This window comes from Uranotaenia lowii, chromosome 3 (genome assembly GCF_029784155.1).
Source record: "Uranotaenia lowii strain MFRU-FL chromosome 3, ASM2978415v1, whole genome shotgun sequence".
NCBI lineage: Eukaryota > Metazoa > Arthropoda > Insecta > Diptera > Culicidae > Uranotaenia > Uranotaenia lowii.
In genome coordinates this window covers 218,048,169-218,109,116 of record NC_073693.1, presented here as the reverse complement: position 1 = coordinate 218,109,116, position 60,948 = coordinate 218,048,169, and the positions used below count along the sequence as shown (strand labels likewise).

Sequence of the window (60,948 nt, the reverse complement as noted above, 5' to 3'; positions counted from 1 at the left end):
GACTTCGACACTCGACCAGTATAACTTTCATACGCCAGATTGTCTCCTGTAGTAGAATGTTAATACATGGGCCCCGGAGAGGCGCAAGATGTGGGTTCAAGTCCTACCGGGAGACAAGGCGATTTTTTTTCGCATGTTTTTCAACATTAATTTTCATCTAGTCTAGTTCCTGAAATTTCGACTTACAGTTGGATTCATTTCCCTACAAAAAAAAAAATACTAGAAAAATTTTCAGCAAAAATTTCACAAATTTCTGGATCCGAGTTCGCTGTGTCGCTATCAAGGAACATGTAGAACGTAAGCAAAACTTGAGTTCAGGTTTTTTAGGGGCCGTTCTAATATTACATAACGCAATTTTCGAGCATTTTGTTCGAACCTTCCTCCCACCTACATATCGTCTTAGAATTTCTAAGTAAAATCCACAAAGCGTAAACAGCTGCTATATTCCCTTCCCCCCCTTAAAGCATTACGTAATATTTGAATAGTCCCTTAACATTCAGAATACCGTGCCACGTGAACAAGCTTGAGGTGTTTTTTTTTCATCTGACCTAACAGGCGATGTTGTATTGCTTACTCAAAGGCAACAGGATATGCACAACACATTCGACAACCTTGCCGAAAGCTTTCATATTTCAAAGTGAACTTTGGAAAGATTATGTCAATGAAAAAAGACAGAGATAGTTTCAAGGTAGCAGGGCAGCAAGTTGAGAAAGTGGAGTGCTTTCAGTATCTAGGTAGTAAGGTAATGACTGATGACTTCAAAAGTCCAAGCAGAAAAGCTCGACGCAAAAACTGCAAGTTCACGTTTGGTGGACAATTGGATCCCAAATGTGGAACTACTTCGTTGGTATCATCAAAAGGCAATACAAATCGAGATTCTGGAGCGTAAGTGGAGATGGATTCAGCAGACACTGCAGAGAAATGAGAACAAGATTCTCTGAGAGGTTTTCGATTGAAACCCAGACAGAGATCAAAGGAGTAATAGGCCCAGAAGCTCGTGATGACGTAGTTTAGTCGCTGAAATGCAACCAGTTGACGAGAATCTTAGCTGCCATCAGGAGAAATCGCTGGTTCGGGATCGCCAAGAGTCGCCTAAGCGTCGAATAACCGGCGTTTGTTGTTAATCTTGAACATGATGGCGGAAAAGCGACATCGATAGAGTCAATATATATAATCACGTCAAATCTGTCTACGAACAAAAACCTGAAACTTCAACTCGAATATGAAATCCGTGGTGTTGTAGGGTGCCAAACTTGGTAAAAATATGCGAGGGAAACGCGAATACTGCGAGCACTTTTGAATCGTTCCTGCGGAACATCATCTGTACTGGATCTAAAAGTTGGAACGACTACTATAGGCTCATCGATGAGCTATAGTAATCAATATTTTAGGGCGTAAGTGGAGATGGATGGTGCACATGCAGCGATAGGATTTAGAGAGATCTGCAGGCATGCCGATGACTGGAATTCAGACTTTGAAGTAAAAGCAGACCAAGAAGTTCGTGACGACGAAGCTTACCTTAAAAGAAATTGGAACTGTTTACAAGCATCCGGTATGGCATCAAATGGAGACGCTGCCACTGGATCGTCAACACTGAGAATATTTCATTTCAGTCCTATGTATCGAAAAATTGGCGCTAGAAACTTGAGCATGAAGTAAGTGGAATAACATACGACATTAGCCTATTACCGAATATGCAGAGCAAACTTGAAAATTCCAAAGCAGCAGGTCTCAAAATCAAAATCGCAAAGACTTAGACCAAACCCACCGGGCGTTGCTGTTTCGGTCGGTATTTAAGATGTTTTGGTTGGTTGCGTTTTTATCTACTTACTGATTTTCGCACCCATTGTTGCTATCCAGGTTGGTATTTGTGTTTGTTTATATTCTGATAGCGACGACCTGCATTGCATTGCTGCATTGCTACCGGGTTGCTACATAAACGTTTCCTATAACAACCTACTGCTCGAATGCTATTTCTCAAATCAAGTTAGCGACTTTTGGTGCGATGATGGGTTAATAGATTTGTTGCTGAATGTACTCGATTCGAGGTTTAGCAACCATTGGTGGGCCTGGTCTTAATCGTAGGAAATTATTCAGAAGGTGTGGTGGGAACCAAAACAGTTTGAAAATCGAATCAGCAAGGCTCGTATGGCTTGAAATATGGCATATTTCGGATCAGTAAGTGTTACCTTTTTTGTACGTAAAAATATTTATTCCCTAACCAAATCGTACCTTACACTAAAGACAATAAATCATCAAATAAAACGGGTGTAAGTTCCTAACTTCGGTAACTATATATTCCACGAATTTTAATCAAGATAATCTTCCTTATCTAAAATACGGGTCGAATAAAAGTGTATTGTTTTTCATTATTTTCGATTCAAAAGGCCCCTAATTTGCTTACATGTTAAAAATTTGGAAGAGAACAGAAACACTAAATATTAACCAAATCAATTTATTCAAGCTGCTGTTTAGCAGTCATCAACGATTCTGTTATTGCTATAGTAGTGTGTGCCTATTTATTTGTTTTTTTTTGCTTGGCAAGATTAAATTCAGTTTTGAGTTTTTAACTTTTTTTTGTTGTTATTGATTTCAATAGTTGAAAATCACCGAGAACAGTTTGTTATTGATGATGGTCGACGAGAAGCGTCTGAAGTTTAAGGTCGGAGACGGGGGAGCACTGCTGCCATCTGTCATCATCATCATCGATCGGATGGGGGAGATGTGGTGGTCGTTTTTGCGACGTTTAGTAGTTATTTTAAATTTTGATTTTGCATATTCAAAAGGTTTTCATGTTTCATTTGGTTGAGATAGATAGAAAGAAAATCGTCAAATATAGGACTCAAGAACAGAAAATACGCTCACATTAAACCGATGGTGAAAGGTAATTAACAAATGGGTTAACTTAGTTGGTTTCAAATTTTTTTAAGGCCGTAAACTACTGTTACACTGGGGGTAGCTAGACAAACATAAGGATTCGTTGACATTTTTTTTTGGAAAAGTGCACTTTTGATACTTTTGCAAGCTAAGTTTTTTTTTCGAAAAAAAGAGTTTGGGGATGTACGATGGTTTAAATTTCTGGCATTCGGTCGAAAAGTTTTTCGTGTTTGATTTTTTTTTTCATTTCATGAAACTAAGACTAATTTTTGGTATCGGACCTAACTTGCATGTCTGCTGGTTAGTACTTTTTTATTGGTTGTGTAGTGAATGCATCCAATGTATTTTCATGAAAATCTTGAACGTTTTTGCATTGTTTGCGCACTGGATCATTGCCACTGTCAGCCAAGCGTGAGGGAAATTTTATTCGTCTCGTTTTTTGATTTTATTTTTTAAATTTTTTCTTCAGTTTTTCTCAATGAAAAACAAAGTATCGGACTAGAAACGAAGGTCGGATTAGGATCGAAACGGAATAAAAATATCAATAATTGAGGACTATTTTAGGAACATTTTTCGGTTTTTGATGGCAAAGTGTCTGGTATTTAGGAATCGTTATCGTCTTTTCTTCATTCGATAGCAGCTTATTAAATGCGGATGATAGCGCAGTTCGAAATGATGGGACATTTATTGGGGTACTTATATACGAATGATTAAATTTTCTCGTCAATTTGTTCGAAAAAATATTCTCAGGCAAAAAATTCCAAAAATATCTAAACCAACTACAAAAAAGTAAAATAGATAGAATTCTTCAAATGAATCTGAATTCTGAATCTGAAACCTGAATCTAATTTAGAATCTGAATCACCTATTAATCTTAGTTCTGAATTCTGAATTTGCAATCTGAATCTGAATTCTGGATCCGAATTCTGAATTTTGTACACTGAATCTCAATTCTAATCCTGCATTCTGTATCTGAATTCGGAATCAAAACCCTGCATACTGAATTAGGAATCTTTTTTCTGAATCTGAATTCTGAACTTGAACTCTTCTGAACTCGGAATCTGAACTTTAAATTTAGAATCTGAATCATTTCTGAATCTGAATATGAAATTCTGAATTCTTTATCGAAAATCTAAAATTTAATTCGGAATCTAAATTCTGAATCTGAACATATAATTCTGAATCTGAGTTCTTAATTTTCACGGCCTAATAGTATTTCCGAAACTCAATTCAAAATCTGAATTTGAATTCTTCACCAGATTCTAAATTCTTAATCTAGATTTTGAGTTCTAAATTGAAAAAAAAAATTGATCGTATATTGTCCCTGGTCCCAAAACTCGAACTGTGAGTTAGTGATTCAAAATCAAACTTAAACATTAGATATTCTAGAGTCTAGAGTTAGATGGAAAAATAAAACTAAAAAACCACAGTTAAATCTATAACAGTAAGTATTTCAGCGTCTACAGAAATGTTTCACAGGATACAGAACTGTTTTGCAGAACTATTTTGTACTGAACGAGCGTCTCGACGATTTTTTTTTGTTTTCGATAAATTCGGATGAATCTAGCTTGAGATATACGAGTATGTGGTTCTATCGAGTCTAGGCTTTTGTTTGTTTGCGTTCAAAGAAAACACGACTTTCAACCAACTTTATAGCAGAAGGAATCTCAGCGTCTTATGGTGTTTTGCTTCTACTGTTTGTTTTGTTTTTGTTTGGCTTTGTTTACTTTTTTGTTTTTAGTGTTTGAAGGCTTCATACGAGAGTGATATGAAAGTAAAAACCAAAATATACAGTCATTATTGTGATTTTTTCTCGCTATTTTCAAATAGTATTATCATAGTTGTTAATATTGTGAAATCGTTGATGACAGCAGATTAGATGTTTTTTTTTATGTGGACAGATAAGAATCAAGAAATTTTGTTAGATGATTCGCTTACCCTACGAATAAAAACAATCAACACTACCTGCACTATCGTTCTACACTTTTTGTTAAACAGAAAAGGTTAGAAACATGATCTTACAAACAATAGTAAATGCTACATTACTGACTCTACCGATGAATAATTTCGTTTTAAGTTACCAAGGTGATGCTTAGTTTGTTTACTCAATATTTGTGCTGTTAGCGTTATTACTGGTGCCATTTGAGGTTAAATCGAGCTAAATGTGATTCCATTCTATTGCTTCTGCATTGAACACCTAGGTGTGAGTAAACAATAGTAGATGATCCTGAAGGAGTGTTGCCAACCGCACTTTTGTTGTCAGTATGTATGTCAGTGTAAACACAACATTGGCGAACGGTGAAAAATTGCTGACAGTAGTTGTCTCCGAAATGCTTCATACCCAAAAACTAGTACCTTCATTATGGCGAATCGAGAAAGACGTTACAAAAGAGATGATACGCACAACTTGCAACGAAAGCTCACGCTTTGCATCAAACAAAATCGAATGAACGACAACCCTTAAAACTAATGCGTTTGACCAGAGAGCTCTAAACAACAACAGTGAGATACTACATGTAGTATACAACATATGAGCGCACGCACAGTACTTGTAGATGATGTTGGTGAGAGGATGATCAATTGTCGTATCCTTTGTTTTGGTTCTGATTACTTTTTTTTGCTGTTTGTGATGTTTTTTTTAGCTTTAGTGAGGTCGAAAATGAGGATCGCTCGAAATATTATTGGTAGTATTGGTAGTAGTATTGACAGTGACAGTGGTGGTTGTGTCTGCTGAAGCATCGAGTTCGGGCTTACCTCTACCATTGCGGGGGATGTTGAGGGCATTCGATCCGGCCAGATAGGAGCTATGATCCTGGCGCGATCGGTTGTTCAAGAACTCCCGGATGTGCTGCACGATAAGATCGATGGCCACTGAAATGAAATTAAATTCCAAAAAAAAGGCAATTAGGGTAAATGTACCCGACCTTGGCACCTAAGGCATGGTGTACCCTTTTTTTCAACATTCCAACCTTCTTGTTGAGTTCACCATAGAACATCCTTTGAAGAATTTACTTGCTAACTTGCTTAGAATTCAACAAAAATATGTTTTCTCTATGGAACTTTCAGTAATGTGAGCAAGATGTATGCAAAGTATTCACTGCAGTGCTCCAATTACTTGGCCGCCGTACCAATTGTTTGCCGTTTTGATGATCCGATTCTTGGCCACCAGCAAAGTGCAATAGATCTTTAAGAACAATGCTCAATTGACAGTTAACAGAATCGATGGCTATTCTGAATATAAGGCCACTGACAGAATGACGTCAGCTGAGCGTAAAGTTCTATGCGACGATGGAACACCTGGCTTCACTCATACAACAAAAAGGCTTTCGAAAACATTGATGAAATTTGGGTGGAAGGGAAGCACAAAATAAGCTTTCATTTCAAAAAGTCGGAAGTCCAGAATTTCTTCAATTTTTTTTTTAATTTTTGAAACTTTAAACTTTTTACTCAAATAAACAAAGTGATGATTATAAACACCTCAAGTTGTTTCAGAATATTTGTATATGAACAAGAATCATTGGTTTATGAATGACCACCAATCCGATTCAGAAACGAATTATGTCCGTGAGTGGTTTGAACTTTCTCTTTTTTATGAACATTAAATCCCTTTGATGAAATCTTAACTAACATATTATGTAAGAAAACTTTTTAAACTGAACACTTCAAAAATTTCTCCAATATTTATATAGTAAGTTACTTATGAAGAACTGATAAAATCTGAATAAAGCCAATCAATCTAGGAAAAGTATTTCAGATGGCATGGGATTATCAAGACTAGCCTAGGTTTTCAACGTAGAGTTTAAAAAAAAAGTTGGTGTGGTCCAGCTGCCAGAATATTGAAGTAAAATATCCGTTTCTGGCCCGATTGATTAACATTCCTCGAAATTTTTTAAAGAGATTTCACAGTTCATCATTTTTGCGAAGTTTTTTGAGACAATTTCATCAAAATAAAAATCAAATACGACTTGAAAGGAAGTAATACTGAAAGGTTTGAGCCGTGTCAAATAAACTTATTATTACAAAAAAATGACTTGAACGTGTTTGTTGTGAAAGTGCTATTGTAACGTTGAATTGAATTATCTTATTTTGAACTTTTCTCATCGATTAGATTTTTCCAAATATTGAAAAAATTGCTTGGATTTTCTCAGTTTTTTTTTTTTAATTTCCTGACTTGAATGCTAACTGGACAAATTCAGGAATGCTAAGCCTAACGACAGATTCATTTACGAAGTTTCTATCGTTCTGTGCATCATGATGTGTTGTCATTTATAAATCATTGTTTAAATTTTTCCTTTTGAGTTTTTATAGACCATAAGTTGATAGTAAAATACTCTAAGAGACTTGCGATTGCAACACATAGGGTTACTTTCACTACGAAACAACTATCTTCATATTGTGGAGTTTGGCTTCATAAAGTAAGAAATTGAAAAATTCCTTGAATGGTATTTTAAAATTTTGCCCTTTTGAATTTGTTAGCTGAGATTATGAGCTTCTAGCAAGAGCCATCTCGAATGCCCGGGGCGTTGCTCAGTGGTTTGACACGCCAAAAAGATGTTAGAATGTAAACCTTGCTAAAACATTTTTTTTAATTCGACTCACATCTAATGTTATAAGGAAAAATTGGAAAGAAAACAATATTTTCCTGAACTTCCAACTTCTATTTCCAAGAAAAAAATCAGAACAAAAATCCAAAAAAATAAATCTGAGTATTTATATAGTTCCCAAGCAATAGGAAACGATTCCAAACTCAATGAATTATGTATTTTATATACTCAAGTCATAAATTGCCATTGATCTAACAGTTTTTAGGTAAGAAAAACATCTTAAGTCTTGTGAGTTGCTTAATTTCACTTAATTTTTTTTTTATTTCGAACCACTGTGTTCTGTAGGAGACCACGTGGCATTTGCTCGGCAGACTGCAATGCAAATGATGTTCGTACGCATACCAATATACCTTCGATTCATGGTTCCCAAATAGCGATTTTTGCATTTTCAATTATAGGATATGACTTTCAGTTAGTCGAATCACTTATGTTCTCCAACTTATTTCGAAGCTTAAATTGATAGAAACGGTCTTATCATACAACCCAATTAGTATGAAAACCTTTGTGCGTAGTTTTAAACGAATTTTTAGGGAAAACATCAGCTCAAAAATACCTCTTTAATGAACATTTATTTTTTCCAGCTTCCAACACTGGTGGTGTATTTCGATTGAAGTTGCATGCCAAGAAAAGGAACAAAATTAGTTTTAAATTTGTATTCAATACCTTAATAAATATTCATTCTTTTGTCTTCCTAGTATTTTTAGATTTTTTGCCGTGTTTAACTGTAGGCATGAATATTTATTGCAAATTTTTCAAATGAATGTCCGCCTTTGAAATCGCATGGGAATTTAACAGTTGCACTAGAAAGGTGAGTTCATCTGATTTTCATACGGTGATTTCCAACATAATTGCCTCGGATGCAGATCGAAAAAAAATAACTACTTCAATAAAGTACAAACAATCAAAAAATCCGATATGCACAGATTTGAAACAAATTATTCTCTTCGCAATGAAAATATATTCAAAATTTTTTAGCTCAATTTGAACCTAAAAAAACATGAAAAGAAATGTTGGCATGCCAAGAAAAGGACCATGCCAAAATAGGGCTCACTTACCCTACGAGGATCTGCACTGTGTCTACAGTAGAGCCGTACAGTAGAGCCGTCGAGAGTGTCGATTTGCAAAAACCCCTCCACCCCTATCCACCCCTCTGGTTCGCATAGCTTTAGTACTTCGTGTGACATCCTTTGGCCTGAATAACAGCTTGCAATCGTCGTGTCATCGATTCAACAAGCTTGACAGTTGTTTCCGGGGTAATTTTGTCCCATTCAATTGAAATTACCTGCCTGGTTCCTGAACCTTTATTTTTAAAATTGACCAAAGATGCTCAACACCTCACAGCGAGGTAAAATTTACCTGAATCGAGGTTGGAAAAAAGGTACAATTCTCCTAGAAAAAAAGGTGAATCTAAAAAAGGTAAATCTTACCTCGTAGCGAGGTGAAGTTCACCTGAATTGAGCTCAATAAAAAAGTATTATTCACTTAGAAAAAAGGTAAAGGTAAAAAAGGTGAGGTGAAGTTGACCTGGATTGAGCTGAACAAAACGGTACAATTCATCTCGAAAAAAGTTACTATTTGCCGAATCCGTTTATTGAGGTTAAGCTGTTTTGTCGTTCAGAAGGGAAGTTTTGTTTCGTGCCAATATGACAAAATCGGAACAGAATGGTAAGTGTTTTCTTAGATAACATTTAGTTGTGCTGTTTCTCGTTGTTGAAAACGCAGGTTTCAGTGGTGGAATAGAGTTATCTTTAATCATGTTTCGTCTAGAATACAACTATATTAATTAGCGATAGTTAATTTTCATTTTCCACTTCTTATAATCCCTAACCGGGAAAGTACTCATTTCTCAATGAGTACTTTGATATTCTTACCCAGAATATCTGGCAGCACTGTTGTGTTACCACGAACCCAATTTGTGTTGTCTCGCTTAACCGTGTGATGATGTAAACATTTGTACTGTCATCATCATTACCATCCTATTGTTCTCTGCCATCATCAAGAGCGAATTGGACATAGAGAACAGAACCAAAACAAACTGTTCTTGTTCTTCGATGGCACCTACCTTTTTGCTAGCTGAATTGAAAAAAAGGAAAAATTTACCTTTTTGCTAGGTGAATTTAAAAAAAGTTAAAATTTACTTGGAAGGAGTGGTGGAAAAAAATCACCTCACAAAAAGGTAAATTTTACCGTTTTTTTTATTTTCCGTGTTAAGTTAGTGATTTTCAAGGATTTTAGAGTAAGGATGCCTGATTTTTTTTGGGCCGGACTAGTCCGGGTAATTTTATATAAAAACCTAGCAATATTCGGGCATTTGATTTCAAAATGATGACCAAGGTTTCGGGCAATATCCGGGCATATTTGGTCAAAACCCAGAAATCACTCAACAAAAATCAAGAAAAAAAATTGGAAAAAAAATTCTATCAAAATTTGTCGACAGATTTTAAATTGTATTTAAGGCTTCCAAAAAACCTTTCATGATTATGATATAAAACTTGCACAAAAAAATTTGTTTTGACAGATAAGTAAAAAAAAATTACAACACAATGTTTTTCTGTATGATTTGCCAAATAAAATGAATAAATCCGGGAAGAATCTTTCAATGAAAACTGGGCAACCGGGCCGGGTCGGGTCGGACTGCTCCCAAATTTTGTATAAAATAATATCTGGACAAACTCGGATAAGACCGGGCAATCTGACAACCTTATTTAAGAGAATAATTTGAAATCCCTGGAAAGGTTGGAAGGTTCGTCAACGGCGGCTTAAAAAAAAACCTAATACGCGTGCGAGAGAAGCAATATGGCTAAAGTTTCAACCATGTTTGAAAACAGCTGTTTTTTCTTGGTTTTTTTTAATATATCTCGTTTTAGTCTGAATATTTCGCTTAAGTGTGTTTTACAAATATGGAACACATTTGAGTGATTCAAGTTGCAAGTCTGAGAAAATATCTTTAAAAAACTCAAACTCTGGAATGAAAATATTTTTTTTTTAATTTGAACCCTTCTAACTTTTTTGCATTAGCTTCTACGATGTTGTCGTCTTCAATAAATTTTCTACATTTTTTACAATATGAAAACTTGCCAAAGACAAAATTGCTCGAAAATAATAAAAAAAATATTTTTCTACTTCTCTGCTAGGTGATCAAATCATTTTTATCAGAAGCTCATTTTAAAGTGTAGATAAAATTTCCCGAAGACACTTTGAGTCTAAAATGTTTCGTTTTGGCGTAAACAATTTTGATCACCATTCAGCCCATGTTGCTGAAGTGCGCGCTACCTGCATATCTGGGTGCAGTTGATCGACCATTGTTTGATTTCGATGCAAAAAATACTTTCATAACTCTAAAAGGAGTTGTTGGCCCCCTTTTGTGTCTTCAGATGAAAGTTGCATCATAAATTGGGCTTTACAATGGTATCTTTTTCAGATTATTTGATGATGCAGACGGTACTTTTGGACACCATTTAATGTTTATTTACATTTTTTTAAATTTATTCTACAACTGGCTTAACCTCTAATACAGAGGTGAGCAACCCGCGGCCCGCGGGCCGCATGTTGCCCGCGAGACCCTTTTGTGCGGGCCGCGTAGCTTTTTTCAAATCTGTATGCCTTCCTTTTTTAAAACAATGAATTGTTAGGAAAATTTAAATGCCTTGATCAAAATATGCTCTTATCTGCATTTGCCCACAATCATTGAAATTGTTTTCTTTTTCTGGCTTTTAAGCATCTATTATGTTCTGTTCAAGGCATAAATGCAATAATTTTTATTGGCATGACGTAATTTTGGGTTTCTTTTTAAATCAGGATACATTTTTCCTAATTATTTAACTCCTACCACCTTGGAAGGCAAAATCCATTAAAGTGAGGAAGAGCAGCTAAAGCTACACATGATGAAAGGAATTTCGAAGTCCGTTAGTGAAGTGATTGTTTTCGTCTCAAGCAAAAATAAAGTTGAATGATAAAAAATATGCTCAGCAGATTATTTTCTATCTAATTCGGTAAAAAGGCTTGTTTTGTTAGCATTTAAATACTGGCAAAAAAATTCAAACCAAAACCTTGGGAAATATTATTTATTTCTGAATAATGTCGAAAAAACGAAAGTTTAATAATAAAGCCTGGGTGAACGATTTTAGATTGTATATTAACATGATTCAGCCCGCATTAAAGTTACCGACAAAAATTATTATTTCTTGATAAAAACAATAGATATCTGAAATTCTGTGATTTAACCCAAAAGTTATTTGACGATTATCTGTGATGCTTTTTTTCAGAAATTTGATAGAAAATTTATAACAAACATCGATAAATTGAGTTGTTTAACTCATAATATAGCTTTTGAAATCCTATCCCAATGATATCTAAATAAGATTAAAAATTATGAAAATCTGGATAAAAATTCTAGAATTTTGAAGATAGTGGCTTAGAAATACGTGAAATTGAAAATTTTTCTGTGATTTCTTTACAACCTTGCTCAACATCTCAATGCAATGATCCAATACAGAACTTCGTTTTAAAAAACGAATCGTTTGTTGGAAAAAAAACTAGGCTTGGAGGACAAGTTTTAATTATGGAAAAACAAAACACAGAAAGTCAATTAGCGATTCAACGCCCAACGTCAAGAAGACGGTGATTGGCTATTGAAAAATTGAGAGATCGTTAAGGTTTTATTAATGATACTTTACCATCCTTGTGGCATTCGTGTTGAGAGATAGTAAAAATGACAAAGATTTAGTGATGTACCTTTTCAATATCGGCTATTGAAAAAGTCGTGTTGATTTTCTGTTTTTAAACTCGTAAATTCGGTTAATCTTTCTTTTTTCAGATTTTTTTTCGTCAAAAATTTGTAGTTATAAAAACTGACGTGAAGATCTGCTAATTATAAAAAAAAAGTTATTTTAAGTGTGGCCCGCCGACAAGATTTCAAATTTAAATTGGCCCGTTGGTTCAAAAGGTTGCTCACCCCTGCTCTAATACATAGCCGGCCAAGTGTTAATTACATTCTTTCATGTCATAAATAATTTTTAAAATATTGTAATTGGAAAGCTGATAAAATTTCCATGCGTTTTGATGTGCTATTTCATGATACCCGTTAAAAATTACGGAGTTGTGTAGCTTTGAAATATGGTTTTATTTTATTAACAAAAAAAAAATCTACCCGAATCTAACTCGAAAAATAAAATGGTTAGAAATCTAAAAAAATACATAATATACTTAAAAATGAACCAAATTTTAAATTTTGGGAAAGATCGGAAGACCTCCGGCGCAAACCCGTCAGATAATAAAAAAAAATACCGTATCAAAAAAGTACTTTCCGAAACTGTTTTCAGTGTCGAGCAATTCATTTCGCACTGAATTGCATAAATACGCTCCAGAATCAAGTTCTACTTTTTGATACTGTGTTCAGTATCGAATTGTACAGTCCACAACCTACTCGACAAGCTCCGTTGGATAAATGTACTTCTCGTGTTGAAAAAATCCACTTGTCCACACAACTTGTTACATAAATACCTAAATAAAATAAACAAATTATTTTGAAAAATACTGTTTTAGACTTTAAAATTGTCTGAATTTGAAACCCATCGTAAACAGAACAAAAGCTGTTTTAGATATTTACATGTCTATCAATTGATTTTTTTGCAAAGAAAAAAGTTGTTCTTGTCTATTTGGCTTAGTTTGAATGCATATGAACCTAATCAAATTAAATTAAAAGGAGAAGATAATCAAATCCGTTGGAATTGAGGAAAAAAAAAAGTGAAAACAAAAATTTAAAGGGCGATATGATATCTTTTCTGGAATATTAAATCAAGCGAGAAAATCCAAAGTTTTTAAAACAAAGTTAATCATAACATGGTTATCACGTTTTCCCAAACTGTATCAAATATTCATCTACTAGGACTTACTTCGGGACAAAAATGAAAGAAAAATGAAACCATGCGTGGTTGAGGTGACTTGCCCTTTATTAAAGGTTTCATACATGAATGGTTCAAGAAAAAGGAAACAGTAAGCTCGACATCACTTTTTTTTCTTACCTAGTAGTTACGTAGTACAAATACAATTTTCTTGTTGGCTTGTTGGCAAATTATTTCTAGTGTTTCTCTAGCAAGTATAAAAGGTATTGACACTTTGTTCTGGTTGGAATGGATCTTAATTAACTTTTTTTTTCTTCAACTAGGGCGAGGGGTTTCCGGCAATCATTTGGACAATGTAGTTTGATCTTAAATGTTGAAGAGGTGTATAAGGAACACGATAATACAGTTGATGTAAACATTCGAGATTCAATGCAAAAGGCAGATTTAACTAAAGAAGCTTATCGAACTAGACATATCCAGAGCTAATCGCAAGTTTCCGTTTTATCATTGGCAGAAGTTTTCCATCTGTGGGCTAGATTTTTCTTCTGCACAAAAATGCTACATGGACTGCGATCAAAATTTACTACAAAAAAGTTGGCACATTTTTGCTGAGCCAACCACAATTGGTTCTCTCGTATTGAAACAGGGATATGTGCTTCTTCTAGGGGGCACCGTTTAGAGTCTTCCCACTTCTAAGACTCCGCCCTTTTGCAGAGCGATGGGCGTTCGGGGGGCGTTCAGCGACGAGCTACGTTAGCAATGGGGTTGTGCGCCTGTTTGCTTTGGTGGGTCCCATTGGTGATGACGATGCCATTGGTGGTCGCTGTTGCTTTGGCGTTGTTCGAGCTGTTGTTGTTGTTGTTGTTGATCGAATTGTTGTGGCCGTTCTGGCTGGAAGCTGCTGCGTGTTCCGCATTCGAATGCACTATCTCACTGATGTGGTGCACTATAAGGTCAATCGCAACTGCAAAAATGATACGATAAAGCAAACAAATGGCGCAGGGTAACTACAGCAAGAATAGTGCTAGAGAGAAAGCATGACACAGGTGGGGGATAATTGAAACGATTTATAGGCCGGAAAAGACAGATATGTAGCAGATAAGATTGTGCGATAGAAGTAGAAGATAGGTTTTGCGGTTAAAGCTTGCGAAAAGAGGATACTGGTGCTTGCTCGGTATTCTTAGTGTGGTCCGAGGCAAATTCTTACATTCAATTCAAAACAATCCCTAAACCGAAATTTCACTGTAATCGCATTGAATGACGAATATTGATTGCTTCTAAGCTGTTTCAGAAATATCCAACCACCCCTAAAAAATTCTATCCATTCCAATCAGAACTAGTGATAAAGTTTCATAGAAGTAGAATGAAGGGCTGAGAAACATCAATCAAGAAATTAATGATTGTGCATTGCACGTGTAAGATTTTGAAGACATTTCCATGAATAGTGTTAACATAATCAAATGAGATAAAGATAAAAAAAATACATGTAAAACCGTTTAGATGCCACTTTTAAGAACTCAAGGTTTTATTTGATGATTCAGAGTAGAGCGTCCATTCCCGGGAATTCGATTGTTGGAATTCCCGACAATTTTCAGGAAATGGACACTCTAATTCAGAGTTGTTCACAATTGGACTGCTTGGCCTAAAACCAGCTTACAAATCGAATTCTAGAACATCTAGAACCTTTTTTTGAAGTGAAAGACGTGAAACGGAATAGCAATAGCATCCAGACTTCTGAAACAAAACACTGCCTTTTGCTTGAGTTTTTGGTTGAAAATTACTCAATTAGGAATTTGTTGTCGGCGAAAACTACTCAAACGTGAAAAGTAAAATATCCCTTTTTTATTAGATTTTTTTAATTTGCCACAAAAATTTATTTGAAAAAAATATTAAAAGTTTCTGCAAAGACTGCCCGAGCAGACTTTGATGTCTAAATCGATAGCAAACAGTAGAAAAAATAAGCTATCGATGCCAAAATGATGGCATAATTTAGTGCTCTGTTTTTCCCGATGGCAAAATTATTTTTCTTCAAAGTATCAATATGCTAAAATACGATAACAAATTAATATCGAAATAAAACTTCAATAGCTAAATGATAGCACGATAAGGTGTTAATTTTACCACAACAGCTGAGTAAGGCGTCATTAAGGTTTCATTTACTTCCACAAATTCAAAAAATTAGATCAAAATGATAGCACGATGAGATATCCAATTTTATCAGGTTAATTGAGGTGTTTGAATTTAAATCAAACTGAAAACAAATAACAAATTCAGTCATTTGAAGCGTAGTGAGCGCGTTATTTAGTGTTCTTTCGTCAATATATTTCTTTCAATTTTGCATTGCAATTTAAAAAACCCGAACACCCCCCATTTTGAAAGTGTGTGTGTGTGTGTGTGTGTGTGTGTGTGTGTGTGTGTGTGTGTGTGTGTGTGTGTGTGTGTGTGTGTGTGTGTGTGTGTGTGTGTGTGTGTGTGTGTGTGTGTGTGTGTGTGTGTGTGTGTGTGTGTGTGTGTGTGTGTGTGTGTGTGTGTGTGTGTGTGTGTGTGTGTGTGTGTGTGTGTGTGTGTGTGTGTGTGTGTGTGTGTGTGTGTGTGTGTGTGTGTGTGTGTGTGTGTGTGTGTAGAATGTTGCTCCTATTTTGATTTTGGAATTCACTCTTCAGTTGTCAAAATGCCGTCCAAGGAAGAAGAGCAGCGTATCAAAATTTTGCTCGCGCATCGCGAAAATCCGAGCTACTCGCTCGGCAAAGCTGGCAAAATCGCTAAAAGTGGCCAAATCAACCGTTACAAATGTAATTAAAGTTTTTGGGGAACGTTTGTCGACAGCCAGGAAGTCTGGATCGGGGGGAAATCGAAAACCGGAAGCCGCTGAGACGACAAAGAGAGTTGCCGGTAGTTTCAAGCGAAACCCTAACCTCTCTCTCCGAGGACTTGGTAGGCTGTGGAAGAACAAAGTGGACCCGTTTTTTTCTGACAGTGAGAATTAAAATTCCAAAAATTGAAAATTAGTGAAGATTTCAAAGAAATGATCGAATATCGATGATTTTATGGTACTGGCCAACCCGAAGACATGTTCACCCATTAGATTCGAATCCTCTGAAGAAGCGCACCCGATAGTCTCCCCAACATCACCTGATCCATCTGAGCCAAGAATTGTCGACACCTGGAGGAAATGGTCAAGTGTCGAACATCGGGCTTTGGTGAGCCCGTTCTAAATTTTTATTCAACATGAGATTTCTTCTTATATTTGTTTCGTTTTTCTAAAAATGGTTTCCTCGTGAACATAATTTTGGTTTCCTTTTTTAACCAATTTTCAAAATCGATTAAAATGTCTAAAATTTAGTTTTTTTTTTAATTAAAAATGCAGTGATCGATTGTTCATAAACTTGGCAGAAAATAAACTAATGGATTTTTTATATGTAGTTTGATGCTTTGGAGGCTGATTAAGTGAATTTTTAAGGCTAAACATAAATTTAAAAAAGTTAAACTGATTTCAAAGGATTGTTAACGTTTTAAACATTTTATATTATAACTGCAGTTTTGAAATTTGAATAATAGATGTATCCATTTTATCACTATTTTCTTAGGTAATCGAATTTTAGTTGAGCTGCTAGTTATGTTACGTATGTTTTGATAAATGATTTGTTATTGATGGTTGAAAAGTTTTTTTTCATGTTTAAAAGCTGTTGTATTCCAATCACGTTTTCTTCACTTGGCAGGATTTTATTAAATATTTTAAATTGATTCTATAAAGAAGTCATGATTTCTGTTTTCATGCATTACATCGTAGGCGATTTGAAAAAAAGAAAAGTAATGAGCAAATCATGATATTATCCAGGGATTACGAACACTGTTACATTACAAAAATTTCATTTTACAAAATATTGCAAATAATAGCAATGAGTTCTAATATTTTAAGGATTCGTTTAAACAAATCTTTAGTCAAAAGAAAAGCAGCGGTTAATATGTTTTTATTTATAAAATTATATATTAAACGAGTTCGTGCGTTCTACACAAATAGTAGGAGTACAGGAATATATGAGGTTTATTCTACAAGATCACAACACAGTCAAAAGTGTCTCCGGATCATATCCTTTTACCCAATCTCCCAAACAAAATTATTTGCTAGGATGCAGAGGTGACCTCGGTCCTAATGCACATTTTTTTCTTTCATCCCTTTCTCTTTTTTCATACCTATCTATTGACTATTGGGACGTGGCCGGCGCCGTTATTGATGTTAAAAGAGAGAGCATCAGTTTTGGACATTGTGAATGTGTTGTCAATCCCAGACACCATTTTATTGACCTCTGATCAAAATTGATGGCCTCGGTCAATCACGGAGTAGCAACCATTATTGGAGATGTGGAATTCATTCTACTGAGCCACGCCTGCGATTATGGAGTTCGAAATGCCTTGATATTGTTTCAATCAAAAGAAATGTTAAATGTCAATATAACAAGCTTAAAACAGTTAAAAAAATTAAGCATTTTCGGGTTCCATAGTTTTAAGGTGGATGTGAGTAGTCAATCAAGCTAAGCTAAGCTAACCTAAGCACTAACCTCTCTCACCGAAATGCCGCTAATAAGCTGGGTGTATCGTCTACAACCGTACATCGAGCCAAAAAACGAGCCGGACTATTGACTTACAAGAAGGTAGTGACTCCAATTAGCGATAATAAACAAAATACGACGGCCAAAGCGCGATCCCGGAGGCTGTACACGACGATGCTGACGAAGTTTGACTGCGTGGAAATGGACGACGAAACCTACGTCAAAGCCTACTACAAGCAGCTTCTGGGACAGGAGTTTTATACGGCAAAAGGAAGAGGAAAGGTAGCAGATATTTTCAAGCACATGAAACTGTCAAAGTTCGCGAAGAAATATCTGGTTTGGCAAGCCATCTGTACCTGTGGCTTGAAAAGCAGCATTTTCATAGCTTCCAGGACTGTCAACCAAGAAATTTACGTGAAAGAGTGTTTGAATAAACGTCTGCTGCCTTTCCTGAAGAAACACGGTTGTTCCGTACTGTTTTGGCCGGATTTGGTATCTTGCCATTACGGTAAAAAGGCCATGGAGTGGTACGCCACCAACAACGTGCAGGTGGTTCCCAAGGACAAGAACCCTCTCAACACGCCAGAGCTCCGCCCAATTGAGAAATACTGGGCTATTGTCAAGCGGAACCTAAAGAAGACCAAAAAAACTGCTAAGGACGTGCAGCAGTTCAAGGCAAGCTGGCTTTCTGCGGCGATGAAGGTGGACAAGGTGGTTGTACAAAATCTGATGGCAGGGGTTAAGCGTAAGGCCCGGCAATTCGGATTTGGAAAAGCCGAAGCCTAACTGAATATTTTTCCTGAATTTAATACTAATTAAACTTGAAAAAGAAATTTAATTTGATTTTTTAAATAAACGATTTCACCGATTTACACGCGTTTTCCCTTGACCAAATTTTGACCGTATCACCCTTTATTCAGGGTGGCCAGCGAGTTTCAATTTTCCAATTCCCGTTTTTTTTCCTGATTTCCTCGGTTAAGATTTTATAATTTTCCAGATTTTAGAATAAACAAATGCATATTTTTATCAGGTTTTTCCAAAACCTTTTTTGAAATGCCGAAAAAAAGGAAAATAATTCTAGTTATTCTAACCTCAACTTAATACTTCGAACGATGAACTTCAAATTGAATAACTGATCCATAAATCAAAATTTTATTTCAACTTTGCTCATCCGTGTCAGATGCATTGTTTCCTATTTCACTTAGTTCCCTGAGAATCAGAAGCATATTTTCTTCCATATTTCTAAGCGAATTTCAGTTTTCTTTCACAATTGTAACTGCTTCTAAGGAATATTACGTCCAATAGTTTTTCTACTTCTTCCGGCCATTCATAAAAGAATAGCAAATCATCTGCGTATCTAAGAAGACAAGGTATCGATATTTGGGCCTTTTGTATGAGTGTGATGTCTGGGAGAAAGATTTCGATGGTTGTCAGGACATGGTGTAGCATAAGGACGAATAGTTGCGGAGTGGCCGTACCCCAGAATAGCCGTTTTTTCGTGCAGGCAAGCAGTGATAATGCGATTCACTGGTGCTTTTTGAGCTCCCATCTGCACTAGTACAATTGCCGCTTTCGTGATATCGATTTGGTCGAATGCATGTTCGAGATCTAATGCTACTAAAACTGTTGAACATCCCTTCCTCCACCTATCGTCCAAGATTCCTCAAAGAATAAAAATTTGATCTGCTGCGCTTCTTTTATTTTGGAAACCCATTTGGTATTCCGAAATAGGTTCAACTTGTTATTTAAGGCAAGCAAGAAGTATCTTCGCGTAGATTTTGTAGAGTGTTGAGCATAGGGTTATACATCTGTAGTCTTCAGTGTTTTTGGGGAATTTTTTTGAATAGGTATTTGGATCGTTTCCATCCAGCTATCTGGAATCTTGTTTTCCTGGAAAGCAAAGGCGATTATTTCCAGAAGTTTTTCAAAGGAGTTTTCTGTTCCGTATTTTAAAAAAAACTCGCTGGGATGTTGTCGATTCCCGGAGCAGCATTATTTTTGATGGACCATATGATTGCATGATTTTTTTCTTTAGTTGGTTCATCGCCCATGTGCTTACCGTCATCCTCTTGGATCAATTCAATATCTGTATTATTAGCGTAGTCGGCAAGTTTTTCGTTCCACTTTTGAATGTTTATGTATTTTCGAACTTTCGATTGATTGTGGCGTCTGTATTTTTCGAGAAAGCGATATGTTTCAGTCATTCTTTAGGGAGAGTTTTTATCATCCAACTCCTTTATTTATGAACGCTTTAACTTTGTCAGCAAAATGTTGTTCATAAGCTTTTCTTTTATCCCTTTTTGCTTTCTTGGCATAAGCTTTAAGAATAGGATTGATTTTATCCCTCAAAAGCTCCATGGTTGCTTTTTTGTACCTTTTGCTCGCTTCGGTTCGCCTGGGGGTAGGAGGCGGTCTGTTGGCTAGTAATGTTGCGGTCACTTTTCCACTTTTTTTCCTTCTTCGTTTATGTCCCCTCTTCCTATGTCGTCAATAATGTTCATATGATGGTCAAGTTTATTTTGGAATTGCTCTCTTATGTCTTGATCCGTTCTTAGTTTTTCAACGTCATAGCGCAACCTCTTATTGCTTGTGCTATTGTTAACCTTTGATTGGGTTACCATTACATTGATGTTCGTTAACTTTCTTATTAGCTTATTAGCACATCTAAAATCTTTAATGCAGTTATGAAAATACACTCTTATCAAAGACAGACTCATAAAATCCATTTTCGACATTAGCACGTGGTCAATTTGAGAATTTGTTCTACCATTTGACCATGTTATATTCACCGAATCAGATCTGCTGAAGGTAAGATAGTTTTTTTTAATCTTAGAGTGTTAAGGAAATTTTGGATTCCTATGCCATTCTGATTGGACTGCTCATGAAACAGTTTTTTCCCGAATATGTGTTGGTCTCCTGCTGTCATATTCCTTTTACCTATCCTCGCATTCAGATCGCCTAAAATGCCTTTTTTTTCGTAATGTCTCATTTAGTTTCATAATGTAACTGGTTAATACGGAAAATTCTAGGTAAGTTTTGTTTCTATCAGCTCTTATGTAGGTCGAAATAACCACCATTCTATTGTTCAATACGTTGGATATATAAAGACAGGAGTGGGGTGCAAAACTTCTTCAAAACTGAACAAACGCTGTTCCTCCTCCAATTCTGTTCTGATAGTTGTTCTCGTTCACAATGAACCGAAAATAGTTCTTAGTAACCATTGTGCACTCTGCTAACCTTGTTTCTTGCAATGCTACAATGTTGAATTCCGTTGAATAGAAAAAGTCATCTAAAGCGTTTCTTGTTCTTTCTTCTTAACAACCTCGTACATTTCAACTTGCCATATTAAAATGGTTTTTTGGCTTGTTTTTGTAATTGAACTAAACGTTCTATAGAGACTGTAAGTCGGTTTTCTTCGGTATTCGAGACGGAATTTACCAAGAATTGCACAACAGCGTCTTAGTGATTCCGATATGATCTTGATGAACGACTTGCTACTCTATAGGCTATTCTTATAATACCATTGTGTAGGTATTGCTCTTTCATTGAATTGTATCCTTGGTCCATTTTCGTAAAACACGTCAATTCTGCGGTTCAATATTTTAGCTGCGGTCGAAATAGTCTCTTCACCTCTCCACTCATTGCTAGATTTGAGTCTTTCGAGAAAGTTGTCTATCTTTTATTGTAGGTTAGAACCTTTGATGTGATTCAAATCGCGAACCTTATCCATCAATGATGCCTCAAACTCTGCTAAATTATTTCGAATGAAATCTACTACCATGGTCTGCATTTCCATAATTGTGTCAATGTTGACTTCTTCCACTGTTTTCATGTTGCGTTAGGATCGTTGCAAATAGGCATCTCCCTTGATTTTTCAGGTAAATATTACTCCATCGTCATACTTTATTTGCTCCATTTTGAGACTTATATAACTAAGCGCTCTTCCAAGTTTGGTTCCACGAAAAACGCTATTTCTTTTCTAATAAATGTGATTAAGAAAATTCCTCACATTCAATTTTACCATTTTCCTTCTTGTTAACCTGAAATGTATAATCGATCGTTAAGCGAATTTAATAAAAGTAAATCAGGTCATACAATCTTTACTGATTGGACCTCTGACTGACTGGTTGAACGTTAGTTAAAAGCCCTGGGACCAGCAACTAAGAATCCGGCTTCACCTCATGTTTTAGGGATCGGATGGTGCTCCTGAGTATCATAGAACTGTGATAGTTTCACTACTAAATAATGATACTCAGGCGACAAGGCCAACCTATTATATTCAAATAATATAACTGAGCCTTCAACCATGCCAAGGTACATAAATTTCATCTAAAGTTGTAAAAAGCAATAATGTGACCAGAATTGAAGAAGATTGGAATTTTTGCTGTCGGGCGAAGAATTTGGCACGGGGCCTAGCTATTATTACAAATGCTCTTCGCTCTTTCCATCACCTTCAAATTGTCTTCTTATCTTCGATCCGTCTATCATAATGCATAATAATTTCAAAAATTAAAATATACTATTTGAAAAAAATTGGGCTGATTGGAAAAAAATCGATTTGAACAAATGCTACCGACAAGTTCCTTTAAGAATTGATGGAATTTGCTAACTAAAGATTTGTGGATTTTGATAGACTATAACGCTTTGCATTCTTAAATATGGATGATCGAAAAATACAACAAAAAGTTCAGATATTGTCTTGGTCAATATGTATGTGATCTAACAATAAAAACCATCCATTATTAAATGGCGACGCATTGAATCCCGCGAGTAAAGCGATTGACCACCCAAAAGTGTTGTAAACCACCGAAAAAAAACCACCAATTGTGAAAAAAGTAACGACACATTCATCCACCAAAATGGAGACAAACAACGGGAAGTATAAAAAAAATTAGCACATCTTAGCGGAAAGAACACATACTTTCTCACATGAAAAATATAGTAAATATGGTGGTAATCAGATTTCCATTCCATTACGGATAAAAACCAACACCTACCTGTATTGTCAGCGCCACGGGGAATGATCACATCGGCAAACTTTTTGGTCTAAAAGAGGGTAAACACAACGATGAAGAACTCAAAATCAAGGCTTGACTCAAGACTTGAGAAACAGGGGCCGAAAATATCGAACCGATACTTACCGGTGAGCAAAACTCTTCGAAGGCCGGCTTTACGAAGTTCATGTAGGTGTTCAGGACATTCTCCAGATCACGACCTCGCTCGTTGATATCCCTGGGAACTGAAAGAAGAAAACAGATTTATATCATGAATGTACCTACAGTTTAAAAAAGCTCGAACTATTTCTGAGTGGTTAATTATCTAAAAATTTGATTATCAAATCAGTCTGGGTGAAACTGTAGGGGCTACCCATTTTAGGCCATATTTTTTATTTTGTTCTATTACTTCTATATACGAGGTGTTCAATAAGTTCAAATTAAAATTACAATAATTCAAAATCAACTGGTCAGTCCATCGATCACGAGTCGTGATTCACGACACGCTTCTCTATAATGGACATTTCGTTCCACATACGAATGATAATGATATTATATGATGTCAAAATAGGTTTCCTAAAATCAGATTTCGAGAACTGAGAACATTTTGTTTGAAGCCAAACTTTCCTAAAACCAGTATTCTTTGTGTGTGTTTTGGATTAACGGAAAAATGTTACGAGATTATTTTGTTATTTCGACAGGAGCTAGTTTTTAACAAAGTTTTTAAATCGATCATATTTTCCAGCTGAGGAAGCTCAAAGGAAAAGTTAAACGTGGGAAGAATGACAAACAATACCAGTTAGTTTAAAAACAAAAAACTTCTATTTTTCCCGGCGAATAGAAGGTTCCTTTAGGAGAGGGGGATTTTATTATTATTAGCAGATGTGGGGCGCAAGGAATTAATGTGACTTGCTTTTAAGAGAGTTCAAACAAGAGTGAAAATTTTATTGATTGGTTACGCCTAGTTACATTTCTAAGATTGCTAAGATTGCTGATAATTAGATCAGTGCTTACTATTCTAATACTCCTCCTTAAGCTGATCTATTCATTTTGATATTTTCAGGATACCCATCTTGATTCGATTCCGCTCCAATTTGATCCGCTGCAGGGGTTTTGTCAATCCGTCAGCAACTTGTTGATCAGTGCTCACGAACGACAACGCCACAGTTTTGCGATCCAGCACGTCTCGGATGAAATGGTGCCGGATATCGATGTGCTTCGTCCGAGGTGTGTATCCAGCATTTTTTGCGATGCAAATGGTGCTCTGGTTGTCGCATCTCAGCTCGATTGCTTCCGGTTGAACGAACTGAGACAGAAGTCCGGACCACCAACAGGCTTCTTGTACGGCAGCTGAAAGTGCCATATATTCGGCTTCGCAGGTCGAAAGTGCCACCGTAGTTTGACGCTTGCAGCACCAGGACACGGCTCCGCCTTGTAATAGGAAAATGTATCCGCTTGTGGATTTCCTATCGTCGAGATCTGCCGCCCAATCTGCGTCGGAGTAACCGATGAGTTTCGATTCGCCTTGCCTCGTATACCGCAGCTTGTATTCCGCAGTTCCCTTCAGGTACCTCAGCAGATGTTTAACGGCCTCCCAGTGTTTGAGAGAGGGATTGGTGTTGAATCTGCTCAGCTTGTTGACGGCAAACAGGATGTCCGGTCGGGTACACTGTGCGAGGTACATCAGGCTTCCAACGGCTTCCTGATAAGGGATTTTCTTCAGCTGCTCCGCTTCTTCGGGTTTCGGTGTTGGTTCCTTGGTCAGCTTCTCTCCGCTGTTCATCGGGGTCGTTGCAGGCTTCGCATCGTTCATATTGAAACGTTTGAGTACAGTTCCAATATATGCTTCCTGGTCCAGCATCACGGAGTCTTTGGTTCGTGTAACTCTGATACCAAGACAACTTTTTGCTGGCCCGAGATCCTTCATGTGGAAAACGCTGCTTAGTTTCTTTTTGAGCTCATTTTTAGTTTTATTGTCGTTGCTAAAAATGATGAGGTCATCCACATAGATAGCAACAAAGAGAATTTTGCCATCTTTTATCCGGTGATAGAGACATCGATCGTACCCTGAAGCCTTCAGATCCATCTTCTTCAAAGCTGCGTCTAGCTTGATGTTCCAAATCCGGCTGGATTGTTTCAGGCCATAGAGCGCTTTGTTCAAGCGACACACCTTCGTTCGGCTTGAGTCTTGGAAGCAGGGGGGCTGCTCCATATAAATCTCCTCCTCCATCTCGCCTTGCAGGAAAGCGGTGATGGCGTCCATTTGGTCAACGTCGAGGTTGTGTTTGGCAGCCAGGGCAAAGAGGTACCGGAGCGAACTATGACGGACAACAGGAGAATATGTTTCGTCATAATCCACCCCCTTTCGCTGCGAGTAGCCCTTTATAACCAACCTCGCCTTGTAACGGTCGATGTTCCCGCCTGCATCGTGTTTCGTCTTGAAGATCCACTTGCATTTGATCGCCTTCCGACCTTCCGGGAGATCCGTCAACGTCCAGGTGTTGTTGCTCATCAGGGCCTCGTATTCCTCGACCATCGCCTTCTTCCAGCGATCGGAATCATCGCGGGATAAAGCCTCTTGATGCGTCACCGGGTCGTCTGTAGGTATCGCCACCTCGATGGATGTTGCCACACCACTGAACGAATCGGGGCATTCGTTGGAAGGTCCTTCACCATCAGCTATCTGTGGAGGATTGTGAAACGGCAAACCTTTGCTCGGTAGGACAAATTCACTATACTTGCCTGGAAGTCTGTGCTCCCGACCGCTGCGCCTCAACGTCTGTGACCAAGACGGATTTGAAGATTGTCGCGGTGGGAGCACGGTCACGTCAGTTACAGTTTCATTGGAGGAATCACTTTCAACTAATGAATCCTCGGAACCAGCAGCTGTGTCGTAGTCCGTGTTGAAATCGTCCTCTTCGTCATCATCGGCTTGAGGAGTAGGACCAACTTCTTGAATAGGGGACAACGGAATACTCTCTTCTGGATCCAGATGAATAACCGTTGTTTTTCGTACTTCCTGAGATGGCGGCTTGCGATCACTTTTCGCTTCGTTGATGAATTGGACCTCTCGACTGACCACTATCGACCTGGATTTGGAGTTGTACAGACGATAGCCCTTCGTGTTTTCGTCGAACCCAACTAACACACATTCGACCGACTTGGGATCAAACTTCTTTCTAGTTTGCTTGGGAATGTGCATCATCGCCGTTGTACCAAAGATGCGAAGTAGTGAAAGATCCGGCTTCTTTCCCGACCAGGCTTCTTCTGGAGTGACATCGTGACCTTTCGTTGGAGACCGGTTCATCAAATAGGCTGCGGTTGACACGGCCTCACCCCAAAACGGTTTGCTCAATCCTGCTTCAAACAGCATGCTCGCTCAACCAGGGACCGGTTTGCTCGTTCGGCCATGCCATTCTGCTCTGGAGTGTACGCAGTCGTTCGTTGATGCCGTATGCCATGTGTCCTCAGATAATCCTGGAAGCCTGCGTTGGTAAATTCAAGTCCATTATCAGATCTAATTACCTTCAGCTTCTTTCCAGATTGTCGTTCAGCCATGACGTGGAATTGCTTGAAAATTCCAGTGACTTCGGTTTCCGATTTGGACTTCAGGAAATATGTCCACATCCTTCGGCTCTTGTCGTCGACGAACACGATGTAATAACGAGCGCCACCTAGGGACTTGACCTCCATTGGACCGCAGATGTCTGTGTGTACCAGTTCCAGAATCTCGGTCGCTCGGCTTCCCTGTTTGCTGAATGGGTTCCGACACTGCTTACCCAGCGGACAAATCTTGCAGTCCTCGAAGATTTCGTCAGTAATTTTGACGCCATTTGCCAAAGAGGTCACCAACTTGCGTACGCCTTGAATATTGAGATGACCTAGTCTCCGATGCCAAATATCAAGACTAGCAGCGGCTGCGCAGGATAACGTGCTTCCGGTTTCCTGCTTCCGTTGTTCCAGCTTGAATAAATCATCGTTGTGACTTCCGGTTGCAATAACATCGCCGCACTGGTTGATGACTTGACATCCAGTGTTCTTGAAAACCACAGTGTGACCTTTCTTTACAATCTGATTGACTGATAGCAGATTTGCAGAAAGTTCAGGTAGAAATTGGACGTCGCTCACGGGAATTGGACCTGCCTTGGACGTCGGTTGCAAAATCGCTTCACCAGTTGCAACAATCTTCATACAACCACCGTTCGCTGCTACCACAGTTCCATCCGACGGTTTCAAATTTTGGAGCCAATTCCGTTGTTTGGTCATGTGTACACTGGCTCCCGAGTCGAAGAACCAATCGTCGTCGTTTGCCGAGGAAAACGCGGAAAGGACAGAACAAAATGCGTTTTCCTTTCGCGCTGATCGGCATTCCTTAGCGATATGTCCGTATTTCGAACATTTCCGGCACCTGGGACCCTTCGGATTCTCGTTCTTCTTCTTAACAGGAACACTATTTACTGCTTTCTTGCTAGCGGTCAACGCTGTGTTCGCTGTTGGGGTTTGAGTTTCCTGGAGAAGTTTCGTTTTGATCACGTCGCCAGTCACGGGGATACCAGAATTTTCCAATGCCATTATCATCGGACGATAGTCTTCGGGCAGGCCGGCCAGAAGAAATGTTCCGATCCATTCTTGCGACAGGACGAAACCGATTCCGTTGAGCTGGTGGGCGGTGGAAATGATCTGGTTGACGTATTCGGCCATTGATCCACACGAAGAAAGTTCGGTCTTGATGAGCTTGTGGATAAGGGTCACTCGGCGATACAATCCAGAATCCTCGAAGGCTTTTTCCAGCTGAACCCAAACTTCCCGGGCCGTTGGTGCATTTTGGACGTGCACGTAGTTGATTGGGTCGAGAAGCAAAATAATCTTGGCTCTTGCTCGGCGATCCTTCGCGAAATCGACAGCCTCTAACGTTCCGTCCTCCTTCTGGTTCGGTTTTACGGCACACCACAGGTCTTCGAGCTCCAGGAACGTTTGGACGGCAAACTTCCAGGTTGCCCAATTTTCGCGACCAATCAGGCGTTCGATGCCAGGAAAACTCGCCGAATTCTGGACTGCGCTGTTTCCAGCTGCGCTTGAGGAATTGCTTGAAGAACTTGAAGCCATTTCGATTTAGTTTTACTTCTTGAAAAACTTGCTGAAAAACTCTTCAGAATAGGCCCATAACCTATTAGCAGATGTGGGGCGCAAGGAATTAATGTGACTTGCTTTTAAGAGAGTTCAAACAAGAGTGAAAATTTTATTGATTGGTTACGCCTAGTTACATTTCTAAGATTGCTAAGATTGCTGATAATTAGATCAGTGCTTACTATTCTAATAATTATTTAGAGTGATTTTGAAAAAAAAAAAAACAAACATAATTAAATCTGTTTAGTGATCTTATAACGACAACCACTAAAAGCAAATGAATAAAAAAATTTAACTGAATTGATAAATTTTCGAGATCATTTTTGTAAATATTTTTTTTTATTCTGAGATCATATTCTGATCCTAAACTGTTTGGCTCACATTTAAAAAATAAACATAGTTTAGTGGAATTTTAAATGTTTTAATACTTCATAAAAATGAATCAACATAAAAAACTTAATGAAACATAAATCCCAAAAGCCGTGGACTTCGAAAACTAAAAATGGTTGTCAATAGTTCACGAGAGAGGTATTTTAAAAAAGGTGATGAAAATTTCTTTTGTTGACCAATGAACGAACTAAGTTTTAAAATATACCATTCTTACATTCAGAAATTTATTTAGAAATATTTCTAAAATTCTGTACAAAGATTCCACACATGAAAATTTATCCCGGAGATGTGCTGATATTCCCGGGTAATCGGTTTTTTTTCAGTGGGTCAATGAAATTCCAAAGTTTCAAGGAATCTCCGATTTTCCCTGTTCGCAAGCAACTCTGATGGATGTACAGTAATTTTTCGATTTTCTTACTGTCCGATTTTTCCACACTGAACCCTAATTCACTCTTAAAATACACATGATTTATCACTTAAAAACAAGGATCCAGTGATTTTCTTCCATTCAAGTGCGACATATACATTTCACTTGGCAGTCACTTAAGTTTCAAGTGAATTCATCCACATTCCAATTTTCCAATCAATAAATTTATGGCGAAAGCGTAATGTTAGTATTTGAAATCGAAGTGGTGTTCTATAAATGTTCTTTTATTTAAAAACGCGAGAGATAATTAACTTGAAACTTACTTAGAAATTCAGAAAAATTTCACTCGAACGTCATAGTGTAATTCACTTGACCGGTCACTTAGGTGAATTCACTTGACCCATCACTTAAAATTCAAATGAAATTACGTATGGCTAGAACTTACTACAGATGTCACTTACTTTTTAAGTGAAAATTATTTTGCGTGCAATACTAGCCAAATCCACGCTCGGTTTTATCACGGTTTGATTCGATTTTAAAACAGGAAATAAAGCATAAAACTTAGTACTGCCGACATCACCACAATAGTCTCAGGCATTGGTAGTGTATAGAATGTATGATTATGATGAAGTATTAAGTGTTATTCGTTATTCCCTAGACTGCAATATTGATATTGCGATCAGGCGACAAAAAAAAATAAAAATAGGTCATCACCTATAAACTTCGCCATCCAGCCTTTTCCACACTTCCAGACATTTTTTCAAAATCTTCCAGACATTTCTGAAAAACAGCTGACATCACTGAGCGAACGTACAGTTCTGCAAATTCAAAATTCAAATCGATTTCGTTTGGCAGCCGAACACATCACTCGGACAATGCATCGGGGCGTGGCTAAAAGTGGTAGATACAACAAGGGAGGGAACGGGAAACGAGCGAGAGAAGAGAGTGCGGGGCAATGTTCACTCAGTCACTCGGGCAACGAACGCTCGTGTGCATTCGTGTACGGCAAGCTTCGTTCTGTTGTTTCGTTTTTCTGATTTTATTCCTGCGAGGCATGGAAAACATCAATGCAAAACTGTTCTCTTCGTTTTGTGCACATTGACGTAATGATTGGAACGAAGAGTAAATCAATCTGCATATAACAAGTCAAACACGGAAGAAATCAGGCGAATGATTCTTTCCGAAGCGAGTTTACGTACCTCTGATAATCAATTGCCTATTTCGTTGTATCTGATCTTTCCCTCACTTAGTACCTAAACTTCCTGAAAATTAGTATAATTTCATTTCTCGATAGGTAAATATAGGTTTTCCGTGACTGTTAACATCAAAATGAATAAATTGGATTATTGGCCCCTTCGTTTTCTCATTTTGTCTATTCTTCAAAATGTGAGCGCCTTTTTGAAATCCAGTTCGCTTAGTACGCTCGTCAAGAGCAGACGTGTTTTTTCCTTTGGTGCCGAGAAGTTCTATTTGGAGAGTTTTGACATTCGGGCTGATTGAATCAGCAGTTAAAAGTTTTGGTTCGAATTAAAAAATAGAGGTTAAAAGAGAAAAATGGCGACGATTGGCCGTGAAAACACGATGCGAATGCATTTCCGGAGGGAGGCTAGAAAGCCTAAGGATGGGGAAGTATTTAAGTTTTTCCGTGAAAATGGCATAAAAAGTGAAATGCTACTTAGTATGTACCAGGATGCCAAAGAGTATTCGGTGTTTGTAAAGTTTATGGACAAAAATGTGCTTCAAAGTGTGCTTAAAAAGTTGCCTCGTAACTTACACACTCATCTGGCGCAACCCCTTATAGTGTAGTTTTGACCCGTTATCGGAAAAGACTGGGTTAACTCCTTTTTCATGTAAAGTCCTTGTACCCCTTATAGTGTACACAGCATGTACGTCAAAGCAGAGGTGAAAATTAGTAATGTAAGCATGTAAAATCTACACATTTTTTTGGAAGCCCGCTCTGCGATGTCAGCCCTTTGATGTTAGCCCTTAAAATGTCAGAAGTATGGAAAGAAAATAATAAAAACAAATCAGTTAGTTTTGAATTTCTGTATTCGGCAAGGAATCATTTTCATGCTCCTGTTATAGAAAAGGAAAATATTCAATCAACTCAATCTATTGAACTGATCTTTCAGCATTAACCGATTATTGAATAGTCGAACGAGATCGGTTACGGCAGAAAGAGTTCTATATTCTGAATGACAAGTTAAAAAACTACCCTTTATTTAGTAAGCCAGCTTTTCTAAATAATGTGTAAAATTGATTCGAGGAAACGACACTTTTTTTGACAGATCTCGGCTGTTCGCAATAATGGGTCAATTTTACAAGTTTAAGGTGTTGCGCCAAATGAGTGTGTATCATTCGACTACGAAGATGGCACTAAAATACAGATTTCGCTGTCGGAAGCAGGGCAGTTATTCCGGTATGTCAGAATTTTCGGACTTCATCCCGAAATTGATGACAAGGAAATATCGAAAGAGTTAGGAAAATACGGAAACATACACCAGTTGGTCCGGGAAAAATATTCCATCGAAACCGGTTTCCCCATATGGTCTGGTGTGCGAGGAGTACATATGGAGATTCTCCGGGAAATCCCAGCGAGTCTCCACATCAGTCACCTGCAAGTAAGGTTATATTATGATGGGTTGCAGACCAAATGCTCCGGATGCGGGGCAACAGACCATCTGAAGGCAGCGTGCACAAAGCGATCTTCGGTAAACGACCGTTTGTCGAGAGGTGGTGCCGTTGGGTCGCTTTCCCTCCCTTCGGCATCCGAAGGTGAGATGAGAGCGAGCTTTCGTGATACATTACTGGGATAAGTGCTGCGTAGCGACGAAGGGACGCCCAAGGTAACTTGCACAGACGGAAATGGTTCGATGGACAATGGAGAAAAAGCTCCGAAAGATGACATTCGGAGCTCATCGGCTAGTGTTGCCGGTCCGGTTACTACTACAGTTGGTAAAGATGACAAAGCAACAAGCGATGGTACCGACGTTCCTGAGGTAGGTGATGTCATTGAAGGGGAAACGGATGAAACCAATAGGCAGAGTGGAGAGTTCAATCTAGTTGAAACGAGAAAGCGTGGTAGAAAAGCTGCCATCGAAAAGAAAAGCAATAATAGAGCGGATTCTGAAAACTCATCAACAGAGACTGAGCAGGAGAGGTCAATGACTGTGCCACCGGCACCTAGTTTTTTGGAGGGACACTTGCTGCGATCTAGATCGAAAAATAAACAACTCAAGCTGAATTCAGGCGAGGCTTAGAAGAGTTCAGATTTTTGCTGTTTTTTTTTTTAAAGATTATTGTTAGTACCTATGAATTTTGTTTTGTCAGTAGCTTCGATTAATTTAAACAGTTCTTGTTCAGATATCAACAAAAGTTTATTAAGAGACTTTGTGTATGATCATAATGTAGATATTGTTATGCTTCAGGAAGTCATGTATCTAAATTTTAATTTTATTTCGACTCATGTTCCTTTGGTTAATACTGTTCCCAATTCTTTGGGTACGGCAATTCTTATTAGAAAAGGTTTAGAATACAAAAATTTGCTGTTTTCATCCAACGGAAGAATATCATCAGTTCAAGTTTCGAATTTTCATTTCATTAATATTTATGCTCATTCCGGTAGTAACAAGGCTAAAGAACGCGATGTACTTTTCACTTCTGATTTGGCTGTGCATTTGAATGGGAATGATGCTTCCAATACGGTTTTGGGTGGAGATTTTAATTGTATTATTGAAGCAGGCGATAGTCGGAATACCGGAAGTAAATACTCTTCAGCTCTTAGGAATGTTATTAATTCTTTGAATTTCAAAGATATATTTTTAAGTAAAGGTGTAAATGAATTTACCTTTGCTCGGGTTGACTTGGCATCAAGAATTGATCGCTTCTACGCTTCAAACTCCTTTATTAAAAATGTTATTAAATGTAATACTCTAAGTGTTCCATTTTCTGATCACCGCGCTATTCTTTTCCAATTTAAAGTTAATAAAAGCGATATTTCATTGAGAGGTAGGGGCTACTGGAAGATTAATTCAGCTTTGAATGAAAATGAGGAAATCTTTGAAAAATTTTCAAATGAACTTTTATCTTTGAAAAATCGTCAAATATATAGATCCGATCACAATGCATGGTGGAATTTTGTACTCAAGAGAAAAATTCGTAGTTTTTACAAAAATGAAAGCTTCAAATTAAACACAGAAATAAATAATAAAAAAAGTGAACTTCCTTAAGAACTAAATGAGTATACTAAAAAAATGATCAATGGCGAAAACGTCATCGATGAGTTTAAACATACTAGGAACAAAATTTTGAAGATTGAAATTGACAAAATGAATTACTTTGCTACAAAATTAATGCCTCAATCCTTGGCAACAGAAGAAAGGATAAGTGTTTATCAAATTGCTTCGTTATTAAAAAGAAGAAATTTTCAGATCAAAATAATTGAAAATAATGAGCTTATAAAAGATCAAACGGTCGTGGGTAGAAAAATTTTTGATCATTATTCTCACTTATTTGCAGGCGAGAGTATAAATACAAATAATGATAGTGATGATTCTTTAGATTTAATAGAAAATGCTTTAGATGAAAGTGATAAAATTTCTCTTACTGCTCCGATCACTGCTGACGAGCTTAAAACAGTCCTCCAATCATGCACTAAAAAGAAATCACCAGGGCCTGACGGCATAACATATGAGTTTTACCTCAAAAATTACAATAATATAGTTGACGACATGCTTAAATTGTTTAATTTGTACTTTTCGAATAGTATTTTGCCACCTAAAGAATTTTCTGCAGGGATTATCACATTGATACCAAAATCGGGCAATTCTCGAAGTATTCAAGATTTGCGACCAATTAGTTTATTGAATACTGACTAAAAATTACTAATGAAGATTATTGCATTTTAGGACCAGGCCAAATAGCTTGCGCAGAGAATAAATCTTGTATAGATAGCTTGAAAAATATTCGCAGATTAATAACAAAGTCAATGGAAAATAAAAAACTCAAAGGATTTTTAGTCAGCTTAGATCTTGAAAAGGCGTTTGATAAAGTTAATCATGTATTCTTATGGAAAATTATGAGTAAATTTGGCTTTCCCGATTCTTTAATTACTTGTATAAAGAACATATATTCAACTGCTACTTCTAAAGTAATATTCAACGGTTTTTTTACATCGGAATTTAAAATCAACTCGTCAGTTCGACAAGGCTGCCCTTTGAGCATGATTCTATTTGTAATTTATATTGAACCTCTTGTTCGAAAACTGCAGCTTAATATCAAAGGGTTACTAGTATTTGATAGGTTTCAGACGATAATGGCCTATGCTGATGATCTCACGATTTTTGTAAGGGATGAAAAAGAGTTTGATTTGATGAAAAGTTTAATAGATTCTTACAGCAGGTCCTCAAAAATAAAGTTGAACCTTGGAAAATCATCTTTTATTCGGATAAATAATTGTAAAGGAGGTCCTTTTCCTATACAAGAAGTACAGTCTCAAAGAATATTAGGAGTGATAATTACTTGCAAATAAACTAGTACTATAAATTTAACTTATAAAAACTAATTGATAATTTAGAATTACAATTACTGCACAGCAAGTTTCGTGATATGAATTTAATCGATAAAGTAATTTATTTGAATGTCTTTGTTTTATCTAAATTTTGGTATGTAGCACAAGTATTCCCTCCTACTAATCAACACATAGCTAAGATAAAAAAGGCAGTAGGACAGTTTTTCTGGAAAAATTTTATTTTTAAAAAAAGAAAGGAATCAGTTATATTTAAGACCTGAAGAAGGTGGATTAAATCTCATAGATCCTGAGAGTAAAGCTAAAGCTTTGTTTATCCGCAATATTCTTTATGAAACCAGTGGAAATGAAAATATGGATGAGGTCTACCTCCTTAACCTAAGATCATTTAAAATTTTACCGAGGAATGGGAGAGCTTGGATAGAAGAAGCGATTATTTTAAAAACCAACTTTTCATTGACAAATGTCAGAGCTTTATATTGGTATTTCATTGATACAAAAAAGATCATTCCAAAAATTGAAGAAAATTTACCACTTATAAATTGGGAAACAATTTGGGAAAATTTAAACAGCAGCTGAAGATAGATCGCGATTATTTGTGTTAGTTAATGATTTGTTGCCAAACAAAGAAAAATTACGTTCGTATAATATAGGTCGCCTAGAAAACAGCAATTGCGCCTAGAAAACAGCAATTGCGATACGAATATACATCGCATCAAAGAATGCACAAATGCAAAGCCTGTATGGAAGTGGATAGAAAAAGTCATTAGAGAAAAATTCAAAATATCTGTACAATCTCTTGAAGATATTCTTTCGTGGAAAATACAGCCCAAAAACCAATGTCAAAAAACTGTGCTATGGTTAGTCGCTAGGGGAATGAGCTTTAATTTAGGAAGAATAGGAAATTTATACATTTTTAAAAAACGCCTGAACGAATACAAATGGAATCATAGAGTTGTATTGAAGAAACATTTTGGAAAATATGTAAACCTTTGTAACAAATGTGTATGTTTTGTGAATAAACGACATTATTTTATTTAAAAAAAAAAAAAAAAATCGCCTTTTGGATCACTCACCAAACAAGTAATCTTCAAGCCAATTTCGACTTGAAAGCAGCTACAAGTAATTGAACTGAACATATTTGCACTTAACCATGTATAAATCACTATTTTTAGCGTTTTTTAGCCGAAATTGATTTGAAATATAGGAATACCCTTTGTCGATTTCGAAATTACTTTTGGCCTTAACTACACTAAAATTTAAAAAAAATAAATAAAAAGAGAATAATTTTTTCAGATGTAAAATAGAACGTTTGATACGTTTGTTTACAATTGCCGCATATGCCCCTTTCAATAATCGATACCGATATGCGTAAATCAATTACGGGGAGGAGATCTGGATCGAAACTTTGGTATGCCATAACTTTCCTTTTTTTATCTGTTTTCCTCGTGATTTCCTTTCTATATCGCGCAAAATATGTACATAATATATAGAGCTGTTTTTTTGACCTCTCTAACCCACATTAACTGGCGTCCCACTGGCGTGTACGGACAAGAACGGGAGAATTAACCTCCAATGTTCCAGTGCAAAAATCGAGCAGCCGGCTGACGAACACGATCGTTTTTGAGGTTAATGTTCCCAAAATGAAAAAAAGTGTTAGTGACACGCCCTGAATTGTGACACCTATACTACTAGCGGCAAATAGGACTATGGGGCCTTTAAAAATTTTTGGAGAAAAATAACCTAGAAATACATAAAACTCGGAGATTTGTATTGTGTCTAACTAAATGAGCAAAAAGTAGAAATACGATACAAAAGATAGCTAAAGCTTAAAAAAAATAACAAAAAAAAGTAAACAAAATTGAAATATGACCTTTTTCTTCTTCTTCTTTCTACTTGAACTGTTTCTAAATTTAGGGCCAGTAACTCAGACTTTATGCCCAAAATATGACAAAAATGACAAAAAGACTACATAGATATTTTTTTAGTTTTTGTATAAAGTATAAGGATAGAAAGTTGACCGTGGTGTATGAAGATAAAAGTCTACAAATCTAAAAATTGCTCCAATTTCTGTTGAAAATATGGATAATCATTTGGCCCTATTAACTAAATGTTTGTCAAAAAAAATTCATTAGTTGCTTTATAAGAGAGCTAGACAAGGTGGTCCAAAGTAGGTCCCCCGGTCACAAATAAGTCTGTTACCCTATACTACTAATCAATGTTTTTCTGTGTGTTCTTTTTCCCCTTTGGGACGCGCGAGAAACTGCAGAATCAAAACTCCTGAAACGGTCGTTGCCACTCAGGTAATAAAAAATTCTCACAAAATGCTTCAACCTTCAGCTTCGACCGTTTCCAAACCAAACGGCCGCCTGAGCTAGCACAGGTACACAGGCTCTTCTCCCGTTCTTCTTTTCTCAGTCGGTATTTGTATTCCAATGTGTGCGAAACGAAATGTGCCCCGGTGAGTGGGAAACGTGAGAAAAGAAAAAAAAAAGTGAAAAAGTAATCACCCAACCGGTCGAACCGAAAGCATTCCTACTGTATTGTACGTAGAAACGTTTCGTTGTCAGCTTGATGCTGTTTTGTTTTCATTTAGTGAATTCGTCGGTTCTATTCGTTGAAGTTTGTTCGTTAATTGCATAAGTTTTAGCGTGTTTTTCAAAATGGAATGCGAAGATATCGAGATCGATGAGAAGTTTGTGATAGATGACAATCTTGATACTTCTGATACTGTTGATGATGAGAGAATAGAAAAGTGTATTATTGATGACATTTTGAACCGCCCGTTTGCATCCCGTACCATGGAGGAACAAATGGCCCTGGTAAAGATGCAGGTTCCCCAGCCGGATATGAAACGCTTAGTAACAGTTATCCGCAAAAAAAATGTTTTAACGACCCGGCGTTTTTATGGAAAAGCCTACGAAGTCAAATGGGTCTGCGGTTCCGAAAAGCTGCAAAAATTGTTCTGTTGGCCCTGCCTTTTGTTTACGAAGCCCGGCGATAAAGGGGTCTGGAATAAGAAAGGGTACAGCGATGTGATTCATATAAGTGCCTCCATCAAAGCACATAGCTCATCCAAAGATCACATCGAAAATGCGCTATCGCTTCAAACTTTTGGGAAGCAGGGTGTTGAGGAAGAATCCGATCACGAGAATGAAAACCAGGAGAAACAACAATTTAATGCGACAGTTCAGAAAAACCGCACAGGAATGAAAAGTTTGATTGAAGTAGCATGCTTTCTCGGCTCTAGGGGTTGGAGTTTAGAGAGCGGAAATTTTCAGGACATGTGCTCACTGCTGGCCTCCAAAGATGAAAGCTTTCAACAGTTTTTAAGTTCCAATAAAATTTTCGCTGGCCCATGCTCAACAAACATCCAAGAGGAGCTGATATCCGCTATTGGAAAGGCTATGATGCAAGAAATTAAGGCACAAATCGTGAAAAAAGAGTTCGTTTCTGTGATTGTAGATGAAGTAAAGGATGCTTCACAAAATTCGAAACTAATAATCACTCTACGCTATTGCACGGAGAACGGTAAGTGAAATGAAATGAAATGATTTTTCACGGTAAATAAAAATTTACCCTGAAAATGGCGAAATCGTCAGTTTGGTGAACCTAAAAATGTAAAAATAGAAGGAGGGAATGGATTGATCCAATTTTCTTGTTTTCAGCATATAGGTATTTCAGGAAAAATTTAACATTTCATCGTCTCAGTTTCTATTCTCTAAAAATAAGGACGATACTTGATCGACAAAAATAGTGATTTTTATTTTTAACTAGCTGATCCCATACGAACTCCGTTTCGCTTTCAATTTAGAATTTGTCAAGAACAGTTTGAATGAATGTCAATTTAGAGGCATTTTCCAGATGCAATTCCGAATGCTAAAAAGTTAACCAATAATTGCTAAAAAGTTGAACACGTTATATGTACGTTCACTTTTTCTGTCGTTTGCTACTAAATTTGAAATCAGGAATCAATTGACGGTGTCAAAACATCCCCGTTTATGAATTTTCGTTTCGATGCGATAAAAACTCACGTAATTATTGCAAAGCAAATTTGACAGTTAATAAGAGCCTCTTTTTTGTCATTTGATACAAAAATTTAAATCAGAAATCAATTGACCGTCTCGACCCCAATAAACCGTGTATAAATTCGACTCCATCGTTGCAGATCGGTAGCCTCTTTTTCGAACTTTGATCTCTAAAATCGATTGCCTTTCCTTCAAAACTCCCGTATGCAAATTTTCAAACCAATCCATTGCATAATAACGTCAATATCGCAAAAAAAAAAACAGTTTATATGGACTTTCTCTTTGGCCGACCCCTGACCCAAAATTGGATAAATGGAATCAATTGTTCGTCCTTAATAATTTCTATGTGCAAATTTTCATTTCAATCCAATGTATAATAACGTCAATATCACAAAAAAATTGAAAAGGTAATATGGATGACCCCTTTTTCCGGTCCCTTACACAAAATTTGATACCTGAAATCGTTTGCACATCAATCAATATTCTCGTGTACCAATTTTCATCTGAATCCGATGTATAATAACGTCAATATCGCAAAAATAGCGAACAATTGATATGGACGACCCCTTTGACTTGACCCTTATACTAAATTTGATACCGGCAATCGATTGCGTGCCCCTAAAAATATCCGAGCGCAAATTGTCTTCTCAATCCGATGAATAATAACGTCGTTATTACAAAAATATTGAAAAGTTGATATGGACGACCCCTTTTTCCGACCCCTTTTACTGAATTCGATACCTGGAATCGATTGCTTGTTATTCGAAACTCTTGTGTACCAATTTTCATCTGAATCCGATGTATAATAACGTCAGTATCACAAAAATAGCAAACACTGAAGATGGACAACCCCTTTGACTGGCCCCTAACACAAAATTTGATACCGGCAATCGATTGCCCGTCCCTTAAACCATCCGAGTGCAAATTTTTATCTCAATCCGCTGTACACTAACGTCAATATAACAAAAATATTGAAAACTTAATATGGACGACCCCTTTTGCCGACCCCTGACCCAAAATAATATACCTGAAATCGATTTCCCATTTCTCAAAACCCCCATGTGCAAATTTTCATCACGATCCGACGAAAAATAACGTGAAAAACGCGAAAATAATATTTGTCTTGTATGGACGACCCCCTTCAGAAGGGGGCAACCGAAATTCTGAAAACATTTTTCATCATTCCTGGTCCTAATGAGCATCCATGCCAAATTTCAGCTCTCTAGCTCTTAAGACGACTGAGCCTATAGAGGACAAACAAACAAACCCACAGAAATTGCTTATTATATATATAGATTAAAGGAGACTTGATCCTTTATACATGAACTATTTTTTAGCGGTATTGCTTTTTATTTCACAGTTTCTAAGTATTACAGAAAGAGGATTCTTGAAGTTTTCTGTAACCCTATGGAATTCCATGGTTACCAAATCAAGCACTAAAAAAATAATTAATTTACTTACTTTTTGAAAAGAGTGCAAAAAAAATTAAAATAAACCCATTTACAACTTGAATTTTTGACTTTGGTGACAATTTTTTCTCATATCAGTTTTTTTTTTGCAATTCATACTCAAAGAGTATAAAGAAATGTGTAGGTTCGGTATAATTATTCAGGTTTGTGTTATTTAGCTATAATATTGAGGTATTTATTTTCAATCCTAACTTTTGAAATCAAGTTCTAGAAATGCATTTTTTGTAAAGATTCAAAAAATAAATAATGGATAGTCAAGGTTTTATTCTAGAGAAAAACTTTTTGTATCTTCTTAAATTAGCAAATAATACCCTTTTCAAACACAAAATATTAAGAAATAAAAGTAAGAGATTATTTTTGCGGTTCAAATCAGATTCGTTTTCATTTCTTGTAAACTCTTGTAAACATTTTAGTAAGAAACTTTGATTTTGAATAGCTAAGCAATTAAAAAAAAAATTAGCATGCAAAGCCTCAATTGCCTAAGACCTGTGTAAGTCTCTAATTTGCAATATGAAAACCAATAAAATATGTTTAGCTTAATTTTTGCTTGAAGATAAAATACTAATTCTTTGACCAATAACAATTCATAAATAGGGGAGAATGATGGTACTTGATCTCTGAGGATATTTGATTCTTTCGCTATATTTCGAAACCGAAATGTCTTACAAAGATCAAAATGCTCTACAAAAATATGGTAAATAAATAGAACAAAACAACAATTTTGTAATCTCAACAAATTTTTAAATTTGAATTTTTGAGTTATTGAACTTCGTTTGAAAAATTTAACAAAATGTGAACTGAAGATCGTTTTTTATCACTTAAAAAGGTTTCTCACATGAAAAAGTAGTAATACCAATATTTCTTCCAATACGTCAATCGTTAGAATATATGGGAGAGTGGGGAACCGTGGGCCACTTTTTTTCGTTGTTCAATAACTTCTTTATTATAAAAGATAAAATGAAAATAAAAAATGGCACAGTTTTCTACATTTTCAAGGTATCATAAGGTTTTTTTTTTAATTTTTAATAAGTTATTTTCTCCAAATTTTGACTGTTTAAAAAAAGCAATATTTTTTGGATTCTGAAAAATGGTGGGGAATCGTGGGCCAATAAATCCAAATTGATCAAATAACATGAAAAGCTTATGAGTTGACCCAAAACTGTGATTTCATAATTCATTTCGTTATTTTAAAGCAATTTCAGATGATGAAATAAAAAATAGAGCTGTGTATGATCGAATAGATTCCAAAACCTGGCTCGCGAACTTTTTTGGCAAAATTTCTTATATCTATAAGATGGACAAAATATTTTTCATAACTCTTCATTTGGCATTAGAAAACTTTGCAGATAGGAAAAACGTATTTTAAGTTCTGAATGTGTATAAAAACATAAAAATAAAGGTGGTTTAAGATGTGTTTTGAGTATGTAATGACTATAGGGTAGAAGACAAACTTTTAGAATTCTCTTAGTACGACACTTACAAACTGTGAAATGAGAACTAAATGGCCAAAAATAGTAATCGGACCTTATATATTTGGATGTTGATGGATTTTTGCCAAGGGTTAAGGCTCTTTGAACAGAAGATCATTTCGGGTTATTCTCCTTTAGTAAAGGATCAAATCTCCTTTAACTTAAAAAAATCATTTTTTTTCGTCTCCCGAAAATGCTCCTCGTTTATATATGGGTTCATGTATCGTTCTAACTTTGGGAGCATATAAACTTGAAATTACACGTTGTCAGAAAATGTAAAAGATGGTGAGTTGCTAAATTTTTCCAAAAAGGTATGATGAAAATAAGAAAAGGTGGTCAAGTATCCCCATTCTCCCCTAATTTATTTTATAATTACAATTCTGTGGATATTTTTCAAAAATTAAAATCTATATTTTCAAAGAACGAGATCTTTAAAATCAATCCAATTTTTTTTATATATTTGTGGTTTCTGCTGGTTTGTGTTTCAAAACTGACTCTAAATCAATGTAAAATTTAAATTTTGAATCTAGTAATAAAACTATGAAACTGCGCCTCCTGCAGTTTGAATCCTAAACGAAATTCTCACATTGATATGTTTATCTAGATTATATTTAAAACTCAGCTTCGAGTGGAATCTGCATTTTTTATTTGAATCCCGGATCTGAATCCTGCCGTTTGAACCTGAGCTCATAATATTACTACGGATTTTTTTATCTAATTTCCAGATAATAACTTCTTTTAATAATGAACCAACAGCGAAATTTGTATCAAAACTTTCAACCAGAAATATCTTATTTGAATTCAGAATTTTTGCCTTTTAATATGAATTCTTTAATCAGCTATTTATTTGAAATTCATTTTGTAAATCAAAATAAAAATTGCGAAAGATGAAACTGTTTCGGATTTTCCAATTCTGAATACCCATTATGAAACTTTTTTAAGTTTCAATTTTGTGAAAAAATTAAAAGTTAAAATGTTGTAATAGTTGTAATTTTAATCTTTTTTCACATTCCTAAATGATGTGTTTCGAATATGGAAAATGTATCTAGTTGAGGTGTCAAATGCAGAACCAAGATTCGAATCAGTTATTCTCTCCATGATGATCCAAAATGGATTTCAATAACAAAAAAAAAGGATAAAGAATCCGAAATTTTATCACAGACATCGAATTTTAATGTTTATACGCAAATTTGGATCCACATAATTTAGAATTATTGTAACCTAAGCTTACTAGTTATTTTTTCGCTTATATCTGGGCCGAGTAATTTCGGGTTATTTTCCCGAGTATCCGCCAATATTAAAATTATTTTTCAAAAGTCATGAAAAGAAGCACTTAAAAATAGTTTTTTTTTATAAAAACAAATCAGTCAGCTTCAAATCGTATTTTAAGTTACTAAAAAACATTTCATGTTAATTTTGATGAAATCTGCTCAAAAAATTTGGACGCAAAATAGGTTATCATATTTCCTATGCATCAATTCAAATTTTCGTTTGATTTTGCAAATAATGTGCACAAATTCGGGCAACATCTGGGCAAGCTGGCAAGCTATTGAATAAACTGTAGTAGAATTGTGGACCTGGAATAAGATTTCAAGGTTTTGGTTTTAGTTCTGAGTCGAGATTATTACTCTTGAATCATTTTAGTCGTTTATCAAAATTAGATTAACAATTTGAAATTTTTGAACTTCGCTTGGCTTTTGGGAACCCACGGTGAGGGAGGTGTTCAACCCCCCCACATTAACACTGATTTCAAACTTAAAAGACAACCATTTTGGATTTCATGTTGGCGTCAAATAACGAAATTCGACTTCTTCTTGTTCAGCCCTTTTAACTTATACCCATATGGGGTTTCAAACGAAGGTTTGAAAAGAAAAGCCTAAGTCGCCATCTTGGATTTCAATATAGCGTCTGAATACCAGTACCCATATTGTGGATGTTTCATGAGATTTTCAGTAATTTACAGGATGAACCAGCTGAAAGCTAAAACTCTCTATACAAAAAAGTAATTTAAACCTTTGAAAAGAAAAGCGGAATCCGCCATCCTGGATTAATGATGGCTTGGATCATTTCGATCATTTCCAACCAGGTAGATCATTCTGAGGTGATTTGAGTGAAATCGGGAAGACCAAAGATTTTTTTACGATTGATTTGTATAGAGTTTCTCGTCTTATTTCGAGAAAATCGTTTTAAATAAAACCGAGTAAACTAATATCGTTCGAAAAAAGAACCCAGTTCATATACATTTTTTATTTAACTCAAAAAAACCTACATGACTAATCCAAAATGTTTAAAAATGAGAATTCAAATTCAAATACATATATGCAATCTAGCCTGCGGGTGACCTGTTTTGACAACTTGATTGGGTACCGTCACCTAATTTTATAACGGTTTTAAAACCAAGCACTGCGTGCCTTTATAAAACATGCAAAAAAGGCTTGGAACAAATTTCTTAATAGATTATGTTTTAATGGAGTTTTAATAGAGCGTTCAAAACTCTTTGTAAACTACATAAACAGTATATTAAGTAAAAGCTTTATTAGCGTTTTCAGAGCTACCTGAAAACAATGCTTGAATCAAGAATCTAAGATTTTTTTATGACCATAATAAAACAGTTATAAAACTAGTTGCATAGAAAATGCTGTAATAAAACCATAATACAACTTTCTAATACTAGTTGGATTAATCTTTGTTACTTGGGTGTAGGTAATCCATATCATAAAAGCTAATTTTTTTTTCAGACAAAAGCAATCTTTGTAGATTTTTAGTTTTATAGTTAAAAGTTCAAACTTGGGGATGAATAAACCAATCGGTTTAAAATCCCCCCCAAAAAATTCCATATTATTCTCCAACAATTGACATATTTTAATAACGGGTTTGGTATAATTTCTACATTAAAAAGATTTGGATCTTTGAAAGATATTCCAGTTATCGCATATGATTTTTCGAAAACGCAATATCCAAAGAACCTTTTAACACCATGAAAATAAAGTAAATAGCAGTAAACTTTGTATTGTTCAGTCCTTTGAAGTGTGTCATTTCATAATTTTTTATGGAAAAATGAAAAGTTGTTATCTCTAACGCCGAGTTCAAGAATTGAACGCGAGCTGCATCGTAAAAGTTATCATTTGGTTCGTCTTTTAGTCACACATGTTAGGCTCATATCTTGTTAAAACCATTCTAATAATTTTGCTCTCAGAAGACGCGTTTGAAGCTATTTTTGGTGGAATTTAGGAATGGTTCTTTTTTTCTCAATTTTCATGTGGAGCATATTTCATATTTTTAGATTGGTATTCTCACATTTTTTATTTATTTGATCAAGGAATGATTTACTTGATCAAGGAAAATTTGATGAAGGAATAACGTTATAATAAATAAATGAATATTAGGGTTTCCGTACAATTCGAAATTTTAGAAGTGTGTTTTGTCGAGTTGGCTTTAAAATATTATACCTTTTTGGCTTAAAGGCCTCACACAATCTTTTCTAAACAACACAGGGCAATTTTGTTGCCTATGTCAAAATAACTTATTTTCAAATATTAGGGCATTCTGCAATAAATGCTTTTCTCAGATTTTGTCTATCTTTTGTAGTTTGGTGGTATGGCGCTTAGAATATTTAAAATTCATCAATTTTAAATAGAATCAATAATTGATAACTGATGAGCCAACAAATCTTCATGAAAAATTATATATTATATCCAATAATGTATTCAATCAAAGATTCAGATTTTGCCTAGATATTCTAGTTTCAAAAATACAATACTTAAAAAATAAATTCTCTACATTTTTAGGAGTAGATACACAATATTATGACAATTACGGACATCATTGAAGAAAGTCTTTAAGTATTCTATATTAACAATTTAAATATACACTGAGGTTTTTTTTTACGCGGTTTTTTTTACACGGTATTTTTTTACGCGGCTTTTTTTACGCGGATTTTCGAATTAACGCGGTTTTTTTTACGCGGATTTTTGAATTAACGCGGTTTTTCAGAGAAAATATTTTAAGACTTTTTCAAAGGAAAACACTTAGAATATTTTTGTAGTTGGGAAAATCTTAGCTTTGAGACTAAGAACGTGATACATGAGATCTGAGACCTGAGACTTGAGACCTGAGACCTGAGACATGAGACCTGAGATTTGAGACCTGAAATATGAGACTCGAGATCTGAGACACGAGACATGAGACATGAGACTTGAGACCTGAGACCTGAGACATGAGACATGAGACATGAGACATGAGACATGAGACATGATATCTGAGACATGAGACATAAGACCTAAGACATGAGACCTGAGACATGAGACCTGAGACATGAGACATGAGACATGAGACATGAGACATGAGACATGAGACATGAGACCTAAGACATGAGACATGAGACCTGAGGCAGGAGACCTGAGACATGAAACATGAGCCATGAGACATGAGACATGAGACCTGAGACATGAGACATGAGACCTGAGACCTGAGACATGAGACATGAGACATGAGACATGAGACCTGAGATATGAGACCTGAGAAATGAGACCTGAGACATGAGAACTGAGACATAGAACATGAGACCTGAGACATGAGACGATCTGAATTCCACACTGTTAAATAAGTCATATTCTACTTTGCTATTAATCTTATTGATTTTGTTTTTTTATCTAAAAAATAAACTATCATTGTACGCAAATTTTAAAATAATCATGGTTCTTACGCGTTTTTTTAGTAACGTGCTTTTTTGCGCGAATTTTTTAATTAAAATGGATTTTTTACGTGGATTTTCAAATTTCGGGGGTTTTTTACGTGGATTTTCGAATTAACGAGGTTTTTTTACGCGGATTTTCGAATTAACGCGGTTTTTTACGCGGATTTTCGAATTAACGCGGTTTTTTACGCGGATTTTCGAATTAACGCGATTTTTTTTACGTGGTTTTTTTTTTTACGCGGGACGAAATACCGCGTAAAAAAACCTCAGTGTACTTTAGAACTGCATTGAAGACCGCAAAACGTTTTGATTTTGCTTTAAAAAATATCTAAGGTGATTTTGGTTTAAAATTTTGTGAAAATTCTCGCATTTCACAGAACGGGAAAGAAAAAGACAACTTATATTTTTCTTAAAAATCAAAATTATTCGCGGTCTTCGGGAAAGTTGATCATTCATTTGAAACGTTTATTTTTAAATACATGCTTTTAAAATCCTACAGTTTTCTCAAAAAGAGATAACATGATTTTTTTTTTCCTTTTTCCAAAAGTTATCCCGACAACAAGAGATTTTAAAAACAACCAATCTCATATTTTGATTCAGCGTAATCGAATTAGTCAAAATCAGCTCTTAAATTTGCCATGTGTAATAGGTGTGTCGAAATGCAACTTTGCTCGAATTTCAAAAACCCTTGATCTGAAGTTTCCTTTTTGGTTAAAACAAACGACAGAAAATTCGCAGATTTATTAAATGATATTATTTAGGTACCCGTATTTTGTTTTGAAATTATGTATGAAAAACGCGAAAATTTGTTCGGAGAATGTCACTTTTTGGGTTTTTCCTGAATATTTTGTTCTCACGCAATGCATATGAAATTCCAATATATAGAGCTTACTGGTAAATTCCATGGCTACAACTTTGCCGAAGACGAGAAAAGCGGTAAGAGTTACAAGAAAAGAGTTTTAACATTCAAAACAGAGCATTCTGAGAGATCTTCCGTCCAATTTTCAGAAATACTAATTAATACAAACGTTTTTTTTTCTAAATCTGACTGAAGATTTGGAACACTAGACTGAGTCGATTTGAAGTCATTTTTTAATGTATCATACCGTGATGTCTAAAAAGCTTCGTTCTGGCTCCAAACTCATCAATGATTTTTTGCAGAATTTTTAAGTAACGTTTACATGAGTAAATTTGAACTTTTCGGTGTGTATGGAAAAATTGATTTGATTTGAAATTCGTTTATTTGGAAGGGGGCCGAATAAACAAATTTCAAATCAAATCAAATCAAAAATTGAATATTTTGTACTGAAAAATCAACATCATTTTTGTTTCGTCTGTGGAACCGAGCCTGTGGTTTTTGTGTTAAATTTTTAAAGGAAATTTTCCGTTAAACCACTTTTTTCAAGACTGTAACTTCGTATCTGATTAGACAAAAAAGTTAAAAGCTGTTTAACAGGGGTATGTCTTTTTGCATTGAAAAACTGTAAATTCAATTGAAATCACTGCTGCTATCTCCCAAAGTATTGCATGAAAAGAAGTCATGCAGTGCCAGCAGTGATGTCAATTTAATTTATTGTTTTTTAATGCCAAAAGACATTCATCACCTAATAACTTTTTGATAACTAAAATACTTTGTCGACTGTAATCGACAAAGTTGTTTAACGGAAAATTTCTCATAAAGAATGGATAAATTGGCACAAAAACTGTAAGCAGGCTCTATTGAAGAAACAAAAAAAAAAGTTGATTTTTCAGTACAAAATATTAAATTTTCCCATACAAACCTATAAGATCAAATTTACTCATGTAAACGTTACTTAAAATTTTTGCAAAAAAATCATGGATGAGTTTTGAACTAAAACGAAGCATTTTAGACCCCAGGATTCGAGAAATTCAAAAATGACCCCAAATCGACTCAGTTTATTGGAATTCTCAAAGTTCTGATATCGTAGAGGAAATCCTGATTTACAAATAATAATATAACCCCTTTATGGTTTTTAATAAATCCTGGATTTTGTTGTACATATTTGTATGGATATTGTCCGAATTTTTGGTCGGAAATTTGGAATTGGAATGCTCGAAAAAAGCACCTATAAATTTAAACAACAATCGTAATTAAATCGAGTGTGAATTTGGCAAGTCGTGTTAAAATCAAATAGTGATTAAACGAAAAAGTATTGTATTTTGTTTCATCTTGTGACTTAAAGTTTTTTTTTTTAATTTCTTCTTAGGTTCCGTAGTGGAGCGATTTGTTGACTATCTGGATGTGTCGCAGGATGCAACGGCTCAAACCCTGTCAGTGCAAATTGCGCAAATCATACGTGGATGCGCAATTGCCACGCCCAAACTAGTTGCCCAAACCTACGATGGAGCAAGCGTGCTGTCAGACGATAACGGCGAACTACAGGAAATATTGGTTAAGGTTTTTCCGAACGCTGATTTCGTTCACAGTAGAAATCACGAGTTGAACTTGGTTCTAATCAAATCATGTTCTGCAAACATTACGGTAAAAAAGTTTTTTTCAAACATCTCGTCACTAAAATTTTTCTTTACTGAGAGTCCCAAGCGCAACGTCAGGTTGAAGGAATTTTTGAACAAAAAACTACCTAAACTTTCAACAATGACCTGGACATTCACATCACGGATGATGAATGACATTCAGGAATTCTACGCCAAAATCATCACATGTCTTGGCGAAATTTATTCAGGAGAACTGAACTGGAATGGGGAAACGATTTGTACAGCAAGAGGATTGCATGGATTTTTGTTAGAATTTCCTACAGTGTTCCTTCTCAAATTATTCTCACAAATTTTTTCTAACATGGATACTTTATACGAAATTTTGCAAACAAACGAAATGGATATCTCAAGATGTGACGAAAGTGTAGAAGAAGCCAAGCATTGCATGAAAGCATTAAGAAAGTCGGAAAACTGCGAATTCCTAATCGAGAAAACCATCTCAACCATAGGTCAGTTGACCCATCCGGGTGACAAAACAACGTGTGTAAAATTGTTCAACGATACTCTACAGCTAGTAGCTGAGCAGTTGGATAAACGATTTGAAGACCTGCTCAACTTTTCGTATTTTTCGCTCCTGAATTGCAAACGATTTCGAGTCTTCGGCAAATGCTCTCCCAAGGATGCTATCGAAAAACTTTGCGAAAAGTTCAGTTTGTTCGATAAATTTCGATTGACGAATGAGCTGAGAGTTCTTTATCAGAAACTTGAGTTCAGGAACAAGACTGCCGCACAGATTATCCAGTACCTCACGAAAAGCGACCTAGCAGATGTGTTCGCTGAAGTCTTCAATCTAGCAAAGCTGATCGTCACGATACCATCGACTAGTGTTTCAGTCGATGAAGCATTGTCGGTTTCACAGCGAGTCGAAAGTTTTTTTAGCACAACATCGCAAGAGGAAAAAACCAAGGATCTAATGTTGATGGCCGTCGAGAAACAGCTACTGAATGACATGCAGTCAACGTCGAAGTTCATCGATCGTGTCATTGAACTATTCGTGGACGCTTCCCAGAACATGATTCCTCTTACCTTCAAGTAAATGTTAATAAATGTTTTTGTAACCTCAAAATGTGTTTTGATTTTTTTTTTGCATCAGACAATGCCTTTTATGATTTTAAATTTATTTCGATTAATAACTTTTTTTTATTTGCTGATGGGCTGCTGGTATTCCACCCGCAAAGGCTAAAACCAGTTAGGTCCAACTTGCCAGCATAATTTGTTGGTTTCCTTTGATGCTATTTGTTGGTTTGGCCATATGTTGATTTGTGCACACTCATCTGGCGCAACCCCTTATAATGTAGTTTTGACCCGTTATCGGAAAAGACTGGGTTAACTCCTTTTTCATGTAAAGGCCTTGTACCCTTTATAGTGTACACAGCATGATGGCTCTAGATATGGTGGTCTCTCTTTGGCAAAAAGTAGACGAGGGTTGGAGGCGGAGGAGGAGCCGAAATTTGACAGCTGGCTGTTCGGCTGGCTGCTGGCTGGCTGGGATGCCAGGTGCTCTGATTTTTTGTAAAACACGAAGTTTTGCCAATCATCAAGATATTGCTTAGACAAAGATTTCGCCTTGATTTTTGCAAATATAATTCATAGCATCGAAACAAAATCTTCCGGCTGAGCTCCGGGCTGGTAAGCAAAGCTGGAAGAAGTTGAACCTATAAACGACGGTGCCAGCTTTGTCGGTAGCGGTTAGTAACATTAATTTTGCATTACTTATGATAAATTTATGCTTATTCAACACTTTTTTCTTTCAAGAGCTATCTAGAAGCAGCAGAAAGTCATTGAATCGGATGGTAACATAGCGAGGCGTTACATTCCATCGTCCGAGAAGCGGCTGGCCCTCCTGCAGGAACATCCGATCTTCATCGAGATGAAAAAGCTGCTTCAGGAGGACCCCCGTCTGTTGCCATCGCTGCTCCAGAAGATCCAATCGAGTAATCCGGATCTGATGGGTAGCATTTCGAATCATAAAATCGTTTATCATTTACATGAAAATGATCAATAGCAGAATTTAGAGCATTCCTTTAGCAGAACCGATTTACGTTTATTTTCATCCAACACTTTTCGATTAAAGGGAAACAAAATAGCTCTTTGGATAAGGTAAAAAGAATATAAGGAGCAAACAACATCCGGTTTAGGGTTTTAGTTGTTTGTTCCACCCTTTAAGATCCTTTCTATCATAACGGTCAAAAAAAGTTTTTCTTTTTCGGAACATACGGATAGACCGAACTGTATTGTAATTTTATTGAAAAAAAGTGTTTAGAATACAAATTAATTCATTGAATATACTCATATCATTGCTTTTTTCCGAAAACTCAATTTAAATATAATAAAATAAACTAAACCCCAGTACGGTTTTAAATCTTTTTAACTTTCCTTTGCGATTAGCTTCTGCACATATACACACTTTTTTCCCATCTGATTTTTTATCACTAACACCTGGCATCCCTTGACCCCTTTTTCGTAAACACTACAGCCGGCTGTCAAAACTTTTTTCAATATGGCGGAATGGCGATTTGGCATCTGAGATCACCATATTTAGAGCCATCATGGTACACAGCTTGTACGTCAAACAGAGGTGAAAATTAGTAATGTAAACATGTAAAATCTACACATTATTTTGGAAGCCCGCTCTGCATGGCGATGTCAGCCCTTTGATGTTAGCCCTTTAAAGTGTCAGAAGGATGGAAAGAAAATAATAAAAATAAAACAGATTTTGAATTTCTTTATTCATGCTGGTCATTTATTTATTTTCATGCTGGTGTTATAAAATATAGGTTTTAGCGATTCCATTTCAACAACTCACATTTAAACTCAAACACAACTTTTAAAAAAATTGCTTAATCCACAATGCATACCGTATATACCATCACTCTCGGATAGAATGACAAGTTAGAAGACTACCCTTTATTTAGTAAGCCAGCTTTTCTAAATAATGTGTAAAATTGACTCGATGAAACGACACTTTTTTTGACAGATCTCGGCTGTTCGCAATAATGGGTCAATTTTACAAGTTTAAGGTGTTGCGCCAAATGAGTGTGTGCTTTTTTTTATGAATTCTACGATGAGTAACAAGCTTTCTTCACACTCTTCCTTCAGAATGTTCTGAAGGGGTTTGCAATATTCTAATATTGGGTATTTGCTTCGTATTACATTGAATCGGGGGCAGTAGTAAAGCAGGTGTTCTAAATCTTCTATTAACTCACAGTCTTCGCATAACTCGCTGGATTTCAATTTCCATTGGAAGTCTGTTTTAAGAGAGAACGTGTCCCGTTCTTATTCTGCTTAATATTTTCTTTTCCGGCGTTCGGGTTTCCGTTGAAGGTCCCAACTACGCGGATGTGATTTTTGGTGTTGTACGGAATACTTTTCCCTTCACTTCTGGGCTTCCGATCAGTGGTCAATCGTTCCTCGAACCGCTTAATCACTCGCGACACCGTGGAATTCGCGATCAACGTTTCAGCGATGGAACGATGCGAGAGATCCTTGTTCTCGTGAAGATTTTATCATGCATGAGCTGTTCGACTCCATTTCCGTGAGTTTTGATCACAGGACATTAAAACTTACAGGATGTAAACAATGCACTATGAATTAAATCCACCCAAATTTTCATTAAATTCTATCCAACGGTTAAAAAGTTAGAGCAATTTTATAGTGTGGCAATTTCATCGTGGACACCTTTTAACGTTAGTGAATTGAACACTGTTTGAGATCGATAAGTCATATCGACCGCTTCTTGTTCGGCTATCTCATTACCTGTGATACCACAGTAGCTGGTTATCCATTGGATTTTCATGGTTCTGCCCTTCAAATTTAGTAGCATGAATAAATTGCTAGCTGTGTAGTTGTTCTCAAATTGTTTGTTGTTTAGGAGCATTGCGCGGGCGCTAGCAGTCAGTTAATATAACCGTTTTCTGGTAATTGTTACTTATCGCCCACTCAGCTGCATCCTGTATGGCCATCAGTTCGGCGTTGGTTGTTGAAACATTATCATTATTTTTTTCAGCTTTGCGTGTTTTAGAAACTGTATCGTAGAAGGCTATCGCAGTGCCATACCGTGTTTTGCTGGGATCTGGATAGATTTGGTTGTATTTCTTGTCATCTGTATAAAATTTCATCTGAATATTATTTGCCATTGAGCAGCTGAATAGTTCGCTTTTTTTGGTTGGTGGGTGTTTAACGATTTTTTAACATATCTCATTATATCATCTTCACGCGTAGACGTTAAGGCATGTCGGGATCTTTTGAATGGGTCTGCAGTAATAGGTCGGCTATGAAAGTTAGGTACACGGTAAATTTAGATTATTCAGAGACTGAATAATTTCGGTTCAGCGGTCGCATTATGTATGAAGATGAAAACAACTGATTTGGAATCCATCAAAATTCTGAGTTGTTTTCATCTATTGACTTTCAAAGTCTGGAACTTTGCGAAGACGCATATGTTTTCGAACAAAATAGATGAAAACAACTCAGAGAGTTCCAAAACCAGTGTTGATTGTTTGGATGCGATGGTCGGAGACCAGTTGACGAAATAATAACAATAATCAAGGTGAGTGCAACTTTTAATTACATTTACTTTTGAGTTAGAAATTAAGTGGTGTCGAAAGGATAAATACAAAATTTTACAAGTTTTATCTTTTCTTCCAGAAATCTCTACGGAAGCCATCATTCACAACTGTAAGTATAATTTTCTCATAATTTTGAAATGTAAATGATTTTCACCAATGTTGTTTTCTTTTTCCTTGTCTTTTCAGATCAGGTCAAATTAGGCAGAATGTGCTGGCGGGTTAGCGTATCAAGTGAAACAGCACGTAGATCCACCGGCTGGATGCGGTCAAATGGCCCGGTGGCACTAATTTTATTGTGGTAAAAATAAAGCCGACCGGATAAAAATGCACGAATCCATCTTCTAAATACACCGCACAATCGTCTTTTTCTTTTTGAAATCAGAAATTCCATTCAAAACCGCTTCGAAATTTCATAAATTTTTGATTTTTTTTCATTCAGTCGATCCATGAACAAGCCTAAACCACCCTGAACAAAAACAACTCAGAATTCGCGAAAACCCCTACAACTCAGTTTTGAGTTATGCCGCTCTAATCAAAATTTGAGTTTTCCTAGTTTTGGCGAATTTTGAATTGTTTTCCTTCAAATCTGAGTCAAGGAGAATTAGAGTGTACCTAAGCAACGTTTGACATTTCTGTTTCAATAGTATTATCGATAAATCTGGCTAATTGGTTTCAGTTGTAGTGACTTTTCTTTTGATGGCGTCTCTTTTCGCTAAAATCTCTATACGTATTTTCATTTGTAACTGACCGGTTTCCGATAGTATAACATGAATGGCGGTTGACTTGATGTATCCCGTAGCTATTCTTAGAAGGCTGTTCTGAACAGGTTGGATCTTTTGTAGATTGGATTCGGCTGCACTACCGTAGATTTGGTTACTATTATTTATTTTATTAACATAGTATTTCGTCTCACGAGATAACTTGACGAACATAATTCCTAAAATTCACTCGGTCCATGGCAACCGTTCTCCAATTTCTCGGACACCCCACGTTCGCCAGATCACGCTCCACTAGGTCTAATTACCTCGCTCGTTGCACCCCTGCTCGTCTTGTTCCTACCGGATTCGTAGCGAACACCTGTTTTGCAAGACAGTCGTTCGGCATTCTCGCAACATGTCCCGCCCAGCGTATCCGGCCAGCTTTCACCACCTTCTGGATACTGGGTTCGCCGTAGAGTCGCATGAGCTCGAGGTTCATCCTTCGCCTCCACACTCCGTTCTCCTGTACGCCGCCAAAGATGGTTCTTAACACTCGTCGCTCGAATATTTAGATTTTGATGATTTAATCACGTTGGTATTAAAAATGTTTATGCCACATACCATAAAACTTTAAGGTTATGCTCGGCCAGGTTAACATTTTTCAGCTCTGCTAGCGCTGTAGGTGAACTAACCTCAATCTACCGATCATCTGGATCTGTTTGAACTGATTGAATTTGACCAAGTTAAAAATTTTCGCTGGGTGCTTCATCGACACAGTTTCATAATTGATAGGTTCCAATATGATTATTGAGTTATTCGGTATACTGGACGCTGGGTAAAGTTGTGGTTTGCTTCCCTTTCTGATTTCTGGAATTCTTTGAGAGTAGGAAGTGGTAGGAACATTGTTGGCCAAACTACTTTTCCTTCGTAACGGTTGACTTGCAGTGAGGCGCTTTTCGTAGTCGGCTTTGGATTTTTCAAACTTTTCCGCACTTCCTTATTTAACGCTGTGTTTGTATTATTCTTCATGTTTGTATTATTCTTCAAAAAACGGTCAATGACAAAATTCAATAAGTTAATCCTCAACGCAAGCACAGAGAACAGACATCGGGCCCCGAACAAAAATGTGTTGAAAACGTGTGTGAGATTACCAACCTAAGTTTCAAACCAAATTCGTAAGTGGACTAACATCCATAAGATGTCGCTACCAGTACACCTATTTTTTTCATTTTTGCGACACGCTTAGAAATTAATACTCATCGCTTATCTCAAAGGAGGCAATGTATGCAATATCTAACAGTAACACAATTTTTTGTGTTATAAATTTTAAAAACATCATGATTTAACAAAATGCAAATCATATTTCAATCACACTTTAATCGCTATCATATGCCCCATATTGTTCAATCAATATTGGTGCTGAATTGAAGTTGAATTCCAAGTTTTAAAGTATTGGCTGGGATTTTACTATCAGTAAACAGTTTTCTAGTACAGAAAATGTGAACATAACTGATATAATTGTAAATTATGGGTCGATATTCCGGTTAATGTTACCTGAGTTCGATAAATGAGGTCTTAAAACTCATGATTAATAATAACATTATTCACATCTACTGATTACTAATCCTGAGTTACAAGTCCTCATGTATAAATCTCAGGTAACATCAACCGGAATATCGACCTATAATTTACAATTGTAACATTTATGTTCAAATTTTTCTGTTCTAGAAAACTGTTTACTGATAGTAAAATCCAAGCCCATACTTTTAAACTTGGAATTCAACTTTTAATTCAGCGTCAATATTGATACAATATGGGGCATTTAATATCGATTAAAGTGTGTTTGAATTATGATTTGCATTTTTTTTAAATCATGATGTTTTTAAAAAATTTCACACATAAAATTGTGTTACTGTCATATATTCCACTGGCCTCCTTTGAGATGAGCGATGAGTAATAATTTCTGAGCGTGTTGAAAAAAATAAAAAATATGTAGGTATACTGGTAGCGACATCTTATGGATGTTAGTCCACTTACGAATTTGGTTTGAAACTTAGGTTGGTATTCTCACACACGTTTTGAGCTCCAGACCGAACTCTGTTCTCTGTGACGCAAGCTCGTTTAGTTTAGGATTTTCTGTTCTAGTTGATACTTTTAATGATTTGCAAGCTATTCATTCGAGTGCACAACCAAGACTGACCTCAAAAAATTTTCGATTGAACTTGTGATAGAAGTTAAATTTTATTTTTTAATTTGTGGCACATAATAGCTAGCTCTAAAGGTCGATATAAAGAGCCATTATTTTCATATTTTTGAGTACCATCAAGTCACCATCTACCGCCCAGTTAAAGGATGGTTTAACTACGGTCGACTTATAATTTATTTTTATTCGGTTCTACGGGTCGCTTCTGTTCAGGAATTTTAAATATTTTGTTGAATTCTTTTCTAAAATCTATATCTTCATTTTCCCGGGAGTTATTAAGTTGTCTAACAGTCAATTGTCCTAGAAATTTTAAAAAGCATCCCTCTGTAAACGACTCCGTTGCTTCCTTAGCAACTGCTATATTTGCAAGTTGGACCATATTTGGTTGTAGCCAGTTGTTTTCGACAAATCCGAAAGAAAGAAAGACTGCTATATTTGTAGGCAACGAGGCGTAACCAACCGCGTTGGGATTACACGGATAGATTTCATTCCACCGAAATCCACTTTTGAGGACTTCCGATTTACTACCAGCAGCTTCAAGAGCATTCTTCAGCAAATATTCTTGCTTTGGCAATCAGATACATGCCACCATTCTTGGTTCTGAAATTCAAAATTATCTTTGGCCAGTACTTTTTAAACAGCCCAAAAAAACTCACGTCCAGCAGCTGCGTCAAATGAGTTTAATTTGGATGAAGTGATTCCATTTTACAGCAGAACTCGGCAGTTGATAATGTGGTGTGACTTTTTTGGTCCTCTACAAAAAGAAGAACAGGAACCGGAACCTTCCGAGCAAAGAGTCATGGTTGGAAAACATTTTTAGATATTCAAAAAATTCAATTCTTGTCATCCATCCATTGGCGATTTTCCCAATTGCCCAGTTCGGTGCTGCCTACCGGATTATTTCGCCGGACAATCTACTTTTGTACCGGAAGAGGGTGAGCGATGGAAGTATTGTATACTCGGCATTATCGGTGAAAAGACCGGTATAAGCTTCTTTTTCTCCATTTGCAAATGATTTGAAATGCTGTCAATGACGAATGTCTTTAGACGCAAGAAACTTGCCTATGCGGACATCCAGTTCAAAAGATGATTCGTCCAAATCAAGTATTCTGTTTGGACTTTGTAAAGCCTAGTCCACACTAGGCAACATGAACTGCGATTTCTGTTATGAGACGAACTTTGTTGTCTGTTGTTGTTGTTGTTGGAAACCTGAGACGGTCTCAGTGTCTCCCGAATAAAATGGGAGACGCTGAGACCGCCTCGAGACGAACCGTCTCCTAGTGTGGACTAGGCTTAAGACATTTAGAGGTTGCTTGTCCTTAAGAATATTTGTTATCTCTCTGAACCAATAGAGAAGCTCTATATTTTTGCTCAGAGGCTTTCATATTTGAATACCGGGATGCCTTGCCTTGAAGAGTATCGTCCATTTTCTTTCGGAGATATTTTTTTTAATGGTGTCGATCATCATTTAGGAGGCATCCTGAAAAACAAGTGCAAACAAAATATGATGACTGTTTCCGCCCATTAGGGCATTGATAGCCAATTGCATCACGATGAACGCGGCGAAACAGGCTCTAGCATTCGTACATGTCGAACTCCATCGATCAATCATTTATATTTACAGTTTTCTCTTCAAACTGGCCCACAAATCACAATTTTTATTGTAACCATTACATGAATGGTTTTATAAATACCCATCAATTTATCATATCCTTCATGAGTCACTTACCTCGTCTAGCTAATCTCGTGTCCGAGTCCGTATCGACGAACAGCTTCATGTGAAACAGATCCCGAATGGCCGGGAAGTAGAACACCAGGATGCCCTCGAACAGCACCACATCGGCCGGGTATATTGTCAGTTTCCGGTCCGGGCAGATCGCATTGGAGCGGTAGTCGTACTCGTTGATTTCGACCTTCTGACCCTTGAGCACATCCTCCAGGGTGCGCAACATTAGGTCCTCGTTGAACGCGTCCGGGTGATCAAAGTTGAACTGACCCTTTTCAGCGCGAGCCTTTTCGCTATCGGTCAGCTGCCGGTAGAAGCTGTCCTGGCTGATTGTGACGACCTGTGGGAAATAAAGATTGATAAAATAATTCATCTGTACATTTGAGTAGGCTACAACTTTGAAAATGAAAAGAAAATTTAATTGAGAATCAAGGGGTCTTTTTCTTCCAAAGCCCCATATAAAATATGGAGCTAAATGCAAAACATAACATTCAAGTCACAATTTGTAGTATCTTTTTCAAACTTTTTACACAGAGAACCTTTTTCGCTTGTAACTATGAACATATTAATGCGCCAGTACTAAATTTTACTTCGGAAGTCCGAACTTCTGACTTCCTACAAAGAAAACTGAAGTACTAGATCGTCGGAAGTCTGTGTTTTGTTGATAGTTCACCAGCGAAGTTTCTAAATTTTTTTGTTAATTAAAATTCGCAATACCATGTTTGATTTCGGCATCACGTCCGTGAATTTTGTGTAGCCAAAATCTAATGTGGCCAAAATCAGAAAGTTTTCTCGTGCGTGCAGAAGACAGATGCTAAAGTTATCGTAACAACTTTAAAATTAGTATTTTACATATAGAATATGTTGTCCAGACTACAAATAATCTAAATGGAAAAAAGTTGCGACTAGTTTATGTCAGTTTTTGTAATAAAACTGTTGTTTACATTTTGTTTCATACGACGTAATGAAAGCTCACGCGAGATATTACCCTTTAAATTTATTTGATTGGCTCAATTGTATAAGTTTAAAACAGTAACAAAAGAATAGTTCTTTTTTTAATGGCTTAAACTAATATAAATGGCCAGTCTAATGCATTTAAAAGCTTAATATGATGTTTTATATTAATTTTGGTTATGTACCTGCATATTATAAAATAAAAATAGAAAGTGACAAAAATACCGTTTTTTGGATGTTGCCAGAAACGAACGATTCAGCACGGATGTTGCCAAAATTGAACGGGGTTTGTAATTTACTTTCACTATTATTTTTGTGCGATTACAACCTATTGAAGACAATAATTGCAAATCAAAACTAACAGATATTAACGTTTAATTTAAGTCCAAAGTGTACAAACTCAGATGAACAAAGATTAAAATGATTAACACGTAACATTCTAAATATGAGATAAATTGGAAATTTATCTAGTCAAGCAACCAAAAAGATTTCATACGAAAGCTTAATCGTGGGGAATCAAATGCGAATCAATCTGGATCGCTCTGGATTCTAACGACATTTTTAGGGTGCGAAATTTGGAGCTTCCGAAGCACACACTTTCAATATCATATGAAACCAACTTGATTGTTGATACGGCATTAGGCATAACGTGTGAAAATTTGAATCTAGAGCTATGTCAACATTTCCATCACAGGTCATCCGACCCGGTAGAAAGTCGTTCTGTATGTTGAAGAAACCTTCTTAATGGTATATCAGCTTGAATCAACTGAGAGGGCATTGATTTCAATCGGGGACATTCTTTACTACTCACTTGCCGCTGCGCCGAGTCCATATCAGCTTGACCCAATTGCTCCATAATCCGCTTGCAGACCGTCGACTGTTTAGAAACGGAAGACAAAAACAAACAGTTAGGTACTATGCCCTTGATCTTATCGGGAGATGATGCTGGTTTTGAATGTAAATACCTATATGACAAAAATAAGAATCGCTGCACGAAAGCAATTATCGATTCTCTTTGGTCTTGAAAATTTGCGGATTATTTTCGTACTGCGGAGAAGGACCATTTTCAAGGCCACTGGTTTTATTTTGTTGGTGTTGTAAACAGTATTTTCTCGAGCAAGATATGATAATCAAAAGAAAAAATGGGAGAATTTTTCCTTACCTTTCCACTGGCCGTTCCTCCGGCTACGCCGATCAGGAAGGGCGTTTTGACACCGTTCTCGAAGCGCACTCCCTGGGACTTTTCGCTAGCACCATTTTGTTCCATTTTAGATGAACCTACAAAACTCCTAAACGCTATTGAAGATAAAATTTAATTGAAATTGAAAATTGGTCAGCAATTTCCTGCTGCTGCCGATTTGTGCAAACGACAGACGTGTTATGTGAATCGCGAGCAAAAGCTCGCATGAAGTGACAGTGGACAGTGAGAGAAAATAAGAGATGAGAAATGTCAACTCGAAGCTTCTCACTGCTCACGTGTGGCCTACAAAGTGGAGGAAAGTTTTCCGATTTGAAATAAAGCGGGTGAATTCCTATGCAAAATGTTCAAATCCAGGCTTAATATCACTCAAGTAACGAGTTTATTAAAACTTTTTCAATAATCATTAGTAAGTTCACTTCCACAATTCCATTTTTATTTGAAACTTTTTTGGACTGAAATGTCCAATCTCTGTTATAGAGCTTCAGTCAGGTTGAAGCTTTATAGCGTTTCACGTTTCACTGCAAGCTTTGGTAGTTTTGGCTGCGTGCTGAATTTTTTTTATGGCAATCCGCGATGCCAGGTAAATTTTTGACGTTTTGGAGTTAGGAAAAATGTATGGCCGTTTTCAAAAGCTTTCCAAAAGCTCCCTAACTAATCGAAACTCTTCTATGGATGACATGGTGTCGCTAGTGTTTGCTTAATAACTCCCATCGTCTGTGCTGGCTGAAAGTTTCGTCATTGTGGCTAGAAAACTGTTGGCTTTGAAGTTAGCAATTTTCGAAAAGGTATAAGTTACGGAGAGTTTTTATTGGAAAAATAGTGACATTATTTTATGTTTAAGCAATCAATACAAATTTGAAGTGGCACAAAATTGTTAAAGTTGCTCGACAAATAATTTTTCAAAAAACATTTTCATTACTTCCTCCATCATTAAAACTCTATAGTGATTTATGCTCAAAGTATTCATCGCTGATGCACTCTGGCGTTCCATAACCAATGCATACAAAAAATGATCGGATAGACGTTTGTGATATTATCGCTACTGATATATTTAGTAGTCAAGGCAGTTTTTGGAGAGTTTGCGTAGTGTTTAGCAAACTCTAATGATTACAGTCAAATAAATCAAATACGGGTTGAGTA

The 60,948-nt window shown here is 36.3% G+C and overlaps 2 protein-coding genes across 6 annotated transcripts; one reads left to right on the top strand and one right to left on the bottom strand.

The window, feature by feature from the left end:
* Positions 1 to 2,196: 2,196 nt before the first annotated feature.
* Positions 2,197 to 59,997, bottom strand: LOC129751358 (uridine-cytidine kinase). Of its 5 annotated transcripts, none has more exons than XM_055746813.1 (7): positions 59,770 to 59,997; positions 59,419 to 59,484; positions 57,657 to 57,993; positions 23,016 to 23,113; positions 22,872 to 22,920; positions 5,632 to 5,748; positions 2,197 to 3,375 (listed from the first exon to the last, which is right to left on the bottom strand). In XM_055746813.1, the coding sequence occupies exons 1-7, from the start codon at positions 59,872 to 59,874 to the stop codon at positions 3,353 to 3,355; spliced, it is 795 nt and encodes a 264-aa protein (XP_055602788.1). In that variant the 5' UTR covers positions 59,875 to 59,997; the 3' UTR covers positions 2,197 to 3,352. The 5 variants fall into 5 exon arrangements, with proteins under 5 accessions (XP_055602788.1, XP_055602787.1, XP_055602789.1 ...); XM_055746812.1 differs by having other exon boundaries at positions 2,197 to 2,690; XM_055746814.1 differs by lacking the exon at positions 2,197 to 3,375 and adding an exon at positions 4,178 to 4,628.
* On the top strand, positions 36,618 to 49,524 carry LOC129751357 (uncharacterized). The gene is made up of 2 exons (XM_055746809.1): positions 36,618 to 37,810; positions 48,170 to 49,524. The coding sequence occupies exons 1-2, from the start codon at positions 36,943 to 36,945 to the stop codon at positions 49,492 to 49,494; spliced, it is 2,193 nt and encodes a 730-aa protein (XP_055602784.1). The 5' UTR covers positions 36,618 to 36,942; the 3' UTR covers positions 49,495 to 49,524.
* Positions 59,998 to 60,948: the final 951 nt, after the last annotated feature.

Coding starts and splice junctions, on each gene's coding strand:
- LOC129751358 (XM_055746810.1), bottom strand. CDS start 59,874: ATGGAACAAAATGGTGCTAGCGAAAAGTCCCAGGGAGTGCGCTTCGAG. Junction 22,921..23,015: donor TCGAAGAGTTTTGCTCACCG/GTAAGTATCGGT, acceptor ACCCTCTTTTAG/ACCAAAAAGTTTGCCGATGT. Junction 5,749..22,871: donor CCGTGGCGCTGACAATACAG/GTAGGTGTTGGT, acceptor ATTTCATTTCAG/TGGCCATCGATCTTATCGTG.
- LOC129751357 (XM_055746809.1), top strand. CDS start 36,943: ATGGAATGCGAAGATATCGAGATCGATGAGAAGTTTGTGATAGATGAC. Junction 37,811..48,169: donor ACGCTATTGCACGGAGAACG/GTAAGTGAAATG, acceptor ATTTCTTCTTAG/GTTCCGTAGTGGAGCGATTT.